The sequence below is a fragment of the Oncorhynchus masou genome, chromosome 28, assembly GCF_036934945.1.
Source record: "Oncorhynchus masou masou isolate Uvic2021 chromosome 28, UVic_Omas_1.1, whole genome shotgun sequence".
NCBI lineage: Eukaryota > Metazoa > Chordata > Actinopteri > Salmoniformes > Salmonidae > Oncorhynchus > Oncorhynchus masou.
Genome location: NC_088239.1, coordinates 42801090 through 42873178, shown reverse-complemented (window position 1 = coordinate 42873178; position 72089 = coordinate 42801090). Strand labels below are relative to the sequence as shown.

General features: G+C 43.6%; 1 protein-coding gene and 1 pseudogene across 1 annotated transcript; one reads left to right on the top strand and one right to left on the bottom strand.

Moving 5' to 3' along the window:
* Nucleotides 1–12009: 12009 nt before the first annotated feature.
* LOC135516987 (dopamine beta-hydroxylase-like) lies at nucleotides 12010–39215 on the bottom strand (annotated as a pseudogene).
* Nucleotides 24056–66952, top strand: LOC135517616 (protein FAM163B-like). The gene is made up of 3 exons (XM_064942085.1): nucleotides 24056–25455; nucleotides 61206–61321; nucleotides 62744–66952. Exons 2-3 carry the CDS (start codon nucleotides 61229–61231, stop codon nucleotides 63143–63145), a joined length of 495 nt encoding a protein of 164 aa, XP_064798157.1. The 5' UTR covers nucleotides 24056–25455; nucleotides 61206–61228; the 3' UTR covers nucleotides 63146–66952.
* Nucleotides 66953–72089: the final 5137 nt, after the last annotated feature.

Genomic DNA, 72089 nt, shown 5'->3' with positions numbered 1-72089 from the left:
CAGGTTCCTAGGTTTACCTCTATGTCCTAATAACATCGGAAAGAGCAGGCAGCTGTCAAGCAGCACTGAGAACTGTGTGTGTCTCTGTCTCTGTCTGCCCGTGCACGTGTGTGTGCAGTATCATCAGCCCAATGCGGTTGTCCACTGCTCTGAACATCACAGAGGAGAGTTAGTGAGAGCAGCATCATCATCCTCCAGCCCAGAGCCTGTGTCTGACCCCAGATTAGTGAAATCTGGGGTGGGCAGTAGAGCCTCTCTAAGTAGAGCCTCTCTGAGCCCTGTCTGTGGTTGGAGGATATGCCTACATTAAACCCATAGAGCTGCTTGGCTACAGTTAGTGTATAGAGGCTACTCATAACACTGTGTGCATGTACTGTATGTGCGTGAGGTGTGTCTCCACTTGTGTGCATGCCTGCGTGCAATATAAACATGTACAATATTCCTTTAAAAATATACATTTTTATTATTTTACCCTTTTTCTCCCCAATTTTGTGGTATCCAATTGGTATTACAGTCTTGTCTCATCGTTGCAAGTCCCTTACGGACTCGGGAGAGGCGAAGGTCGAGAGCCGTGCGTCCTCTGAAACACAACCAAGACGCACTGCTTCTTGACACAATGCCCACTTAACCCGGAAGCCAGCCACACCAATGTGTCGGAGGAAACACTGTACACCTGGCGACCGTGTCAGCCTGCATGTGCCCGGCCCGCCACAGGAGTCGCTAGAGCGCGATGGGACAAGGACATCCCTGCCTGGCCAAACCCTCCCCTAACCCAGAAGACCCTGGGCCAATTTTGCGCCGCCCCGTGGGTCTCCCGGGTCGTGGTCGGCAGTGACAGAGCCTGGTTGTACAATATTCTTTATTGATACGCGTGTGTCTCCATGCATCGCTGCACCTGCAATATAAACATACTGTAGCATACTACTGTAGGATGGATCTTGTCCTCTGTGTTGTACTACACTTTGGCCGGAGGACATCACCCTGAGGGGAGGACAAACACACCCTCAAATCAGGCAAAGTTCGGGCATACGTGTTCTACTTATAGTCAAATATGATAAACTAAAACAGGCAACTCTGCATCTCTGTTGTCCGGCAGCAGAGCAGATGCAGTGACAGACTGGAGCAGTAGTGTATATCAGCACTTTTGTTTTTGTCTTGTTATGCCCTCAGGCATTTCCTTCCTTTTCCATGTCTGTAATAGTCCCTTCTGTCTTTCACTGTTCCCATTCCCTTAACTGTGTCATCTTATTCCCCACACCCACCCCTGAACATACACACATGCACGGACTCACTCTCACACACACACACACACACACACACTGAAATGTATCTAATCTTATTCCACCTCCGTAGACAGTAGTGACCGTAAAAGGAGGAGCAGCACGGTCACCATCTTCTTTAGCATTCTGATTATCTGGAGGAGACGACAACAAAGATACTTCACAAAAGCATCCATTAGATTGTTCTCAAAACACAGCACTATCCGCCAGTGTCTTGTTTTTATGTCTGTGAGCTGAATACAGGGCAGAGGAGAAAGTCTCGCTTGACACCACCCATTGGGCAAAGACGTCTATTCCACGTTGGTTCAACGTAATTTCATTGAGGTTACGTGGTAACAACGTTGACTCGACCAGTGTGTGCCCAGTGGGCAGTATCTTGTTTCTATACCACTCCGAGAAGTCTGGAAACTGCTTAGAGGAGCTTGAGACATAGGAAAGAGTTGTTGTATTACAGGCAGACAAGTCTCACGTGACACATTTGTATGTTGCTCGAAATTGCGTTTAGTCTAGTTCGAGGGATGAAGTGAATACAGGAGCATGGAGAGAGTTGTAATACAGGCTGGCAGTGAACTTACTTGTCACTAGTGTTTGTGTTCTGCAGCCCAAAAGATGTCTTACCTCACTTAAGCCTTGAGCATTTAGCAATGCCCTAACAGATGCCAGACAGACAGTCAGCACTTACTAATACCCTACCGTACATCACCTGACCTGAAACTGACAGAGAGAGCTCTGTCCAGGTGTTCGTGGGTGGGTGGGTGGAGTGTGTGTTTCTTGTTTGAATGCGTTTGTTGGTGCATGTGTACCCTGTTACCTGATAGTGCTGAAATGCTTACCCTCCTGTTCTACCTCCACCTCTTTTTAATACATTTTTTTAGGTCATTTAGCTGCTTGCTTGAGTAATTGGAGAAGGAAGGGTTCCATGCGATCATGGCTCTTTATAAAACTGTGTTGTTGCCGTGAATTCATTTAGGACTTGGGGATTGTGAAGAGACCTCTGGTGGCATGTCTTGTGGGTTAGGTATGGGTGTTGGTGATTCATGTTAATTTGTTTTCATAACAGTTTTCATAACAGCAACACTGTATTTCTCCTAGAAACTAGAAGACGAGTCGTTCATCTCCCGTCAACCCTCAACCAGGAAAGAGTGGCGTGCATGTCGTTGATGTTCTGTATGTGCAGTTAAGGGCAAGGCGAATCGTCTAGAATCTTACCAAACAGTAATCAAGATGGGACAAGACCAGAGCCTGAACAACTACTACGGTTAATTTTATTTGTAAAATACGCACACCATCTTTTTATACCCCTCTTCCCTACCCATATTCACAACAACTTTGTCAATATTGTGGCGGCAGGTTAGCCTAGTGGTTAGAGCGTTGGACTAGTAACCAAAAGGTTGCAATTTTGAATCCCGAGCTGACAAGGTACAAATCTGTCGTTCTGCCCCTGAACAGGCAGTTAACCCACTGTTCCTAGGCCGTCATTGAAAATAAGAATTTGTTCTTAACTGACTTGCCTAGTAAAATAAAAATAAATATGACTTGTCCATTATAATTGATAGAATAATGTTATACTTGGGAGTTTAGCTTCCTCAACTTGCTCATTGAGCAATGTCAGAGTGGCATTGACTAAAATACAGTAGAATAGAATACAGTATATACCTATGAAATGAATAAAGTAGTATATAAACATTATTAAGTAAAGCTTGTTCACGCTACACGTTCCCCAAGGGCACCACACCTCCCCCCGCTCAACTCAAAAGGTGGCGCACAGAATGCAAAAATATTCTTAGAAATATTTAACCTCCACACATTAACAAGTCCAATAGCTCAAATGAAAGATAAACACCTTGTTCATCTTCCCAGCGAGTCAGATTTCTAAAACGTTTTACGGCGAAAACATAGCACATATGTATATCAAACCACCACAAAGACACAGACGATATGTAGCCATTTTGTCGAACAAGAGATGCAATCACAAACGCAGGATTAAAAGAAAAATAATTCACTAACCTTTTGAAAATCTTCATCAGATGACAGTAATAGGACATGTTACACAGTACATTTGTTTTTTTCAATAATATGCAATTTATATCCATAAATCTCCGTTTACATTGACGCCATGTTCAGAAAATCCTCAAAAATGTCAGGAGAAATTATAGATAGCCAGATAACGCCAGATAACAGCAATACACATCATAAACTTTGACTAAATATACATGTTCTACATATAGTTAGAAAGATACACTGCTTCTTAATGCAATCGCTTAGTCACATTTCTTTTTAACGTTACAGAAATCGTTCACTATTCAATAATCTGAGGCGGTGCTCAGGCGTAAGCAATATTTCTCCGCTATGTTGGAGTCAACAGAAACACAAAATTACAACATAAATATTCCCTTACCTTTGATGGTCTTCGATCAGAATGTAGTGGAAGGAGTCATACTTACCCAATACATCGTTTTGTTTCAAGTCGTATGTCTTTGTATTAGCATATGCTACTCGTTTCAGCTGAAATGCATCCGAAATGACTTCTGGTCCCAAACAGTTGCGCATCAACTTCAAAATTACATATTATATGTCGACTAAACTGGTCAAACTAAGTGCAGAATCAAGCTTTAGGATGTTATAAACGTACAAAACAATTGGCGATTCAACTGGACAAAAGCAATTCTTCTCAGACATTCTGGAACAGAATGACTGTTTCCAATTTGCGCCCGAACGCGCATGTATTTTCTCGCGACACCCACTATTTTGCCTGCCAACGGGTCAAAGCTCGTGGGATTTGCGCAATTAAACGCTCTACTGATAGAGGACATCTCGAGGAAGACATAGAAAGTGTTCCCAGATCCATAGCTGGTTGGGAAGGGTGGGGGCGATGACGTCAAAGTTGCCCCAACTTTCTGGATGCCAAAACTAGTTTGGGAGATTGCCTGCCCTGTGAGTTCTGCTATACTTACAGACATAATTCAAACGGTTTTAGAAGCTTTAGTGTTTTCTATCCAATAATAATTATTATATGCATATATTAGCAATTTTGGACAGATTTCTTTTCAGTTTACTATGGGCACGCAATTCATCCAAATGGGGCAGTATTGTCCCTAGCCTTAACAGGTGACTAGTGTTCCATTATTAAAGTGATCAGTGATTCCATGTCTATGTATATAGGGCAGCAGCCTCTAAAGTGTAGGGTTGAGTAGCTGGATGGTACCCGGCTACTGATGGCTATTTAACAGTGTGATGGCCTTGAGAGAGAAGCTGTTTTTCAGTCTCTATTGGTCCCAGCTTTGATGTACCTGTACTGACCTCGCCTTCTGGATAGTGGCAGGGTGAACAGGCCGTGGCTTGGTTGGTTGATGTCCTTGATGATCTTTTTGGCCTTCCTGTTACATCGGGTGCTGTAGGTGTCCAGGTTGGCAGGCAGTGTGCCCCCAGTGATGCGTTGGGAACACTGCATCACCCTCTGGAGAACCCTGAGGTTGCGGATGGTGCCTTTGCCGTACCAGGCTGACCGGATGCTCTCAATTGTTCACCTGTAAAATTTTGTGAGGGTCTAAGGGCCAAGACAAATTTCTTTAGCCTCCTGAGGTTGAAGAGGTGCTGTTGCGACTTCTTCACCACGCTGTCTGTGTGGGTGGACCATTTTAAAATGGTCACTGATGTGTACGCCGAAGAACTTGAATCTTGAACTCTCTTGAACTTGAATCAATTGATGTTTTCAAAAGATCAGGAACCAGCAGCCTGGTGAAACAACAACAAAAAACTGTCCAGATTCGACATTCTAACAAAAACAATTAGCCAGCGAGCCAAGCCAAAAAGAGTTGGCCTGCCAGTCCATCTGTAAATCTATGGGTCAAAACCACCAGAACTATGCAATAAATGTCATGTCTTGTTATGTCTGTTCCTGTCCTTTCTCTTCACTCTGTCTCTCTCTGCTGGTCTTTTTAGGTTACCTTCTCTGTCTCTCATTCTTCAGCTGTTCTACATCTCCCCTAACTAGCTCATTCACTCTTTCCCACCTGTTCTCTCTTCCCCCTCTGATTAGGTCTCTATTTCTCTCTCTGTTCCTGCTACTTTCAGTGTCTGATTCTTGTTTGTGTTTTTTGATGCCAGAAGCAAGCTGTCGTCTCGTTTGCTTCCACCTTGTCCTGTCCTGTCGGAGTCTGCCTGGCAGGAGCTATCCTGCACTATACTAACGTTCTTTTTGTTCCGCTGACAACGTTGGAAAAAGGATTTATGCCATTCCTGTATTTTCATTAAAGAACTCTGTATTCTGTTAAAACCGCTTTTGGGTCTTCACTCAGTTCATAACAGAAGAATCAGACCAAGAATGGACCCAGCGGCTCCGGACCCTTTTCACTCCGCCGTCGAGATCCAGGGAGCGATGCTAGGCAGACACGAGGAGGAATTGTCTGCTGCTCAACATGCCGTTGAGACCCTGGCCGTCCAAGTCTCCGACCTCACAAGACGGGTTCACCAACTCCACCTCGATCCACCGCCCACTTCCAGGGTTTCCGAGTCGCCGGAGCCCAGGATCAACAACCCGCCGTGTTACTCTGGGGAGCCCACTGAGTGCCGCTCATTCCTCACTCAGTGTGATGTGGTGTTCTCTCTCCAGCCCAACACCTACTCCAGGAGCGCAGCCCGCATCGCCTACGTCATTTCTCTCCTTACCGGACGGGCGCGTGAGTGGGGCACGGCAGTCTGGGAGGCGAGGGCTGAGTGTATTAACCAGTATCAGGACTTTAAGGAGGAGATGATACGGGTTTTTGACCGTTCTGTTTTTGGCGAGGAGGCTTCCAGGGCCCTGTCTTCCCTATGTCAGGGGAATAGATCCATAACGGATTATTCTATTGAGTTTCGCACTCTCGCTGCCTCTAGTGACTGGAACGAGCCGGCTTTGCTCGCTCGTTTTCTGGAGGGTCTCCACGTCGAGGTTAAGGATGAGATCCTCTCCCGGGAGGTTCCTTCCAGTCTGGACTCCTTAATAGCTCTCGCTATTCGCATAGAGCGACGGTTTGATCTTCGTCGCCGAGCTCGTGGAAAGGAGCTCACGTTCTCCGTTGCTCCCCTCTCCACATCACTGCCACCTGCCGCTTCACTGCCACCCTCCTCCGCCGGCTCGGATGCTGAGCCTATGCAGCTGGGGGGTATTCGCATCTCGGCCAAGGAGAGGGAACGGAGAATCACCAATCGCCTCTGTCTCTACTGCGGCTCCGCTGGTCATTTTGTCACCTCATGTCCAGTAAAAGGCCAGAGCTCATCAGTAAGAGGAGGGCTACTGGTGAGCGCAACTACTCAGGCCTCTCCTTCTGGATCACGCACTACCTTTCCGGTCCATCTCCGCTGGCCCGGTTCATCTGCTTCCTGCAGTGCCTTGATAGACTCTGGGGCGGAGGGCTGTTTTATGGACGAGACCTGGGCTCGGGAACATGACATTCCTCTCAGACAGTTAGGGGAGCCCAGGGCCTTGTTCGCTTTAGATGGTAGTTCTCTCCCCAGGATTCAGCGTGAGACGCTGCCTTTAACCCTCACTGTCTCTGGTAATCATAGCGAAACCATTTCTTTTTTAATTTTTCGTTCACCTTTTACACCTGTTGTTTTGGGTCATCCCTGGCTAGTGCGCCATAACCCTTCTATTAATTGGTCTAGTAATACTATCCTATCCTGGAATGTTTCTTGTCATGTAACCTGTTTAATGTCTGCTATCCCTCCTGTTTCCTCTGTTTCTTCTTCACAGGAGGAGCCTGGCGATTTGACAGGGGTGCCGGAGGAGTATCACGATCTGCGCACGGTGTTCAGTCGTTCCAAGGCCACTTCTCTCCCTCCACACCGGTCGTATGACTGTAGTATTGATCTCCTTCCGGGAACTACTCCCCCGGGGTAGATTATACTCTCTGTCGGCTCCCGAACGTAAGGCTCTCGAGGATTATTTGTCGGTTTCGCTCGACGCCGGTACCATAGTCTCCTCCTCCTCCCCGCCGGCGCGGGGTTCTTTTTGTTCAGAAGAAGGACGGGTCCCTGCGCCCATGCGTGGATTATCGAGGGCTGAATGACATAACAGTTAAGAATCGTTATCCGCTTCCTCTTATGTCTTCAGCCTTCGAGATCCTGCAGGGAGCCAGGTTTTTCACCAAATTGGACCTTCGTAACGCCTACCATCTCGTGCGCATCAGGGAGGGGGACGAGTGGAAGACGGCGTTTAACACTCCGTTAGGGCACTTTGAATACCGGGTTCTTCCTTTCGGCCTCGTTAACGCTCCAGCTGTCTTTCAGGCACTAGTTAACGACGTCCTGAGAGACATGCTGAACATTTTTGTTTTCGTTTACATGGACGATATCCTGATTTTTTCACCGTCTCTCTCGATTCATGTTCAGCACGTGCGACGCGTCCTCCAGCGCCTTTTGGAGAACTGTCTTTATGTGAAGGCTGAGAAGTGCACTTTTCATGCCGCCTCTGTCCCTTTTCTCGGTTCCGTTATTTCCGCTGAGGGCATTAAGATGGATCCCGCTAAGGTCCAGGCTGTCATTGATTGGCCCGTTCCTAAGTCACGCGTCGAGCTGCAGCGCTTTCTGGGCTTCGCTAATTTCTACCGTCGTTTCATCCGTAATTTCGGTCAGGTGGCAGCTCCTCTCACAGCCCTTACTTCTGTTAAGACGTGCTTTAAGTGGTCCGTTTCCGCCCAGGGAGCTTTTGATCTTCTTAAGAATCGTTTTACATCCGCACCTATTCTTGTTACACCTGACATCTCTAGACAGTTTGTTGTTGAGGTTGACGCGTCAGAGGTGGGCGTGGGAGCCATTCTTTCTCAGCGCTCTCTCTCTGACGGCAAGGTCCATCCTTGCGCGTTTTTCTCTCATCGCTTATCGCCGTCAGAACGTAACTATGATGTTGGTAATCGCGAACTGCTCGCCATCCGCTTAGCCCTAGGCGAATGGCGACAGTGGTTGGAGGGGGCGACCGTTCTTTTTGTCGTTTGGACTGACCATAGGAACCTTGAGTACATCCGTTCAGCCAAACGACTTAATGCGCGTCAGGCTCGTTGGGCTCTGTTTTTCGCTCGTTTCGAGTTTGTTATTTCTTATCGTCCGGGCTCAAAAAACACCAAGCCTGATGCTTTATCTCGTCTCTTCAGTTCTTCTGAGGTCTCCACCGACCCCGATGGGATTCTCCCTGAGGGGCGTGTTGTCGGGTTGACTGTCTGGGGAATTGAGAGGCAGGTAAAGCAAGCACTCGCTCACACTCCGTCGCCGCGAGCTTGTCCTAGGAACCTTCTGTTCGTTCCCGTTCCTACTCGTCCGGCCGTTCTTCAGTGGGCCCACTCTGCCAAGTTAGCCGGCCACCCCGGCGTTCGGGGTACGCTCGCTTCCATTCGCCAGCGTTTCTGGTGGCCCACTCGGGAACGTGACGCACGTCGATTTGTCGCCGCTTGTTCGGTCTGCGCGCAGACTAAATCTGGGAACTCTCCTCCTGCCGGCCGTCTCAGACCGCTTCCCATTCCCTCTCGACCGTGGTCTCACATCGCTTTAGATTTTATCACCGGACTGCCTTCATCAGCGGGGAAGACAGTTATTCTTACGGTTGTCGATAGATTCTCTAAGGCGGCTCATTTCATTCCTCTCGATAAGCTCCCTTCGGCTAAGGAGACGGCTCAGATCATTATCGAGAATGTTTTCCGAATTCATGGCCTTCCGTCTGACGTCGTTTCCGACAGAGGTCCGCAGTTCACGTCTCAATTTTGGAGGGAGTTTTGCCGTTTGATTGGGGCTTCCGTCAGTCTCTCGTCCGGCTTTCATCCCCAGTCTAACGGTCAAGCCGAACGGGCCAATCAGACTGTTGGTCGCATTTTACGCAGTCTTTCTTTTCGTAACCCTGCGTCTTGGTCAGAACAGCTCCCCTGGGCAGAGTACGCCCACAACTCGCTTCCCTCGTCTGCTACCGGTCTATCCCCTTTTCAGTGTAGCCTCGGGTACCAGCCTCCGCTGTTCTCATCTCAGCTCGCCGAGTCCTGCGTCCCCTCCGCTCAGGCTTTTGTCCAGCGTTGCGAGCGCACCTGGAAGGGGGTCAGGTCGGCACTTTGCCGTAATAGGGCGCAGACTGTGAGGGCCGCTAATAAGCGTAGGACCAAGAGTCCTAGATATTGTTGCGGTCAGAGAGTATGGCTCTCCACTCAGAACCTTCCCCTTAAGACAGCTTCTCGCAAGTTGGCCCCGCGGTTCATTGGTCCGTTCCGTATTTCCCAGGTCATTAATCCTGTCGCAGTGCGACTTCTTCTCCCGCTATCTTCGTCGCGTTCACCCGGTCTTCCATGTCTCCTGTGTTAAGCCCGTTCTTCGCGCCCCCGCTCGTCCCTCCCCCCATCCTTGTCGAGGGCGCACCCATCTACAGGGTTCGTAAGATTTTGGACATGCGCCCTCGGGGCCGTGGTCATCAGTACCTAGTGGATTGGGAGGGGTACGGTCCTGAGGAGAGGAGTTGGGTTCCCTCTCGGGACGTGCTGGACCGTTCGCTGATCGATGATTTCCTCCGTTGCCGCCAGGTTTCCTCCTCGAGTGCGCCAGGAGGCGCTCGGTGAGTGGGGGGGTACTGTCATGTCTTGTTATGTCTGTTCCTGTCCTTTCTCTTCACTCTGTCTCTCTCTGCTGGTCTTTTTAGGTTACCTTCTCTGTCTCTCATTCTTCAGCTGTTCTACATCTCCCCTAACTAGCTCATTCACTCTTTCCCACCTGTTCTCTCTTCCCCTCTGATTAGGTCTCTATTTCTCTCTCTGTTCCTGCTACTTTCAGTGTCTGATTCTTGTTTGTGTTTTTTGATGCCAGAAGCAAGCTGTCGTCTCGTTTGCTTCCACCTTGTCCTGTCCTGTCGGAGTCTGCCTGGCAGGAGCTATCCTGCACTATACTAACGTTCTTTTTGTTCCGCTGACAACGTTGGAAAAAGGATTTATGCCATTCCTGTATTTTCATTAAAGAACTCTGTATTCTGTTAAAACCGCTTTTGGGTCTTCACTCAGTTCATAACAATAAAACTCAATGTTATCAAAAACATAACTGCTGATTAAAAAACAACATTTTAAAAAAACGTACAAATAATTGTATATTTACAGGAGCTCTCTGCTTAGGCTGCTGCTAGGGTGCCTTGGCAGCAGCAACAACTTTTTAACTGACATATTCAAACTGTTGTGCAAGGATTGGCAATCTACCTGTTTTATATCAGCTTGTTGCGCTCAGAAGGGAGGAAATATTTGAGCTGTGTCTATTAAACAAAGTGCTAATTTCAGGTAGCGCTGGTAGGGATTGTTAAAACCAACCTAAAGCTGGTTTTGGCAGTAATAAGGTTGGTTATGGCATGAATCTTGACAGCGGAAATGCCAGCCGTGACGCACACTTGCCATGTGCGCATGGAACGAGTAATTTAATCTTTCTTATTGACAATGTTTGGCATGTCCATGCTCAGCCATAGTGCAATTTACAGTAGGCCAAGCCCCCATATCAGTGTGAATGGTATGTATACACTGAGAGTACAAAACCTTTGAAAGTTGGTCTTTGGTTTGATGATCATGCGGTGAGCTATGCATGCCTAGTTTGCAAAAGCCTCGCTTGGTGACGCGGCATAGCCATACCCATTGCCACCTGTTAAGGAGCAGTCCAAGAGGATCGAGCATGTTTTGCAAGAAACACTATGCTCACATGCCTCTGACACATTACGAGGTATCCCGGTTAACTGGGACACACTCTCACCCTATCAAGGGTAATGCCCTATGCTTTTTCTCTCTCCTATGCCTGACATCCCCCAATCTTAGCAGAGCAAAGTAACAGGTTTATCCCTCATCGTCAAGCCCCTCCTTGACCAGGGACAGCCTGGTTAGCAGAGGTCACTGTCTTTATAGCCAGGCCTGTAGCCACCATTACACAGGGATCTGCTGACCTAAACATACGGAGAGATTTGACAGCCTAACCCAGTAGCATGTGGGAGGATACATCTGAAATGCAACAAGCCGGCCACTCTTAAGATCCAGAGTGCCAGTGTCCCTCCTACACACGAAACAGGCAATGCGTTTTTGGGGAAGTGGTGTGACCTACACAGATGCTCTGCACCCAAGGATTATATGCCTCATTGCAGGACTTTTTGGGGACAGAGGGACGATCTCCAAAGGTCCAGTCAAAGACAGTTGCACAGTAGGGTTGCACCCTCTGTTGTGTAAAGTACTTAAGTAGAAATACTTTAAAATACTGTTGTTTTTTGTGGTATCTGCACTTTACCATTTCTATTTTTGACAACTTTTACTTCATTACATTCCTAAAGAAAATAGTGTACTTTTTACTCAATGCATTTTACCTGACACCCAAAACTACTCATTAGATTTTCAATGATTAGTAGGACAGGAATATTGTGAAATTCACACACTTATCAAGAGAACAACCCTGATCATCCCTACTGCCTCTGATTTTGTAGACTCACTAAACACAAATGCTTGGTTTGTATTATGTCTGAGTGTTGGAGTGTCCCCCTGCCTGTCGATAAATAAATGCTAGATTAAAACGGTGCTGTCTGGTTTGCTTAATATAAGGAATATACCCACACTGGCAATCTGGTAGAATGTAAAATGGAGCATGAGATAAAAATGAATAAATTCATATAACATTGTAAATCTACTGAAAACCATCATATAGCCTCAGAAATAGTGACACATTATTGATACACATTCATGGATGTAAAGGCCTGTTGGTTAAGAGTTCAGAAATGTCCTTTGCTGCTTTGGACACCTTGGCCCGTGGAGATCTCCATAAGTACAACCAGAGTGGACACCTTGGCCCTGTGGATCCTGGCTGTGGAGATCTCCATAAGTACAACCAGAGTGGACACCTTGGCCCTGTGGATTCTGGCTGTGGAGATCTCCATAAGTACAACCAGAGTGGACACCTTGGCCCTGTGGATCCTGGCCGTGGAGATCTCCATAAGTACAACCAGAGTGGACACCTTGGCCCTGTGGATCCTGGCTGTGGAGAGCTCCATAAGTACAACCAGAGTGGACACCTTGGCCCTGTGAATCCTGGCCCGTGGAGAGCTCCATAAGTACAACCAGAGTGGACACCTTGGCCCTGTGAATCCTGGCCCGTGGAGAGCTCCATAAGTACAACCAGAGTGGACACCTTGGCCCTGTGAATCCTGGCCCGTGGAGAGCTCCATAAGTACAACCAGAGTGGACACCTTGGCCCTGTGAATCCTGGCCCGTGGAGAGCTCCATAAGTACAACCAGAGTGGACACCTTGGCCCTGTGGATCCTGGCTGTGGAGATCTCCATAAGTACAACCAGAGTGGACACCTTGGCCCTGTGAATCCTGGCTGTGGAGAGCTCCATAAGTACAACCAGAGTGGACACCTTGGCCCTGTGAATCCTGGCCCGTGGAGAGCTCCATAAGTACAACCAGAGTGGACACCTTGGCCCTGTGGATCCTGGCCCGTGGAGAGCTCCATGAGAACAATTTCCTTTAATGTGAGCAGCCATTGTTGCAACGGTAACTGATGAGGTGGAATCCACTTTTTGTATAATCATTTTCTTAGCAGCTGTGGTTCCTGCCAACCACACTCTCCGTTGGCAGATTGCAAATCAGTCATCACAAAGCAACATCACTATTGGATCTAATTGCATTAGTTTATCTGTAAGTACAGAGATTACATCCTTGACTTTCCCCCAGAATTCAACCCCCCCCCCTTTTTCCCCCCTCCTTTTTGAGGCTGTACGTTGCTTTCGCAGAACCGGTCTTTAAGCATTTAGCCCGTCACTGGTACATGTCTTTTGTGCTTGAGGCTTTCTCACGGCGGCCCCTTGAACCACTGGAAAGCTCAGCGATGTAATGCTTCTCTGAAAACGCATTGTATTGGGGCCCATGTATCTAGATTTGTATCGAATCGTCTTCATAGGGAAAGATGCACATCCCTAATGACTGTCTTGAGATGGTGGAGGCTATTGTTTTGGAAAATACACTGAGTCTTTAAAACATCAGTAGCAATTTCCTAATATTGAGTTGCACCTCCTTTTTGCTCTCAGAACAGCCTCAATTCGTCGGGGCATGGTCTCAACAAGGTGTCGAAACATTCCACAAGGATTCTGGCCCATGTTGATGCCAATGCTTCCCACAGTTGTGACAAGTTGGCTGGGTGTCCTTTGGGTGGTGGACAGTAGCAGTGTTTGGGTGAAATCAATGGAGAAGCCAAGCAAAACAATTTTTTTACAACCAATTTTGCGATAATTGTTTTGTTTTCTCCATAACCCTTTAGAAATGCATTTATATGGCACCGTGGTAGCCAATTTAATGCCGGTAAGTCATAGCCTACATTGTTTCACAGACAGTTCCAAAGTACAAGTGTCACACAGTGGCAGAATAAATTCAACCACATCAAATAAAAATGTTATTTATCACGTGCCGAATACAACAGTACAGTGAAATGCTTACTTACAAGCCCTTAACCAACAATGCTTTAAGAAGTTTTAAGAAAATGCATAAAAATGAGTGTTAAGTAAAAAATTGATAAGTAGAAAATATAAAATAAAAGTAACAAATGATTACACAGCAGCAGTAAAATAACAAGCATGGCTATATACAGGGGGTACCGGTACAGAGTCAATGTGCGGGGGCACCGGTTGTTGGGGTAATTGAGGTAATATGTACATATAGGTGGAGTTAAAAATGACTGCATAGATTATCAACAGAGAGTAGCAGCAGCGTAAACGATGGGTCTGGGTAGCCCTTTGATTAGCTGTTCAGGAGTCTTTTGGCTTGGGGGTAGAAGCTGTTAAGGAGCCTTTTGGACCGAGACTTGGCACTCTGGAACCGCTTGCCGTGTGGTAGCAGAGAGAACAGTCTATGACTAGGGTGGCTGGAGTCTTTGACAATTTTTAGGGCCTTCCTCACTGCTTGGTATAGAGGTCCTGGATGGCAGGAAGAGGTCCTGGATGGCAGGAAGCTTGGCAATGCACTTCATCTTTGACATGCTGTAGGCTACCTATAGGGATAAAGTCCCCCGGTGAAGCCCCGGAAAACAGACTCCGAGCACTCTAACTATTGATTCAAGACCACGGAGGTGTCGAAAGCGTTCCACAGGAATGCTGGCCGATGTTGACTCCAATGCTTCCAACAGTTGTGTCAAGTTGTCTGGATGTCTTTGGGTAGTGGAGCATTCTTGATACACGCGGGAAACTGTTGAGCATGAAAAACCTAGCAGCATTGCAGTTCTTGACACACTCAAACCGGTGCGCCTGGCACCTACTACCATACACCGTTCAAAAGCACTTCAATCTTTTTTGTCTTGCCCATTCACCCTCCGAATGGCACACATACACAATCCACGTCTCAATTGTCTGAAGGCTCCTGAATCCTTCTTTAACCTGCCTCCTCCCCTTCATCTACACTGATAGAAGTGGATTTAAAAAGTGACCCAACACTCTAACCACTGGGCTACCTAGTCGTGGCAGTTTAACAGTGTGATGGCCTGGATGTAAAAGCTGTTACTCAGTCTCAACTTTCATGCACCTGTACGTTCTCCGCCTTCTAGATGGTAGCGGGTTGAACAGGCCGTGGCTCAGGTGGCTGAGGTCCTTGATGAGCCCTTCCTGTGACACCGGTTGCTGTAGATGTCCTGGAGGGAAGGCCCCTAGTGATGCTTTGGGCTGACCGCACCGCCCTCTGGAAAGCCCTGTGGTTCCGAGGGCGGTGCAATTACCGTACCAGGCGGTGATACAGACCAACAGTATGCTCTCAATGGTGCATCTGTAGACGTTTGTGAGGATCTTAGGGGCCAAGCCAAATTTCTTCAGCTTCCTAAGGTTGAAGAGGCACTGTTGCGTCTTCACCACACTGTCTGTGAAGGGACCATTTCAGATTGTCAGTGATGTGCGCACCGAGGAACTTCAAGCTTTTGACCCTCTCCGCTGCGGCCCTGTCTGATGTGGATGGGGGCACGCTCTCTGCTATTTCCTGTAGTCCACGATCAGCTCCTTAATTTTGTTGATGTTGAAGGGGAGGTTATTTTCCAGGCACCACTCCACCAGGGTTCTCAACTCCTCCCTGTAGGCTCATTGTTGTTGGTACTGGTGCAGTACTGAGTGCATACTTTTTCGTACTTGTCCCCCGTGGAAATCGAACCCACAACCCTGGAGTTGGAAGATGAGTCACATGGGACACCACAAAATTTAAGACCACCTATTGTGAAGTGGAAATTGTATGATCTTCAATTAATATTTTCCAGGCAGTATTGATATGTATTAAATTGTGTTAGACCCGAGTTCAAATAGTTTATTTGTTCTTCTAATAATTTGAGCATTCGATTGAACCTACTTGGAGTGTCTGATGGGTGGGAATAGCACTTTTGGGAGTATTCTATTGGCTCTATTGCACCGAACAGGCTCAATCAAGCACAGCTAAAGCACTTGAAAGAAAACAAATACTATTTGAACCCAGGTGCGGTGTGCGCGTTCGTGTATGACTGGTGCCGTCCCTGCAGTGTTTGGTTACCTCCGCTCCCATGGCCCAGGCAGCCAGGATGTGGCGGCAGTAGTTGAGGCCGGCTGACTTCACCTTGGAGTCACAGGATCTGCTGTACTTGGGGGCCGTATCCATCTCAGGAGAACACTCAAACACCTCCATGTGGTGCACTATGGCCTTGTTACCTGGGGTTACCACTGACTTGTAATGGAAGGAAGACAGGGGGAGGAAGAGGGGGAGAAGAGGAGGAGGGGAAAATGCTCTGCAATGGACTCCATCGTGTTAACTTTATTCATTCCTTAGCCCGATTCCAAATCAACTCCTGGCGCCTATCCAAAAGATTGGGTGGGGCTACGCAATAAGGTTGGGGAGGGGTATTGTCATATTGATTACACTTATCCACTTATCCAATTTTCTTGGATCTATTCGAATGCTTAGGGGCTAGAGCACTGTTACCTGTTACCACCGATAAATCCACTATAATTGAGAATTTCAATAAGCATTTTTCTACGGCTGGCCATGCTTTCCACCTGACTACCCCTACCCCGGCCTTGCGCTCCCCACAGCAACTCCCCCAAACCTCCCCCACTTCTCCTTCACCCAAATCCAGATAGCTGATGTTCTGAAAGAGCAGCAAAATCTGGATCCCTACAAATCAGCCGGGCTAGACAGTCTGCACCCTCTCTTTTTAAAATTATCTGCCGAAATTGTTGGAACCCCTATTACTAGCCTGGTTAACCTCTTTCATATCGTCTGAGATTCCCATAGATTGGAAAGCTGCTGCGGTCATCCCCCTCTTCAAAGTAATTTGAATTCTGTGGAATTACTAAAAGTAATTCTATTTATAAGGTTCCATCAATGTATAGGACTAGGTTTAGCGATTTACCAACCATCACGATGTGGTTCTTTTGCCTGTTGGGGGGAATCTGGAAGATGTGACACCAGTAGGTGGTCTCCTGGGTGGAGATGTTGACGTCGGTGTTCCGGACCTCCAGGGTGTGTATGTCCTGGAGCAGGGAGGGAGACGGGGTGTCAGGGCAGAGCAGGCGGGCTCTCTGCACCCCCGTCTCGATCTGGGACAGTTTGAGCTGCTGGAGCAAGCGGATTGGCCGATCCAACACTCCATAGATCAGGTGGACAGTGCCCTCCTGCCAATCACAAGCAAGCACAAAGATCAGTCTCTATATTATGCCTCTCTTTACCCGCTACTGTTCTCTCTCTCTCTCTTTTTCTCTTTTCTTTCCCCTCCCTCCCTCCCACCTTCCCACCTTCCCAGTACAGAACAGTATAACAATATGATATCTCTGTGTTATTTCTCTGGGGTCACGGGTGCTAAAAAAATGCTCTTACCGCCTGTCACTGATCTGTCTCTCTCTTTCACGCTCTTTCACCTCTATGATGTAGTCTTGTGGGTCGCAGGTGCTGAAGGGCCTCTTGAACAGCAGAGAGAATCCCTCAGGTGTCTGAGTGGCCGCCATCAGCTGGTAGTCCTGCTGACTGTCCAGATTCACACGGCCCTGACTGTCACTCCACACATCCTGGAGTAACACAGAGAGTGTGAGAGATGCGTACACACACATGCGCGCACAAACACACCTACATGAACACACACACACGCACAAGATGATGGTCAGATACTAGGTCCATTTTGTATGTTTCAGCACTATGGACAGCAGCCCACATGCTGGACAATTGCAATTCAAGAACCCCAGAGAAAAATGTACACAGTGGAAACATCTCATAGCCAAGTAAGTATTTACAAAACATGTGTGACGTCATTCTGTGGATGCCTAACCCTACGTTCAGGTGAGCAGGCAAGATGCATATCCCAGGAGCCAACCGTAACAGCTGAGTCTGTCTCCTCCAATCACGTTGTCCGCATGTAACACGCCCTGAAATAGAACCCTCCACCCAAGACCAGTTTTCTCTTCTTGTATGATTGCTCTGGGAAGAGTAAAGACTCAAAAAAAAGCCACGCATTTAGTAAAAAGCCCAAATTAACCAGGGACGCGCCATGTGTCAGAGTTAGTTAGGCTCTGTGCACTTCAGTCTCCATTTTGGAGCGGTTTCATTGTGCTGTTGTGACCACAGTGGTCCCAGGCTTTTAACAGATGTTCAGAGTTCTCTCTATCCCCTTTTCACCCCTCACTCTCTCCCCACATCCGTCCCTGTTGGACCTCCTCCCTGGTACAGGGATCAGAGGGCCATTCAACACTTGTTTGGATAGAAGGCGCAGCTAAGTAGCAGCTCCTCACAGAGAGGCAGGCCCGGGACGGGTCCAGGCAGAGGCAGGAGGAGTGAAAAGGGATGTATCATGTATGTGTGCTGCCCTGCGAGTGTTTTGGGATCATTCCTATAATCAGACTCCAGTCCTCGCATGGAAAGTGAGAAAATTTGATTTTCCCCATGTTCATATCTGATGAGTCACAAGATGTATAGCTAACATTTGGATGATCATATGTTTGTAATAGTTTATTAAGTATACAGTATATCTGGTCATTTGTTTTCAAACTTGGCATCTTCATGTTTCATCACGCAACATCTTTTTTTTGTCCATATGCATCTATCTAATATTGTGAAAAATTCCCCACTTTAGGATGATCACAATGAAGGCACGTCCTGCCTGACTCTCTACCATCAGAATAAACCACCTCTACATACAGGCAAGCAATACAGCGGGTACCAGCTACAATATGGCAGATTTGCTTTTTCCTTGTTCAAGCTTGTTCTGGGCGCAGCTTTGCCTCGTGGGCAGAAACAAATGGGATTGGTTAAGTTGAGGCAAGTTATCCTAATTGGTTAAGGTTAGAGCTGTGCTTTCTTTCATCCAACCAGTCACATTTGTTCTGCCTATCGGGGCAGAGCTGAACTCAGAGCAAGATTGACCTTATGCCGCCTATGCAGAAATCGAACCCGTAACCTTAGTCAGCATCACACTCTCTAACTACCAGAAACCTGGTGAAAAGTAGTGCACCCCATAGGAAATAGGGTTTGGGATACAAAGTAGGACTAGTGGCCATCATCCTACAGGACCACTACGTCAGCGTTGGTGACATCCCCAGGACCAGGCCGTTGTTTCATCTCGCTGCACCGCACCTCCAGGTACAGCTCCTGGAGGGGGTAGGAGATGTTCCTGGACAGGTGGTGTCCACAGGGGTCGAGGGGTAGGGCAGCAGCAGGGGGTTGGAGGTGGGTCGTGGATCCTCCCCAAGGAGGGGCTGGTAGCAGGATCTACCTGGTAGGAGGTTACAAGGATCACCACCGGGATGGTTAAGACTGTTCGGAACACCAGAGTCACATCCTGCAGCCACAGGTCCTTGTCGAGGAGACGCACAACCTGGGACACACGATACTCTGGATTGGTTGGCCGGTCAGTCAGTTGCTTGGTGCGTTGGTTAGTCGGTCGGTTGGCCGGTGTGTCAGTAGGTTGGTCTGTTTAAGGGTAACTCCGTCTTCCTCTTCTCTACCTTTATCTCCTCATTCAAATGATGGTCTGCTTTGTTATACGGACTGTCAATGCGGAAGTATTCCTCTTCCTCTTGTCGGTCTTCTGTTGTTCTGACACGTTCAGTCCATTACAGGTGTCTGTTTTTTTCACAATTTTACCATCCTTCGCTGTACTCTTCATCTCCAGGCGGTGTCTTATGCCAAAGTCTCACAGTTTTTCACAGTATCCTGTCATCTTAGTTCATTTTTCTAAGCAGTCTTTTTCTCTTGCTTGAATTTTATCGAAAACCGGGGCGCCAACTCTTTCTTTTTCTCTGACCCGTCTCCTCTTGGTTGTTGTTTCTCCTTTGGAATGTGACTGTCTCTGGGTCCCGAGTCGTCCCTCTCTCTACTCTTAAAAGGCGATCCCATGTGACCTCCGACTCTTTATTTGGCTGAATGACGTTATGTTTGTTGAGCAAAATGTGATTTGTTTTCTTTAAGCCCTCGGGTCAAGCACGATTCTCGACATCTGCCAGTCCGTAATTGATCCTGATAGACCATGGACATAATCAATGGCAATCCAGTTGGACAAACTGAGTTTTATTGCCTATCCAAACTCCACTGGTTTTGGCCTTGTGGGCCGTTTGGCTGGATTTTAGAGTTGAAACGCTGTATCAATAAAATCACCTGGGAGTACGAACAGCAGAGTGCAGAGTTTTCCTTTTCATTGTTCATGAGTTCACCTACAGTATAACTCCATCACCTGCGAGAAGGTACGTATGTGTGTGCGTATGTTCTATAGCTTTTGTACAAGTCTGGCACTGAATCTCTGACCTTCAGTCACTGTCTGTCTGTGATCACAACATGTACATGGGCCAGCTAGGAGTTCTTCCTGACCGCATGACTTGACCAGGCAAAACTCTGGGACCTTGTGCCATGACAACTGCTTTGAGATTATGATTTCAGGAAACGCAAAAATCTGTTTTGGTTTGTTGTGACGTGAAATCATGCCTTTCTCCATGCAAGCCAGACACTCAATGATTAACTCCAGTTCGGACATATAAAGTTAGTATGTGAAAACCATTTCTGAGATGCGTATGTTCAGTGTTTCCGAACTTCACTCGCGCAAAAGAAGGAAGCTTGAGCTGCTGATGCTACCACACGTGCAGCTCAAATGCAAACGCCTTAATCGGAGTGTATGTCCTAATCATTTGAACGATAGCTTAGAAATCCAGGTGTTTTAATCGGCGTATGCTTACTTTGATTATGACCTTACGCCGATTTTAAGATAAGCAGAGTACGGTGTTTACGTGACTAATGCCATAATCTGCCTACTGCCATAATCCGTTTAATAGCGGAAACCTTAGTGTGCATGTAAATGTATGAGTACATTTTAATGAACATGCCAGATGTAGTCCTTGTAGGGGGATAGAGTCATTATTTTTGTCTGGAGTAAGACAAAAAAAGATCTGTAATGAAAATTGTGTGTGTGTGTGTGTGCTAGATAGATAGAAGTACACACACACACACATCTAGCTATTTGTCCTAGTTGCTGAAATCTCACCAGGTGTCAGTTTTCTAGGAACAATCACTTTTCACCTGGCTTTGGAGGAAGCTAATTCAAACAGCAGGACGCACAATGTCTCTGAGGTAAAACAACATTAACTCCACTATTGTCCTGCTTTTCTGTGTCTCGCTCGCTCACGTAACACACCATTAACCCCAACAATTGTCCTGCCCATTCGTTCAGGGTTGAAGGAAGCAACAATCAGAACGCTATCAAATGTGTTTCTCTACATCAAGAAACACGGACGCCTTCTTGTTTGCTGAAAAGGTTAGCCTTAGCCCCCTCGGCCATCAGGGTTTGAAGGGTGAGGGTGTGAGCAAGGGAGGGATGAAGGGATGGAGGCAGGGGGAGGTTATGAGTGGAGCTGATAGCCACACACTCACACACACACACTCCGCTAGAGAGGCAGCATGAGTAACGTAATGAGGACCCGAGTCCCTGAGGCCAGGGGTCTGCTGGGATTAATGCCCTCTCACTTTGTGAGACGTGACTATGCACCAGGCACACATGCCCTGTATTGACTGTCTGACACTGTATTTATTCTCTTAATCCCTTACTGATGCTCCACTGATGCAGCTGCAATAGAAAATGCATGCCACAAAGGAAGCTGTGAACTAAAGACGAGAGAGAGCGAGGGAGAGTGGGACTCTCATATCTACTGGGTGAAATACCACAGTGAGAAAGGGGCATCACCTGTGAAGAACTATTTGCACATCGTTACAACACTGTATGTAGACATATGACATTTTAAATGTCTTTATTCTTTTGGAACATCTGTGAGCATAATGTTTACTGTTAATTTATATTGTTTATTCCACTCTTGTTTATTATCCACTTCACATGAGAGAGAGAGAGTCACTCACTCCTGGAACATCCCAGCATACTGTTCTCTTTTCGGACAGGGCTGCATAGGAGAGGATAAAGCAGGATATGACAGGGTGGGACAGGACACTTTCTTACTGGTCTGGACATGGGTATCAGGATAAGGTAAGACCCAGATGCAGACCGTTTTGAAGTAACGATGTTAATTACAGCAACAGAGGCAACGGTGCAGGACGGCATGCAGGGTCAGGTCAGGCAGAGGTCGGAAAACCAGATAGAGGCAAAGGTACAGGGCGGCAGGCAGAGTGGTCAGGCGGGCGAGTTCGGGGTCAAGACAGGCAAGGGTTAAAAACCAGGAGGGTGGGAAAAGACAGGAGCTGACAGGGAAAATGCTGGTTGCCTTGACAAACAAGACGAACTGGCAACGGACAAACAGAGAACACAGGTATAAATACACAGGAGACAATGGGGAAGATGGGCGACACCTGGAGGGGGGTGGAGACAATCACAAAGATAGGTGAAACAGATCAGGGCATGACAATGGGACAATAATATAGAATAGCACAGTATATATTAGGAACTAAAGTCGAATATAGTTCGGTATAGAATAGATAAAAAATTTGCCATTATTGTAGCATGAATTATAAACAGTATATGTGGCTGTAAGAAACACTGTCACAGTCACAGTGCAATATAGAGATATTGACCTCACGTGACTGCCAGCTGTGGTTCTGCTCCCTCATTGGGCAACGTGTAGGAGGCCTGGGACCATAGAGGTTAACAATTACCTCAGGCTGTATCCCAAATGGCACTCTATTCCCTGCACTATAGTGTAGTGCACTACTTTAGACCGATATGCCCTGGTCAAAAGTAGTGCACGACATAGGGAATAGGGTGCCATTTGGGGGGGACACATACATAGAGGTTAATTAACATCCAGTACCATAAAGCAGTCCTAGAGGGGCCTGTGGGTTGTCTCTGTCTGTGTGGAAGGGCGAACTGGAGTAACAGAACAGAATAAAATAACCTCCCTTCTGTCTCCCTCCATCTATGAATAATACAGAGCCTTGTCACTACAACACAGCCCAATCTCAGCCTCCCTCCTGTAATATTTGGAGGTTGAATAATTAATGCAATAAAAAAACTTTCTTCCCTCTGAGATGAGCTCTGGGGGTGAGGAAGTGAGGTGGGGAGGGGGTGTCTGTGATCGTCATCTAATTAATGTTTTCCACCAGTCTCGTTTGCTTTCTCCATATTTTTCCGATCCTTCTTTGCTATCCAAATTGTCTCATTATTGTACTGGTTGCCTATATCGGGAAAGCTGATACCTAGTCAGCTGCACAACTGAATGCATTCAACCAAAATGTGTCTTCCACATTTAACTCAACCCCTCTGAATCAGAGAGATGTGGTAGCCAAATTCCAAAGCAATTATAATTACTGTAAACAGATTTGTGGGGCGAAGAGATTTTAGAGAATCCATGCATCTTTTACAAATGCATATTCCTGTCTTTCAATGAAAACCCATATTTTTGTGATCAATATTTTTTTCAATTTAAATGATCAGGGAATACAGACAGTAAGGATTGAGACAGCAATATCTTATACCCCCCTCTACCTCCCCCCAACATCCCATCACCAACCATCCTTTATACAAATGGCGTTTCTAACTACCTGCTTCCCAGTGGGGCTCAGCACCCGCTTAATAGACATATTGCGGTCTTTCAACGTTACAATTTGTAATAGGTTATGTACATCTGATCTGCCATCTCAGCAGTACCCAGCAATACCCTAGCTGCCCAGTGGGGCTCAGCACCTGCTAAGTAGCCCAGTCACTGATCATTACCATTCTGGCTGAAACTCCTGAAACAGCTAGGCCCACCAGATGGACCACTGCTTGTTTTGGCCCCCAGACATGTTGGTTGGTTGGTTGGGCTGGAAGCGTTCTTTGTGTCCCAGTCTGCTCTCTCTGTTTTCACTCTTCTGCTCTAGCTCTCTCTTTCTGTATGGGTTCTCTAGCGCTATTCTCTTTCTCTTCTTTCTGCTCTCCCCTCACACGTTGCTCTTCGGTTACACTTTTATAATAACTGTTATGAATAAGCCATTATAAATGCTTATTAGTATATGTACATGTTTTATGCATTATTGTAAATGTTATAGGCTATAATTCATTATGAATTGTAAGGCTTATGACGCTTATAAATGTTTGTAGCTGCTGTCCAGGTGCTGAAACATACAAACTTCAATCAGTTGTGTGTGTGTGTCACATGTTGATGGGGCTGATGTGAGAAATGTCAGAAATATAGAAACAGACTGTTAATACCTACCAAAGTGTACAGAAACTGCCAGTAGCTTAGTCTTAGCCTGGTTGCCAGTCTGTTAGCTAACATTCCACTCCTTGTACTCCATGTCATGTGCCAAAGGAAACAGACTGGCAACCTGGCTAGTCTAGCCTATTAAATTGCAGTGGTTCATAACCGCTTCATGAAAAGTGGGCAATTCAACTGATATATTCTTATATAGTCATCCTATCGAAGATGAGAATGACTGAAGAGGTGGCAAATCTAACTCTCACCACGTCGACATCATTCCGAAGGCTGAATCTCGAGAGTCGATTTCTTAAGGACTCAACTTGCCACAGTCTTACCATTTCCATACTCTAAATGGACATTGGCATAGGAGGACCGCTGATTTAAGGACTACTGCTCTCTGATCATCCGCGGTTTATCGGATTCAGCAGTGAGTTTTCGTTTCGTTTGTTTGTTCTGTCTCCATCTCAACGCCTTCGATTGGAACACCCCCCACGCCGATCATTTTAATGCCTACTAATCTTAATTTGATCTGCGAGCGCAAGACAATAGGCTACAAAGCCAGGCTACAACGCGCAGTACACGACAATCAAAAATTATTGAGCGACTACCCCGCAGAAGAATCTGACCGAGTGTCAGCAATACGGGCTACAGTAGCTGGCTGCCTGGATTTACCAACTGCAGCGACAAGCGCCCGTGCCCATATTACCAGTTGAGCCAAGACTTGTAGGGAAAAAATAACAGATTCAAATCATTGACTGTTATTTCTCAAAGAAGCCCCGAAGACTGGAAATCTGACCCTTTTAATAGTGAATAACAGCTTCGTGATATGGAGCTGTCGTGTTTTCCCCACATAACCGTTACACTTGCTGTCCTTATATGCGTTATCGGTGTAGGGACCGTATTTTGAAGATACCAGGCAGTCACAATAGCCTACAACCTATGAAACTTCATCCAAGTGGACGCTGATGGTGCACGACTGCCTTATAAAAACACAGTTTGTCGATTCTTTTGATGTAGGTTATTTTGAGATTATCATAAGCAGCTTTGGAGACGTTTAGATTTTTTGCGTTACATATACAGTGAAAGGAGCCTGGAATTGGCCTTAGGACTTTTCTATCGCGAAATGAATGAGGATATAAGAGGAGAGCTACACAAGCAAAACAAATAAGCAACGTGAAAATAACTAAAGGACAACAGCGATTTAAACGTGGTAGCTTGTGTGGACTCCACACTATTTATTTTGAGGTATTAGGATTTTTATTGAGTTTTTATTTGGTTGTGATTTTTTTATCAACTCATCTTTTACTTCTTCAATCCTTTCCATAGTTCGTATGACATAGTTCTTCATGTAACGGTTTTGTGGACTGGTCACTTTGCTGGAAGGAAAGAGGTCATCATAACTGTTTTGGTTACACTGAAGCAGTGGCAAGAAGCTAATCAGTATCACCCGAGGCTGCCCCGCGACCATTCGGTGTTTCATGTGCCAGCCTCACTGATGGTCGGAATAGAGCTCTCACGAGCCATCAACAACTCAGATGCGACCCGGTACATTTCAAATATCTGCAAAGGTAAGGTGTTAGCCTAACCATAGCTCCAGCAGCATGTTTCTGCCTAGAACGCGTGTCCTGATTGTTTCCTCCTGAAGTAGCTGTTGTTAGTTGTATAATTTCTCGACATTAGCATGACTAAACTTTATCTTTCTCGAATCAAGCTAAAAATGCAGTGTAGTTTTATGTTATTGGATGACGCTATAATCAGGTGTACCCATGCTTTGTTGTTCTTTGGGTTGACGTTTAAAGTAATTGTTGGCTATTGATTATCTCCCGAAATACACTGTTACACATTTTCATACAACGACTTATGCCACAGGCCTACGAACAAACAATCACAAGTTGGAATAATTGAAGTCTTGGGTTTTCGAGTTTCCTCTCTCCCCAGTAGCGTTTAGGCTGCTGTCCATGGTGCTGAAGTGCACAAACTTGCGTCTAGCGTCGAGCTCCCTACTCTCTTTCTCTCTCCCTCTATCTCTCTCTCTGTGTGTGTGTTTTGTGTGTACACGCTAGTTAAGCAGGGAGAGTTCAGAGTTGAAGCGGTTTTGCAGAATGTACCCAACTGTTTAGGGCTGGCTACTGACAAAACTTAAGTAGTATGATCAAACCAGACTCAAATGTCCTCCTCCTCCTCCTTGTGTGCTTGTCTCTGTCTCACTGCTGCTCTCCTCTCCACAAAATAGTCTGTATCTGATGCTGTGTTATGATGCAGCCCTTATGTGACAGTGGAACCGCCTGCAGAGAGGTCTGCATGGTCATTGGTCATCATCATGCTAACACAAGTCTACAGCAGGCAGGGGAGGAAGGCTATGGAGACCAGACTACAGCAAGCTGGGCTAGGGAAGCCATAGACAAGAGACTGGCTGGAATGGACGTTCCCATTGTATTTCTATGTTGGACGGAGGGTCTGTGCCAGCATGGACACCATGCTAAAGCAGGCATGGGGCCTAAAGCTATGGAGGCCAAAGAAATTATATCACTAGAACTGACATTCCCTATCGAGTTGACTTTCAGTGATGCTTGGACTGGCTTCTATAATGGTGACAGACCGGGCCTGCGCCAGCAGGGTTTCCATGGTACATCAGGCAGAGGAAGTCTGAAGGTTATGGAGGCAGTGTCTGCATTATACCTTGAACCTAGAACCTTGTTGTGTGTATGTGTGTAACAGTCTGTCATGAGAGCCCCAGCATGGTCACAATGTCTGTGAAGGACAGCAGGCAGGGGGCGATTAGGCAGGGTCTGCAACAGTCACCAGCAGTGATGTCATATGTCATCCCTGATGCTGTGTCTCTCTGAGTGGAGAGGGAGGAGGGGCGGAATCTGTTATCCCCAGTGGTGACTCGTTCTGTGACCCTTCCAACACCCTTGGCCCCCTGGAAACACAGCAATGAGTGACTGTTTTCCTGCCTCACTGCCTCCCTCCCTCACTGCCTCCCTCCCTGCCTGCCTGTCTCCCTGCCTGCCTGTCTCCCTGCCTGCCTGTCTCCCTGCCTGCCTGTCTCCCTGCCTCCCTCGCTCCCTGCCTGCTTCTCTGCCTGCCTATGTCCCTTCCTGCTTATGTCCCTCCCTGCCTGATTCCCTCACTGCCTGCCTGTCTCCCTCCTTGCCTGCGTGCCTGGCCCCCTCCATCCCTCCCTCCTTGCCTGAGTGCCTGCCCCCCTCCATCCATCCCTCCCTCCTTGCCTGCCCCCCTCCATCCCTCCCTCCCTCCTTGCCTGCCTGCCTTCTGGTCTCGTACTCCCTTACTACTGATTGGGAAGGCTGACTGAATTGGGGGAAGGGCATATTCTTAATGATAATGTTAAACAGTTCCCCTCTTCCCTGTCCCTATTGTCTCCATCTCCCATCCCCCTCTCACAGTGACACCTTAACACATTGCGCACACACACTAATGGCTGGCCAGAGCCGTCTTCATTGCAAGAGTGATTGCGATAAATACAAGCCCATTCCAAAGGGTCATCCCAGCAAGGGGGGAGGAGGAGAAGCAGCAGGAGGAGGAGGACACTGAGGAAGAAACGGTCCAGATCTCTGTGTTTTCATTCCTCCCCAAAGACTACTCATATCTGTAGTTATGCTGTCCACGTGGTGACAAGACAGTCCATTGGGATGCCTGCGTTCTTACACCACATATGGTAAATTTTATACAGGTCTATAGTAGGCTGGATCTACCTTACAAGGCCTGTACATGCATGTTCATCAAGGGAATAATCAAGATTGGGCAGCACAGAACCATTGCCTCCAGAGTCTCTTGTGACAAACTTAACCAGCATGCACAGCAAGTGAGATTTGATTCTGAGTGCCAAGATTATTAACTCTGTTGTACCAGCCCAGTCTCTGTCATGTGATGCGTGTGTGTGTGGTGTCACCCTTTGCTCTCGCTAGTGGGAACCATGCTTTACTCTCTGCTCCATTGTCACGTCCTCTTAATTCTGTCTTTGACTCCCATCTAAGCCCAGTAGGTTGAGAGAGCAGAGCAGCACACACATGTGATACCCTCTATTACATCCCCACTCCCATTTTCACAAGTCTCCTGACACCACGACACCCTCCACCCAATCCCCACAGTTGGGGAAATAAGAAACACACACACGTAAACACACACACAGGAGAAACACATACACACACATGTAAACACAAACACAGGAGAAACACGCGCACACACACACAGAATAAACACATACACGCACATGTAAACACACACACACAGATTGAGAGAGAAGAGCGCAGTAGTAACCCCATGAGCTACGCCATTACAGTTGTTTTCAATCACTTTGGACTTAGGTGCATTTTTTTCAGATGTAAGTGGTATATTTAAAAAAAAAAAAAAAAACTCTAGACTAATAACACGTAATGCCCCCTGTTTTATACTCAGAACATTTGCTATTGTGTTCATTGGATTTAAACACATCTTTCACGCCTGAGAAATGCCATGAGAACATTTTGTTCAGTCACCAATACATCAGATAGGCTCACCATTTAGTCATTTTAACTAACCATTTATTCTAACATGCATTTTGAAGTGTTGATTAGAAGGAATAGTAGATTATAAATATCATTTTCCATACAGTATTTGGATATAACTTGACATGCAGAATATGTTTTTGCAAACCATATTTTTCGTCTTACAATTTCATTATCCTTATACCAGTGGTTCCCAAACTAGGGGTTGCGACCCCGTGTGGGGTAGCCTGATATGAAAATGTTGTCGCGGGAGAATTTCAAAAAGCCTGGTGAAGAAATTTATACAGATTTTTTATTTTTTTGATCAATAAAATATTCTTATTATATTTTTTATATTATTATTTATATTTTTATAATTTGATATTTTATAATCTCGTTTTTGTACCTTAAAAAATCGAAATGAAAAATGTTTCTAAAATTATTTTTAAAAGATCAAATTCAAACAATGAGAGAGCGCCCTTAGATCGTGGGAAAAGGCTGCGCTTGACCATTGCATTTGAGTCACGGTGAATGGCTAGGCCCGCTATGCTTCCGCAAAATACACCGCCCACTATAGGCTAGTGGGATAGAATGGTGGGCTTCTGCACATATGGGGCTCCATTTATGGTGGGACGGCAGGTAGGCCTCCGCACTCTGGTTATTGTGTCTCCCTCTGCCATATGGACGCATTGTATGATATACAGAGAGCAACTGGCAGCAAAAGAGCTGAGCGCAGAACTCTGAGATATACTGCAGCAGGTAACTTCGATTTAAAATCAAATCACATCCAGTACGCCCACGCCTGTTCGCATTACTGTGTGGAGATATGGAACAATTTACTGTTTCACACCGAGGCTTGGTGGTTATCAGTGGAATGTTGTAAAGATTTTTGTAATTGATGGAGGAATTGTTGTCATCCGCAATCAATGTACTTTTTTTTAACGTAAACTTTCTATGTGAGGGAAATAAAATGTGCCTCCTTGCCTACATAACAGATATAGGCTATTTGGAAAACTGAACAAACTGAACACAAACATGCAGGGGAACTCCAAAAACATTCTACTGATGAGTGGATTCAGAGGAAAGACACACACGCACGAAGAAACATACACACACACACACACACACACACACACACACACACACACACACACACACACACACACACACACACACACACACACACACACACACACACACACACACACACACACACACACACACACACACACACACACACACACACACACACACACACACCACAGTCTCCCAGCAGCAGCCATCATGCTCCCAGCCTCCCAGCATGCTACACATGTCCCCTCCCTCCTCTCACCCCCCTCCCCCCTCCTCCTCCGGCCCCTCCTCCACTACCATCATCATGTAGCCCTGGCCTCAGCTTCAGTCACAGGGTGCTTAGAGACCTGGTTGCCATGCCTCCTTCAGCAGGGCCATGACCGAACAACATGAAAGGTTGCATCTGAAATGCCACCCTATTACAATACAGTGCATTATTTTTGACTGGGCTCTGGTCCAAGGTTGTGCACTATAGAATAGGGTGCCATTTTGGAAGACATCAAAGTCTCCACATTAGACTCACCAGCCCATAAAGAAAGGGCCTTTGTAAATTAATTCAATGGATATCAAGGCACTGGGATGTAATGTTCCCCGGGTCTGTGTTATAACCCTGAATGTCACATGGTCTGTGATGTGCTTGTCATACAGGACGAAGTACATACAGGGCATTTCTCAAGTCATTTCTTGGATGGTTCTTCACTGTTTTGCCCCGTTTATTAGGTACACCACCCCGTTCATGGAAAGTTAGAATGGGCAAAACAGATGACCTAAGTGACTTTGAGCGTGGTACGATCGTATGGTAAATTAGCGGACACTTTTATCCAAAAGCGACTTACAGAACTGCCAGTTAACGGTGACGCATACAAAATATTCAGGATACGGCACACGTAAGAATCAAACAAGCAACCTTGTTGTTACCAGCATCGTATGTTCTTTGCACAGTAGGCAGACAGGATACATCTCAACTCCTTTCTTGGATGGCTGTTGGATGACTCTTGGAGGATTTAGATGTGCCTTTGTTATGCTGTACCTGGCTTAGCGGGATCAATTTGAATGTGCATGTTGTTGTTGTTGTGTGCCTTTGTTATGCTGTACCTGGCTTAGCGGGATCAATTTGAATGTGCATGTTGTTGTTGTTGTTGAATGTATGGAGAAAGACACAGCAGGTTACAACCGTGTATCTGTGTGTCAGAACATAGTGGTTAGTCCATATCCGACGTTTCTCCGAGCGATGTTTCAATGCACCGCCGCCTACAGTCACCACAGCAACACAGAGGCTAACAGCAAGAGAGAGAGAAAGGGGGCCGGAATAAATAACAAGAAATAGACTTGAATGGCGGCCTGCCAAAACAGAGGATGGAGATATAAAAAGATGAAGAAAATCAACTATTTTAGTGGCGCTGACTGTACACGCTTGCCCTACAGAAGCCACTCTGTAAAGAAGAAGAGGGAGAGGAGACAAAAAAAACATGCACACAGCGTGTGCTGACAAAGGGTCTTTTTTATTTAATTCTGGTAAACAGAAGTTAGAGGAGACAACTTTTCCAGTAAAATAGAAGGCAGAGCTCGGAGGTAAACCTTCAGCTCCTAATAAATAACCTCTGTTGATATTCACTCAGCCAACAGTCCCAACATTCTTTTGTTACATGTAATCCAGGCTCCGGTTACATGTTGTTCTGCTCAGGGAGTACCCCCTCATGTGCAACTGGCCATTAGTACAAGGCCGTGTCCAAAATGGAACCCAGTGCACTACTTTTTGCCAGGGCCCATAGGGATCAGGGCCTAATTTCCCAGTTGCATGTAACTTAAAGACATTATCCTGTACTTTGGCGACTAGTAAGTGTTTTGTAAACCTCACACTTTGGGCTGGATGTGTCAATGTGTAGTTCTATGAGCAGAGTTACTGTCTCACCTCAATTAGCCAAGACATCCCTAGTTTGAAAGCAACTGTTTTCTAGAAGCTGTGTGGCACCATTTTCTTGACATTTACCGCCTCCCCCCCCTCAGCATTTGAGTGGCAGGTAGCATGAGGCACACACAGCAGAGAGCGCGAGAGCAATAATATCATGCCTACATTTGTGACTTAGTATGCAATTCTCTGGGACAAATACTGACTAAAAAGTATACAAAAGTACCAGAGAATTTCCCAAACAAGCAATCAAGTAGAGAGAACGTTCGCTAAGTGTGCCATTTGGATACTGATAGGCTAAAAAGAAAAGCAGCACTGCTCTCGGATCAGCTTTCTCCATTCAAAACGTACTTTAACTTCAGAAATATTCCACAATACTGATGACCGATCAGCTCCTAACCTAGAGAGAAATTACCACCTATGGCTGTAAATAGGCTATATTTTCATGCCATCATTTCAGTTTTCATTTTATCTTTCACTTGATGTAACAATTGCCAATACTTCGGCAATGTTGTATTTGTAGTCAACTTCGTTCTGAAGATATTGGCAGTCACAGTCAGACAGATGGCATAAACATATTGATTCCATGTTTAGCTGAGATGTTCTGTGAATAAAGTGATGAGGACGAGCAAAAAAAGCATCTAATGATGCACTTTGGCTGCTCTATGAGTGGTCTGGATCGATCATAGATGTGCGAAGGTTACTAACGAAGGCTCAGGGAAACACCTTGGCTCTAACGAGGTCTTAACGCTACAAAGGCTTTGGGAAACGAGACCCAGGTCAAAAGTAGTGTACTATATAGGGAATAGGGTGCCATTAACAAAAAATAATTTCACCTTTATTTTATTGGGGAGTCATACTGAGACCAAGGTCTCTTTTACAGATGAACCCTGAATTACATAAATTACAAAATGCAAGCCGAAAGAAAAACAAGGAGACAAAAACAAACATTAATCGGTAATAAGGTCCTCAATCAGCTTTCTGAATTGCCCTAGAGACACCAGCACATCACATTCTAAGAACATTTTGAAGATTGTTCCACAAATAAGGTGCATATAAACTGAAAGCTCATTTACTCCACTCAGTAGAGAACAAAGGATTTTTTTTCCAGGGTTAGCCGTCCCTTATGTCTTAAGTTTAGTAACGATGTCAGATACAGTGGGGCTTTTTTTGCAAAAGGGCTTTATAAATGAAAACATAGCAATGTATCAACCGACTTGACATCAAAGTGGGTCAACCAACTTACTGGTAAAGAATGCAGTGATGAGTACTAAAACTGTTGCCCTTAATAAAGCGCTATGACAAACTGCATCTAACAGCTTTAATGAAGCGGCAGCTGCATTCATATAGATGATGTCGCCATAGGAACGTTGACTGAATACTCTGCTTTCTACAATTTAGCAGGAGGCAGGGCCTGTTGTTATAGAAGACGGCCATTTTTATTCTTAGCTTCAACTCATGGATATGGTTTTTAAACCCTTTCCTGCAGCCAAATGACCAAATTGCCCGCTATTGGCCTCATTGGCGTAATGTTATTAATATTTTTCATCATTTCATCATTAATAAACATTATTTCTGAAAACCCACTGAAATTCCGGCGTTTCCATGTTAAACGGTTTTGTTATATTTCAGTCTTCTGTGATCTATATAAAGTGTAATATTGGGATGCAAACTAAAAATGTTATACATTTCAACTCTGTATCTGACATGGTACAGGTGTCTTTTTAAGTCCTTAACCATGTGTGGGGGTGTATACTTTTGTTTCAAAGTAGATTTGTTCAAGATTACTGGGTCTATGTGACCCTAATCTGGCCACTGCAGTAAAATGTTATTAAAAAAACAGCTTTTCATCTATCCAAGTGCCCAGATATATGAATCAGTGACACTATCAATATAGACATATATAAAGTACATATTCTTAAATCATCAGTTATTTTTATGTGCTCTAGATAACAACATGTACTTCGTTTTGCCTGCGTTCAATACTAATTTCAGGTCAAAGTTTTTTCGATAATACAATGAAGGCAGACTGTAGTTCAGATAGAGCCTGGTCAACTGTGGGGGCAATAGCATACATAGCAGTATCATCGGCATACAAGGGCAGGTTACATTGTTAATGTAAAAAGTATAGGACCCGGAATCAAGCCGTGCGGGACACCTTTCATAATATCCAGGAAACCTGATATAACACCATCAGTAGATATGCATTGAGTTCTATCTGTCAAGTTATTGTTAAGACAGTTACATGCAGCCTGGTCTAGGCCAATTGAGAAAAGCCTCTGAATTAGCAACGAGTGAACAGTATCAAAAGCCTTTGACAGGTCAATGAAGAGGGCAGCACAATGTTGCCTTTTATCTATACAGTTAACCACACAATTTCTAATAGTAATTTGTGTCGCAGCCCTTTTCTTATGAGTCTTCCCCACTTTGTACACTGTGAATAGGCCAGGATAGCCTTGTGAAACCAGGCTGACTGCTTTGCTCACGTTAAGTTCCACTTCCCTTTGAGCTGCTCTCGAGATCAAGCTGCTTTAACAAGGCTTAGTCTGGGTATCCTCAGGGGTACTAGCATAGATATAGAATACTATATAGGCTGATATTATATAGCACCTACATTGAGGAGAACAAGTATTTGATACACTGCCGATTTTGCAGGTTTTGGGGCCATGTATCGCGAGATCTTGGCCAACAACCTCCTTCCCTCAGTAAGAGCATTGAAGATGGGTCGTGGCTGGGTCTTCCAGCATGACAACGACCCGAAAAACACAGCCAGGGCAACTAAGGAGTGGCTCCGTAAGAAGCATCTCAAGGTCCTGGAGTGGCCTAGCCAGTCTCCAGACTTGAACCCAATAGAAAATCTTTGGAGGGAGCTGAAAGTCCGTATTGCCCAGCGACAGCCCCGAAACCTGAAGGATCTGGAGAAGATCTGTATGGAGGAGTGGGCCAAAATCCCTGCTGCAGTGTGTGCAAACCTGGTCAAGAACTACAGGAAACGTAATTGCAAACAAAGGTTACTGTACCAAATATTAAGTTCTGCTTTTCTGATGTATCAAATACTTATGTCATGCAATAAAATGCAAATTAATTACTTAATCATACAATGTGATTTTCTGGATTTTTGTTTTAGATTCCGTCTCAGTTGAAGTGTACCTATGATTAAAATTACAGACCTCGACATGCTTTGTAAGTAGGAAACACTGCCGATTTTGCAGGTCATCAAATACTTGTTCTCCCCACTGTACATATGGTCTGTGGGTACTAGCACCCCATGTTTAGAACCAACAATGACGTATAGCAGTGAATAATCAACACTAACAAGACAGTGAAGTTTCACACAGCACAGACCAACTCTTCAAAGGTTCACAGACGATCAGACCACTGAATGCCAGACATGACGTAATCCTGCACGGTGTACGTTCTCTACACATATATTCAGGATATAACAACAGTGATGTCTGTCTGATGGGGGCGGTGATCGATAGTGTTCTTTTGTAATGTTCTCATTCTAGAACAGATCATGTGTTTCCATGCAATGTGGTGTTCTGGGTTTGGTATTGTGTATATATGATGGATGACAGTTTGGCAAGCTGAGCTCTTCTTATGGAGTGTCTGTCTGTGTGCTTGCCAGGATCTTTACGTTGACATTAAGCTGTCTGCCTTCTAGGCAAAGTGTGTGTGTGGGGGGAGTCCATCTGTCTGCTGACAATGTGCTACTTACAGTTCGATCTTCCCCTCCTGCTGGAAGAGAAAGGCCTTAGCCCACTTTTGGGGTCATTTGGAAGTGAGGACGAGCTAACAAGGTTTTCATGATGTAATATGGTTCTTGGATCTTTTCTCAGAAACCTACCCACTCATATCATCTTTGTTGCCTGCCTCTTGTGTATTATAAGGTTTGGCTGGGTACAGGTACTGTAGGTCAGGTGTGTCTGTGTGCGTGCTTCTATGTCTCTGTTTTAAAATATGTATGTGTATTTGTGCATCTAAATGTCATCTGTCTGTACAAACCAATTTCCTACTCTGCCTGGGGTGTCAACTGACATGACCCCGCCCCCCAAGCTGAAACCAACCAATAACCATCAGTCTCTCTGATTGGGTCTGATTTGATTGGTCCTGTGTTAAGACGAAAAAGATTGAGGGAAAATCATTAGGATTCTCTGATTGTATGGCATCGGGGAGCTAGTGTAATTTAATCATTTTTAATTCTACTGAGACTCCTGAGAATTAAAAGAAAATTGTGAATTAAATTTGTTCCAGGGCAGTGAGTTATCCTCAGCGTTCTGGTCCAGCAGTGGCATAGCCATTTGTAAGTTGTGTTAGAGAGAGACAGACATAGAGCTCAGTTGACAGTATTATTGATGGAAGTAGACACACACATGCGTAATGTAATGCTAGACTGAAAGCTTGTTTGCATAGTTATGATTGTCAGGCCCTGTTGCCTGCCTCATGTGTGTTTTTCCATAGTCTCTCTTCATAAGAGACCAACTACAGTCATTATATCCAGTATGAGGCTGCTAGATATGATTAGAAGAATTCCTTGTGGCCACTGCTGATGATTCTAATCATATTATACTGCTGATGATTCTATATCATTTTGTTTACTTGATAGCCACCTACACAAATAGCGAGCTAGAACAAGGTGTTAATATGATAAAGCAATTAATTAAAAAGATTTAAAAGCAATACAAAGAAAAGTTGTACAGTAGGCATCTACTTATCATATTAGACTGTTGATGATTCTAGTCTTATTATACTGTTGATGATTCTAGTCTTCTTATATAAACTGTTGATGATTCTCATCTTCATATTATATACAGTGGGCAGAACAAGTATTTCATACACTGTCGATTTTGCAGGTTTTCCTACTTACAAAGCATGTACAGGTCTGTAATTCTTATCCTGGGTACACTTCAACTGTGGGAGATGGAATCTAAAACAAAAATCCAGAAAATCACATTATGATTTTTAAGTACTAAATTTGCATTTTATTGCATGAAATAAGTATTTGATCACCTACCAACCAGTAAGAATTCCGGCTCTCACAGACCTGTTAATTTTTCTTTAAGAATCCCTCCTGTTCTCCACTCATTACCTGTATTAACTGCACCTGTTTGAACTCGTTAACTGTATAAAAGATACCTGTCCACACACTCAATCAAACAGACTCCAACCTCTCCACAATGGCCAAGACCAGAGAGCTGTGTAAGGACATCAGGGATAAATTGTAGACCTACACAAGGCTGGGATGGACTACAGGACAATAGGCAAGCAGTTTGGTGAGAAGGCAACAACTGTTGTCGCAAATATTAGAAAGTAGAAGAAGTTCAAGATGACAGTCAATCATCCTCGGTCTGGGGCTCCATGCAAGATCTCACCTCGTGGGGCATCAATGATCATGAGGAAGGTGAGGGATCAGCCCAGAACTACACGGCAGGACCTGGTCAATGACCTGAAGAGAGCTGGGACCACAGTCTCAAAGAAAACCATTAGTAACACTACGCCGTCATGGATTAAAATCCTGCAGCGCACGCAAGGTCCCCCTGCTCTAGCCAGCGCATGTCCAGGCCCGTCTGAAGTTTGCCAATGACCATCTGGATGATCCAGAGGAGGAATGGGAGTAGGTCATGTGGTCTGATGAGACATAAATAGAGCTTTTTGGTCTAAACTCCACTCGCCGTGTTTGGAGGAAGAAGAAGGATGAGTACAACCCCAAGAACACCATCCCGACCGTGAAGCATAGAGGTGGAAACATCATTCTTTGGGGGATGCTTTTCTGCAAAGGGGACAGGACGACTGCACCGTATTGAGGGGAGGATGGATGGGGCCATGTATCGCGAGATCTTGGCCAGCAACCCCCTTTCCTCAGTTAGAGCATTGAAGATCGGTTGTGGCTGGTTTTCCAGCATGACAACGACCCAAAACACAGAGCCAGGGCAACTAAGGACTGGCTCCGTAAGAAGCATCTCAAGGTCCTGGAGTGGCCTAGCCAGACTCCAGACCTGAACCCAATACAAAATCTTTGGAGGGAGCTGAAAGTCCGTATTGCCCAGCGACAGCCCCGAAACCTGAAGGATCTGGAGAAGGTCTGTATAGAGGAGTGGGCCAAAATCCCTGCTGCAGTGTGTGCAAACCTGGTCAAGAACTACAGGAAACATATGATCTCTGTAATTGCAAACAAAGGTTTCTGTCCCAAATATTAAGCTCTGCTTTTCTGATGTATCAAATATTTATGTCATGCAATAAAATGCAAATTAATTGCTTAAAAATCATACAATGTGATTTTCTGGATTTTTGTTTTAGATTCCGTCTCTAACAGTTGAAGTGTACCTATGATAAAAAATGACAGACCTCTACATGCTTTGTAAATAGGAAACACTGCCAATTTTGCAGGTTATCAAATACTTGTTCTCCCCACTGTATACTGTTGATGATTCTAGTCTTCATATTATATATACTGTTGATGGTTCTAGTCTTCATATTATTTAAACTGTTGACGATTCTAGTCTTCATATTATACTGTTGATGATTCTAGAGTCCATTCTAATATAGAGCTGTTAGTTATAGCGTTATTATGGCATTGTAATAATCAGGTTTATAGTGAAAATGCACATGTCCAATCCTAATCCCTCTTGCATCATATGAAATAAATGGCCTCTATATACACTACTGTTCAAAAGTTTGGGGTCACTTAGAAATGTCCTTGTTTTTGAAAGAAAAGCACATTTTCTGTCCATTTTAAAATAACATTAAATTGATCAGAAATAGTGTAGACATGGTTAATGTTGTAAATGACTATTGTAGCTGGAAACAACAGATTTTTAACAAGGACATTTCTAAGTGACCCCAAACCTTTGAACAGTAGTGTATGAGGTTTTCTTGGTTTTAGATGGAAACTCCTCTGCTCAAAGTTTAATTAGTGCTAGGCACAGTAAATGGATAACCTTTTGGACTCTGCACACAATTTGCTCTCTTCATTTTCCATCAATCGTCTTCTGTCCTGGAGGCATACGCTATGTGGGAACACAATTTGCTCCAGGTCAGGACAAAGCTTTGGTCAGCTGTCTGATGTCTGATCTATTTCCTGTTTTATCTCTGTGGTTCTTCGGCGGAGTTATTCACCATGTAGTCGTGTGGTGCCAGAGATCTCCCCATTTGATTGGTTGGTGGTAGCTAGATGGTGACCATTGTCAAGTCAGGTGTTTAAGCTATACGTGTCTGCCTCTGTCAGTGTTTCTTACTGTGTGTCTTCTTGGAACAATGCGGATGAATCACAAGATCACAAAAGTGCAATTCAGGTTTAATTGAATTGTGTGTCTCATTTATGTGTGAATTGGTGTGTACCTTCTTGGCCCGGTCTTTCTGACACACACACACGAGCTACGTGCATCACAGCACCATGGAATAATGCGTGGGTTGTAACGACTCGCCTCAGCCTCTCAACACCAGAAGCCAAGGGTACATGTTAATATGCTGTTGCCATGACGACAGGCTGACATTTTGTGCTCCAAGTGGTGGGAACTGATGTGTCTGTTTTATAGTAAGGATGTCATGTTGACCTGTCAGAGGGCAAGGTTGGGGACGGTTGAATGGGCATAGTATGATCCTGATGTACTGACTGTGTTGGCTTCTCGAGCTGTGTAAGCTCTGTATACATAGACTAGCAGGCATATGTCATATAAGACAACATGTCGTATATGTTCCCAGACAGGGGGGCCACAGGCAAAACTAGTTTGTCTTTGTCAAAAGGATTCTCAGATCCAGATCTGACTTAAAGGCGTTGCGTGGTCAATCTGATGTCGGAATTGGCTGTAACACCATTTACTGCGATGCCGTTCTCCGCAAACTTCAGGGCTTTCATACTTCTTGTGCTTAGCGGAGCAGAGCAGAGCTACTGTGAAGGAGGTTGTCAAGGAAGTGAGTTTGTGTTTATACAGGACGTACCGCCCGCACCTACCGTCAACCAATCATGTAAATGCGGAGCTATACGGAACCATCCGCATTGTTACAAAATTTGATTTGGCCTCCGGAGGCTCCACAATTACGCCACACCCTCCATACGAAGCCTCCGGCCACATCTTTGGATCAAGCTTAAATTGGCTTTCACAGTAAATATATGGCTCAGTGCTTTTGGCAACCTTGGAAGTATAGGGTTGGGTATCCACCATGACACTTCACCTCAGTCTATATTTTACTGACATAGCTCACAAAAAAAACATGTATAATGGAAATATATTTGTGCGTTATGTTAAAACTGTGTGCCATAGTTCTGAGAAATGTCCAGGTACATTGCAATAATTCATGGTGCGGCACCACCACATTAAAAATATGGAACTTGATGAACTCCCAAGCCTGTATAACAGTTGGTTTACACTGTCTTGGTCATTTGGGCATATTTTAGCTGTGTCACCATGTCACTGGCAGCATCATGTTTACCTGGCCCTGTGGTGTCTGTCTCTCTGATAAACTCATCCCCCTCTCTTTTGTGTGCCTCATTTGTCCAGACGTGGTGGGGATTGATGGACCTCTCTTTTTTCTCTCGTGTGCGCGCTCTCTCTTTCTCGATCTCTCTATTCCGCCACTTGCCTCACAACTGCGCCATGCCTCGCAGATGCTGGAGGAGGGAGATGACGGGATGATAGGAGGAAGAAAGAGGGAACTGTTGTGTTCATGTCTTAATCTTCAACTAGATTTCCATCCAATTTGTGACAGATTTTCATGTGAATATTATAGATTTTTTATTATTTTTTAAAGATGGACATTTTGCCACCAGAGTTGTTTCCATCAGACTCACTTTGTTCCGTATTAAAGTCTGTACAGATATGGGATCTTAATTTGAGAAAATATGCAGCAACAGGTAATGCAAAATATTATGTTGATTTTTCGTAAGGGGAAAAAAGTGTAAATTACAAACTTCAGACACTTTTTTTCAACCTCAAATTCACTACAAGTTGAACATTTCCTGCATTGCAGTGTAGTTTTCATGTACCGAATAAAAAAGCATGAGTTTAATGTGTTTCCGTTGCTTTTTTTCTACCGATAGTTGTCACACATTGTTGCGATAAATGGCAAACTTGTCCTAACTTCTTAATTTTTATTTTCTTCAAAGGAACTCAGGCTTTAAACTTACTCTCGAAAGTTGTAATAGCAGAATGCATAAGGTGAGATTTCGAAATTGGGTAGTGCTTCATCAGTTCCTCTTGTCATGTTAGTCGATGGCATACCTTACAGAGCTATTTATAACTTGTCAGAAATGTCCAGATCAACTAGCCCAAGTCAGCAGTTTTTTTAGCCCATAGACATTGTTGTAATTTTTTTAGTCACTCAAAAATTGCATGAATACACATTAGACATGGCAAAATGTACAGAATTCAGTGGTGATTTTAGCATGTAAATCTTGGTGGTGCAAAAAAAAGAAGTGGGATGCATGCCAGCAATGCCACTACACCACACTAAACAATACATGAATTGCACTATAACAGTGACAAACGGTGCCCACAAACTGTTGGGCCTACATAAAGCTTTCCCAACAGCAGTCACAACACCTTACCACTGTTACACCTTGCAATCAGCGGAGCCTTGTCTGGCAGCGAAACAGTTCATTCAGCCTCATTTACTTCCTTTAAAAAAAACATAGATTATATGGCTAACTTGCTTAAACAAATGTGCTTTCTAATGACAATTCAGATGACAAACTATGGAATAAGGGGATGACAAGCGGATAAGAGGCAATCCGTAGTTTTGTTGAAGACAATGAGCGAGCTAGGACAGACAGGCAAAATAACTATTTTGTTTAGCACTATTGAAATGTACAGCAACAGAATTCAGAACATGAGCCGTTCTTACGGTGCTCTCCCTGTACACCAAGTCAGAACAGTCGGATAAATAAAGGCGGCATATAACCAGACAATGAAAGCTCTTACAGTATTTGATGATTACATTTCTCTAACACAGATAAGCTACGTGTGCACCACAAAGTCAGAACAGTAGGCGAAATGAAGAGGGGTAAATAGACCAAATTATTATGGTGAAGCACACGGTCTACTAACATCTTACTACACTATATACATTTAGTATTACTTTTCAAAGCTACAGTATACATATCTACCTGGCATATATACATACATACATACATACATTTTATGCAGCAGCATACATTTTTGGACTCATCTAGTTGTGCTGTGCTCACTTGAACAGGATGGTGGCACGGCGGTCCTTTGTGGGCAATTTTGTCATCAAAGTCTGTAATTCTCTGTCTTTATGGTGCTTTCAAAACAACTGGGAACTTGAAAGAAAACAGGGCCCAATCATGATGACGTCATTGATCTTCAGGTCGTAGCTCTAAAAAGAAGCCGGATTTACAACTCAAATCATGCTTCATCGACAGCATGGCCAATGTTGAATGTTTATCATTTTAAACTTGGAAAAGATCATCCGAGATAAGGGACCACACAGCCACTCCACGGAACAGCCGGCTAGTGATTATACTTATTTTCCACCATGATTTGCAAATAAATTCATTAAAAATCCTACAATGTGATTTTCTGGATTTTCTTTTCTCATTTTGTCTGTCATAGTTGAAGTGTACCTATTATGAAAATTACAGGCCTCTCATCTTTTTAAGTGGGAGAACTTGCACAATTGGTGGCTGACTAAATACTTTTTTGCCCCACTTTGTACACACATACCTTTTTCCCCGTTCCATTGGTTAGAGCCTGTAGGTAAGCATTTCACTGTAAGGTATTCGGCGCACGTGACAAATAAACTTTGATTTGATTTTCAATACCCAAGCCTTTTTCTAAAATGTGTTATGATATTGGAGAACACGTTGGGAGGGATCTTAGACCATTCCTCCATACAGAATCTTTTCAGATCCTTCATATCCTTCATCTGCTCTTATGGACTTCCCCTCTTCAATTCATACCACAGGTTTTCAATGGGGTTCAAGTCCGGAGACTGGCCATTACAAAATGTTGATTTTGTGTGCTATTAACTATTTTGTTGTGGATTTTGATTAGTGCTTGGGGTTATTGTCTTGATGGAAGATCCCCTTGTGTCCAAGTGTCAGCCTCCTGGCAGAGCCAACCAAGTTTTTGGCTAAAATGTCCTGGTACTTGGTAGAGTTCTTGTTGCCGTTGACCTTAACAATGGCCAGTGGTGTAAAGTACTTAAGTAATACTTTAAAGTATTTTTACTTAAGTCATTTTATGGGGCATCTGTACTTTACTATTTATATTTTTGAAAACATTTACTTTTACTCCATTACATTCCTAAAGAAAATATGTACTTTTTACTTCCATACATTTTCCCTGACACCCAAAAGTACCCACATTTCGAATGCTGCAATATAGTACTTTTTCCACCACTAAGTACATTTAAAACCAGACTCCTTTAGACTTTTATTCAAGTAATATTTTACTGGGTGACTCACATTTACTTGAGTCATTTTCTATTATGGTATCTTTCCTTTTACTCGAGTATGACAATTGAGTACTTTTTCCACCACTGGAAGCAAAATAGCCCCACAACAAAGATCCACCACCATATTTTACTGTGTAGCTATGAGGTACTTTTCTGCATATGCTTGTGTTTTTCAACGCCAAACCCACCACTTGTGTGCGTGGCCAAAGAGCTCTATTTTTATGCCATATGACCGTAGCACCGGTTCCAATCCAAGTGCCAATGACGTTTTCACAAACTCCAGGCGGTGCTATGGTCAGATGACATGAAAATAGAGCTCTTTGGCCACGCACACCAGTGGTGGTTTGGGCGTTGATAAACAGTATATTCTTTGGGGAGCAATTTCATTAGTATAAAATAATATTTCATTTAATATTTTATTTGATAGTCTTTCTTTTGCTCATCTTCATCAAGGGTGCCAGTAATTATGGACCTGACTGTATATAGCCTATACATACAGTGCAATCATATCATATATTAATTAGCTAGACATGGGTTGAATGGTTATATGGATTGCATCCTAAATGGCACCCTATTCCCTATATATTGCACTACTTTTGAACAGGGCCCGGTGGGCCCTGGTCAAAAGTAGTGCATTATGTAGAGAGTACGGTGCCATTTGTGACGTATGCTGTGGTCTTATATAACAGTCCATTTCACAATGTAGTCATGTTAAGTTGGTGAACTCAGTCACTCATGTCCCGTTCCCAGCACTTTATGGATAGAGTCACAGTCACAAATTAACTTTGAGTCTATTGCTGCTGTTTGTGTGTTGACTCAGAAGAATGTTCTGTCACAACATTTAAATGTAAAGGCCGTGGTGGAAGAGACAAGGTGTTAGTTTACCGGCTGTTATCATGGGTAGAGGTGAAACCCATGAGACAAGGATGTAACATGTTTTGTGTGAAAGGGAGAGAAATGAAGAGCAGGAAGCATAATAAACAATATCCTGGGGCTAGCAGACGCTCGCTCTGCTCAGGTACATTTTGTTTATCTTGAATTTCATGTTGCATTCATCCTCTCTCGCCCTATCTCCTATCCTCCACTCTTCTCCTCCAACCCCACACGTCTAGTCAACACACACACACACACACACTGCACCTGTATGCTCAAATAAGCTTGTGAATTGTTTCAGGTACTGTATCTGCTGGTTGCCATGGGGACTTTGGCAACCATCAGAGAGAGAAACAGTGAAAGAGAGGAGACCGGACCAGAAAGAGAGGGGAAGAGCTAGAGAGAGAGAGAGAGAGACGTAGATGAAAGGAGAGACACTGGACTAATGCTCATGAAAGCGCCGAGGTTCAAAGCATTGAAACTGTTTTAATTGTAGTCTGTCAGAGCAGAGGGACAGGTGTCAGAGAGATGGCATGGTGTCCTTGAAGAAGAAAATGAATGGGGGTTAGGAAAAAACAGACAGAAGATGGGAGAAGTGTCTTTGAAGGAGGGAAAGTAGTTTTATTATGGATTGCATGGACAGGCTTTTATTAGAGCATCTTCAATACACAGGCTCAAGGAAGTGTCAGTTTAGAGTCTGAATATTTCAGGGAAAAGCTGACGTTTATTGATTTTAGTCATACGGTACAGTAAGGACGCTGGCTGCTTTGTGATTCCTTACCTAGGTCAGTAGGCCTATATACTGGGACTTATTGAAAGATTGCAAATGTAGCATAATGTAAAGGTTGATCGTTAAAGTAAAAAGTGTTGGTTCATTCCCCCCCCCCAACTTCAGTCGGCTCTACGGTTCATGCAACTTGGTTTGGAGGCGAAGTAGCGGCAGCATTTATTTTTCATGCAATTAGGAAATCTCAGTTTCTGTGTGCCACTGACCCAAGGGTTTTGTTACCTGGTCAGTCGTGTGCTCAGCTGCGATTGCTTTTTTTATATATATATCGCCATCCTCAAGGGACTCAATTTCACTCTGTAATAAAAACTAACAGCGTAACGCCAAAAGGCTGCCTAATATCCCGGAATAAATCTACTTGAAGGTCTGAACAGGTGAAAAAAATTGACTTTGTGATCCATAAATCAAGAATATTCCCCTGGGTATATGTTTCATCCATTTTGAAATGTCTTAATGTTTCTACATTTAAAGGCATAGCGACAAAGCCTATCCTTCATTTACTAATGCTATTTGGTTAGATGGTGCCTGGAGAAGGGTTATGCGGTGCAGTATAGGTCGGGCCACGTAAGGTTTTTGTCCCAAATGGGACCTTATTCTCTATATAGTGCAACACTTTTGACCAGAGCCATATAGGAATAGGGTGCCATTTGGGATGCTGCCAAGGATGTCCAATCCATTCCTTTCCCCCTCCACTGTCATTCATGTGTTCAGGAAATTAGTGTACCTCTCTGTCCTACAAATAACTTTAGAATTAGTCTCTTATTTGAGCCTATTCAGTGGGGGCGGGGGGGATAAGGAGTTGCATCAATTAAAATTAGTACAGTACAACGAAAGGTTTTACAGCACACCTCGACTGTTAGGATTGGATTTATTTACTATTGACATGGACTGGAGGTGACTCTGTAAAGGCTAACGAATGGTCTCTTGTGCTCAAGTGTGCACTGCTAAAAATAAGAGTACTTTGCGGTTCTATATAACTGTTTTGAGGGTGAACCAAGCCATTAAAAACCTGTTTGGTTATAGCACCATTTCTTCTGGCACTTTATGGTGCATTAGGTGGGTTCTTGGAGAGATAGAGCTCCGGGAGGTTTGTACGGAGAGGCTAAAGTGTGTACTTTCTATGCCTTACAGAGTGAAGAAGACAGCCAAGCCAAGAACATTCAAGTTGTCGGGTTGTCACTAACCTCGTCCCCAGGCTCGAATTGCGGGCTCATACAGCCTGGTGACACTGTGCAGCAAAGTGGAACTTGAAAAGGGGTGTGGTTAAAATTGAGGCAGTAGAGGGAGTGAGCCCGCTACAGCTGTATTAGATGGGACTTTGAAAAATGTTGAAAATCTGCAATCAAAATCAATCTTATATCAAATTGACCATATTATTTTTGGAAAGCTGAAAGGATTCTGAGTTCGGGCATATAAAGTTAATATGGGAAAACTATTTCTAAGATGCGTACTTTCAGATTTTCCAAACTCACTTCCTTGGCCAAATCTTCTTCTTCTATGATATAATGGCGGGCCACAAACAAACGTTAAAGGTTCATGCCGCCACCTGCTGTGCTGGAGTGTGTGGTCAATCACAGTTTACAACATTTCTAAATCCTCCTACCAAACTCAGTACTTCTGAGAAAATTAAAAAAGATCCCTACTAACTTCTAGTATACAATCCCCATCCAAATCCAAATCCCTTCCAAATCCCGTCCAACCTCAATGACCATACACTTCAGTGTTCCATAAACTATACACCCGTAATAAATTGTCCTGATCAGAGCTCTATAAATATCCATCAACGATTATCTATCAACACCCCATTCATATCCAGAGACCGAGCGCATAAGATTCACCACTTTCTTACACTTTGTTTCAAAATGTATGACATGATCTTTCCATATACAGTATATCGCTTACTGAACCATAGACACAATTATTTGCACTTAGAAACCCTCCCCATAGGCTGTCCATACAGAAACAACTGTATATTATCATAAACTTTATTCTTCAAGAAGAATATACAACATATTTCAACATCCACTATAGCTTGTTGAATAGATCTGATCACAAGAGACATTCCTTCCCCACTTCCAAATATCTCCATCAGCGTATAGGGAAGCCCCAATACCCCTACCTACATTGAAAACACATTGTTAATCATAATGTTGAACAAAATAGGACTGATAGCACTGCCTTGAGGAGTACCATTGTCTACTCCATAGGCATAAGATGAAATGGATAGAACGATTGACCAGCTGGTTTGGGTAGCAATCCTAGATTAAATAAGAAGGCCAAACCCAGTTATATAATCTCCCACCAATACCAAGTATTTCCGTCTTAATCAGTAGGCCTTCTCTCCACACAGTGGTGTCATGAGCATATTCAATGTTAAAAAAAAGACAGTAGCCATGACTTTTTTCAGAGATTTTTTCAACTTCATTGCTCACCTTTTACTAATGCATCCAAAGTAGATCTACCTTTACGCTATACACTTTGACATTGACTCAATAAACCTTCATGTTCCAGGAAATATGACAATCATCTTTTCCATCAGTTTACACAGGTTTGAGTTAAGTGCTATTGGTCTGTAACTATCAGCACATGAAGTGTCCTTACCAGGCTTTACAAAAGGTAATATTACCGGACGTTTCCAACCAGAAGCTATAACCCCCTCACTACAAATCTTGTTAAATAATCTCAAGAGAACATGTATGACCTCATCAGGTAGATGAGCAGGGTGGCATGTAGCCTAGTGATTTGAGAGTTGGGCCAATACCCAAAAGGTTGCTAGATCGAATCCCTGAGGTGACAAGGTAAAGATCTGTCGTTCTGCCCCCTGAACAAGGCAGTTCCTAGGCCGTCATTGTAAATAAGAATGTGTTCTTAACTCACTTGCCTAGTTTAAAAAAACAAGATGCTTAAACGTTACTTAGCACAACTGATTATGACCTGAGTCTGTATATCCACAACCTATTAAGGATGAATGCATCTCATGTGTGGTAAAAACAGCATCCAAAGAAGAGTCAACAGTATCCCTTTTCTTATAGACATGAACATTCCAAATCTCACACCTGCGTTGCTTATGTACTGCATCCAAAATAACCCCACTATGTACCCTAGCAAATGTCTTCCCAACAAGTCAGCTTTTTCTTCATCAATTAGAGATGTTTTTTTTTACCCACAACCAAAACTGCAATTCGAGTGGACTTGCTTCTTCCAGTCATCTTCTTCAATATAGACCATACACCCCACAGCTCAGTACCCTCTGCCTATTGTAGAGCAGAACTGTCTCCATCCATTGCTCTTGACAGACTTAATGACCCTATGTACTAAAGCTCTCTTCCTTTCAAAATCAACTCTGTAAGCCCTATTTCTTTCTCGAATAGCCGCAGTGTACTCCTCGCTCCAACAAGGAACCTTCTTCTTTTTCTCACTCACTGGTACATATAAATTCTCAGCACTCAAAATCAAGAGGGATCACAGAGGCAGCACAAACATCAACTGGCCTCTCGAAAGACAACTCTCCAACAGACTTTAAGCAATGATCACCAAACTTTTCCCAGTCTGCTTTATGAAAGCACCCTCTTCTGAACGGTACCCTATCTGGAATAGTAACATCAAGGTTCATAGTACACCAAATCAGGAAATGATCCAACACAATCATTCATTGCATTCCATTCACACGTAGATGCAATAGAGTTAGAAGCCAGTGCGGGGTCCAGGAAGTATGTCACCCCTCTAACTCCTGTACCACATCCATCGTTAAGACATACTGATGCTCTTGTTTCCATCCTATCTTCCACAATAGTACCATTAGCATCTGTATGTGTGCTTCCCCATAAACTATTCTGTGCATGGAAGTTGCCGCACCATGTCTCTTGATATTTCATCAAACATTGCTACAGATGGTTGAAGACAAGGGTTGTAAATTAAAATAAAATAAACTTTTAATATTAATAACTGGACTGTAGATTTCCACCATCAAGCATTCATGTTCAGATGGGACAGGTATTACGATATACAAGACCTTCCCTTATGAATGTAGCACAACCACCACACTGTCCAATTGATATATCAGATCTGATTGAGCAATAACCAGGAATAATAAAATCAAGATGTGGTATAAGCCATGTTTCTTGAACACATATCACATCCGGTTTGATCTCAAATTCTAGATGGCGATGGACTGAGAGATCAGCCAATTAAACCAGCGATTGTTTTGTATGCTCCTGCTATAGACTAATTGCCTGGCACTATAGACTAACTGAATTATTCCACTGCTCCTATCGTTGGCTATGTAATTCAGTCTGAGACTACAATCGTTGAAGTAGATTGTGGTGATGTCAAAATTAGGGGTGTTGTACAAAGCAAAATCGTCAGCGATTGGATCATCTTTAACCAATCAATGTATCAAAGCTAATGATGAATAAAAGAACAGGGTAGCCAGGAAAATAGACTAACCTAACGTAGCAGCCATAGAAAGATGCCTGAGCGGAGTTCCAACTTCAGTTTTGTCCAGGGGAAGATCCCTGAAAGCCCGATGTTAGCGTTTTCTGTCGAAACCACATAGGCTAGCTCGATACTTCCAGTCAAGTCCTATTCTGAGGCGCTGTGAAACCAGATGGTTCGTCAGAGAGAGAGAGAGACGGCCATTGGACAAGATTAGGTTGTCACCGTTAAAAATAAAGAACGTTATACGAGTGAGAACACTTCTAGTTAATTATTTTGTTTCTCTGAGCTAGCTTGTTGAATCAGCCCCTGTGGTAGTGTCCCTATTTCCCGGTGCGTGTCTTTCACCCCCGCCCCGTGTATTCTCTCTCTCTCCCTTTTCAACTTTATGATTGTTGAAAGTAATTGGCAAGACTCCTATTGTGGTTTGTGCCATGTTACATTAACGCACCAACGTATTCCTTCCGACCCACTGTCTGTGTGTGTTAGAGCTACAACTACTGTATGTCAGTTTGTGTGTAGAAGAGAGTGAGAAAGAGGGATAGAGTGGAGGAGAAGGAAGGGAAGAGAGATGTGTGTGTGTGTGTGTGTCTATAGTCTGTTTTTTAGTGTGTCTCTGTCTCTGTACCACTGTGTGTACCTGTGAGCATGTCTGCATTGTGTGTGTGTGTGTGTGTGCACTGTACACAACACCACCCCTTACATCTGTTATTCCATAAGACACACAGGAGCTGAGCCAACAAGATTTCTCCATTGTTGAACAATGGTGTGTCTCCTGTAGTTTGTGGCGGGACACGCTTTGTTTTTCTGCTTACACGCCTTCCAGTGTGTCTGTGGTAAATAATTAACGCAGCACGTCGTGTTACGGCAACACATCTCTCGCACACTATCATTAGGTCATCCCTCGGGGACACTAGGGGTTCGGCCTCCGCAGCGCTGTGGTTCTCCCTGCGTGTGCACGTGGGTTTGTGTGATTATAACACATACTGTACATGCGCTAAATTACCCAAATCCCCACTGACCAGGAAAAGCTGATCTGACCCCCTACTCACAGAAGACTGAGGGAAAAGGTATTTGCATTGGTAGCTTCCTCAATATTCTGTGAGTGGGTGTCTGATCAGATTTTCCTGGTCTGTGTGGGGTTTGGGTAATTTAGTACTCGCAACATAATTAGCCACAGGTCAGAGTATAGGGGCACAGGGTGAGAGCCAGATGCAGACACGGGAGGCAGATGGTTCAAGTCTCTGATATTTATTAGTATCCAAGGGGCAGACAAGTGAATGGTCAAGGACAGGCCAAAGATCATAACAAGGTCAGAGTCCAGGAGTTACAGAGTGGCAGGCAGGCAGTATAGTCAGGCAGGCGGGTTCAGAGTGAAGGCAGGCAAGGGTCAAAATCTGTGAAAAGGAAAAAGCAGGTGCACGGAGTAACACGCTGGTTGACTTGACAAGACGAACTGGCACATGCAGACAAAGCACAGGCATAAATACCCAGGAGAAGATTGGTGATGCCTGGAGAGGGTGGTGACAAGCACAGGGACAGGTGAAACAGATCAGGGTGTGACACAGAGGTTAAACCTATCAGTCCTGAGATCCCAGAACTTGAATTTATCTGCATGTCCAGACCTTATATTTAGCCTCACAATGAAGTGTTTTACCATCTTCTTTTCAGGACAACCAGGACTGAAAGTAGAACACCAAAACAATTTCACATAAATAGTTGCATTCAGGACTTTTGGCACATTTCACTAACAACAATAAGGTCTGCCAAAACAAAAACCTGATAAAAAGGAATTTAAATGCATGCTGTAAGTACAGAAATTGTGTGCTCACTGGGAAATGTGATAACTGTGTGGAGTTTGGAGTTAAGAGATAATGCCCGAGAAGCTGATGTTTGAAGAATATATTGGCACGGGTATTGTTAGGCCCGAGACGAAGACAATGGCCAGCAAACCGTACCAATATATCCTCCAAATACTGGCTTTGAGGGCATTATCACTTTTATACAACAGGTTACCAACATATTAAAATAATGATCAACATATTTTCATAAAAAAAAATATTTTGGTGAATTTATTCACACTATTCCATCCTTCCACAAGACATAGTCCCGACCCAAATCTAGGGTTGCTGGTTGTTTGTTCTACGGTTCTGTTGCTAGAGAAGCGACCCAGTCATCTTTTTGTTCTGTGTCTATTGACGCGACCCAGTCGTTCGTTCTAAATGTTCCATTGACATACTGGCTGGCAACGTAGTTATCCCTTGCTTGCTAGCTAGCCAACTACTGTAACTTCGTCACTTCAAAAAGTGCAGGCAGAATAACAGCAAAGTAGTCGCATTTGCGTTTGTTTAAGCTGTTTTCTAGTGACCTTTATTTGGGTACATCGATAACAATGAGCTAATGAGGCGTGATTTCACCTGGCATAGAAAATGTACTCATTCGTCAGGATGCTGTTGTCCAAAGGAGCTAGCCAACAACACAGCTAACGCAATCACTTGAGTTTTTTTATATATATGTTTGAAATAGTACCCGTAAAACACCAGTCTCAACGTCAACAGTGAAGAGGCGACTCCGGGATTCTGGCCGTCTAGGCAGAGTTCCTCTGTCCAGTGTCTGTGTCTTTTTGCCCATCTTAATATTTTCTTTTTATTTGCCAGTCTGAGATATGGCTTTTTCTTTGCAACTCTGCCTAGAAGGCCAGCATCCCGGAGTCGCCTCCTCACTGTTGACATTGAGACAGGTGTTAGGCAGGTGCTAATTAATGAATCTTCCAGTTGAGGACTTGTGAGACGTCTGTTTCTCAAACTAGACACTCTAATGTACTTGTCCTCTAGCTCAGTTGTGCACCAGGGCCTCCCACTCCTCTTTCTATTCTGGTTAGCGCCAGTTTGCGCTGTTCTATGAAGGGAGTAGTACGAAGCGTTGTACGAGATCTTCAGTTTCTTGACAATTTCTTGCATGGAATAGCCTTCATTTCTCAGAACAAGAATAGGCTGACCAGTTTCACAAGAAAGTCTTTGTTTCTGGCCATTTTGAGCCTGTAATCGAATCCACAAATGCTGATGCTCCAGATATTCAACTAGTCTAAAGAATGCCAGCTGTATTGCTTCTTTAATCAGAATAGTTTTCAGCTGTGCTAACTTAATTGCCAAAGGGGTTTTCTAATGATCAATTAGCCTTTTAAAATGATAAACTTTGATTTGCTAACACATCGTGCCATTGGAACTCAGGAGGGATGGTTGCTGATAATGGGCCTTTGTATGCCTATGTAGATATTCCATAAATATTCTGCCGTTTCCAGCTACAGTAGTCATTTACAACATTAACAATGTCTACACTGTATTTCTGATAAATATTTTAATGGACAAAAATGTGCTTTTCTTTCAATAACAAGAACATTTCAAGTGCCCCCAAACTTTTGAACGGTAGTGTAAATCCATATATATACATGCATGCACATACCCACATACAGTTGAAGTTGGAAGATTACATACACTTTGGTTGGAGTCATTAAAACTCGTTTTTCATCCACTCCACACATTTCTTGTTAACAAACTATAGTTTTGGCAAGTCGGTTAGAACTACTTTGTGCAGGACACAAGTAATTCTTCCAACAATTGTTTCCAGACAGATTATTTCACTTATAATTCACTGTATCACAATTCCAGTGGGTCAGAGGTTTACATACACTAAGTTGACTGTGCCTTTAAACAGATTGGAAAATTCCAGAAAATTATGTCATGGCTTTAGAAGCTTCTGATAGGCTAATTGACATAATTTGAGTCAATTGGGTGTATTTCAAGGCCTGCCTTCAAACTCAGTTCCTCTTTGCTTGACATCATGGGAAAATCGAAATAAATCAGCCAAGACCTCAGAAAAAAAATTGTGGACCTCCACAAGTCTGGTTCATCATTGGAAGCAATTTCCAAATGCCTGAACGTACCACGTTAATCTGTACAAACAATAGTACGCAAGTATAAACACCATGGGACCAAGCAGCCGTCATACCGCTCAGGAAGGACACGGGGTCTGTCTCCTAGAGATGAACGTACTTTGGTGCGAAAAGAGCAAATCAATCCCAGAACAAAAGCAAAGGACCTTGTGAAGATGCTGGAGGAAACCGGTACAAAAGTATCTACAGTTGAAGTCAGAAGTTTACATACATCTTAGCCAAATACATTTAAACTCAGTTTTTCACAATGCCTGACATTTAATCCTAGCAAAAATTACCTATCTTAGGTCAGTTAGGATCACCACTTTATTTTAAGAATGTGAAATGTCAGAATAATTAAAGAGAGAATTATTTATTTGTTATGTTATTAGTCCCACCCTTCAGCTCCATTCAACCCCTCCCATCTATCTCTTAACACCATCCATTTTGGATTTCCATTTGCCATATATTTTTCAACTGTGCTGTGATGCTTCACAAAAGTACTGAACCTTTCTATTCTCATAGATTCTACAGATTGTAAATTAAATAAACAATTATTATATTATTGATAGATTGACTTTGACTTTTTAAATCACCCAGTATTGCTATCTGCAGTGTTAGTTTTAGGTAAATGTTGCAATTCTTCAGCCATTCCTGGACCTGTGACCAAAAACGAGCTGCATATGAACAGTACTAAAATAAATGATCTAATGACTCTGCCTCCACGCAGAAAAATCGGCAGAGCTGGGAAGATTGAATATATTAACATTCTATTGGTTGCAATACATTTTTATAGTAATTTCAATTTAAATCCAGGTTGCATCACATCCGGCCATGATTGGGAATCCCATAGGGCGGTGCACAATTGGCCCAGCGTCATCCGGGTTTGGCGTCAATGAAAATAATAATTTGTTCTTAACTGACTTGCCTAGTTAAAAAAAGGTCAAATAAAAAAAATGCATAAAAATTGAACAAAAAATGCTTGGGTTTTGAACCTGGCAACGTTTCATAAACCATTCAACCACCATGTGCCATGGATTTGGTATATCGAAAATCTCTTGCAAATTATATGGCACAGCTGTCAATTTTTTTGGTCCTTAAATGAAACTAGTATGTATTTTTATTTCTCACAATTTTCTTGAACCATTTTTGGTCTTTAATTCAGGGCCGACAGGCAAGTTCCTTACTTTTCCCCCTTCCACTTGCCTCTTCCATTTTTCTGGTAATGCTGCAATTAGTTAGTTGTGATTTTAGGTAGAGCAGATATTTCCATAAGTCTGTGTTACCTGCATGTGTGTCATAAATCTACCAGTCCTATTTATGATATCACTTACAAAGATTAGACCTTTTTTATTTTATCGAAAAATACTTCATTTTTTAAATCAATTTGTATACTTGAGTTTAACCACAATATGTTTTGTATTATTTGTTCTGTCTTTTCAGGTGGATTAAACTGAAATTGCAACCTATGGCTTGTTTAAAAAATAACAATATTTTGGAGATGAGTAGTTTTCAAATAAACGAAAGTGAGCGGTTGTAATCTGAATAAAGAGAAAAAGGCCATTCTTGAACATGGGGTGAGACATTCTTACTAATTTACTAGAGAACTATTTTGGATTTAAGTATAACTTTTGTATGACTGATGCCTTTAGTGAGAGCTCTATTGCTTTAATATTTAATAAGTTCTGCCCTCTGAATTCATATTCATTATATAAATAGTTGCTTTTAATTTTGTCTGGCTTGCCATTCCAAATAAAATTGAATATATTTTGCTCATATAATATAAAAAGCAGGTCGCTAGGTGTAGGCAAAGCAAATAGGTAAACCATGATATGACTGAAAAGTTAATCAGGGGGATTTTTCCACAAGTAGACAGGTATTTTCCTCTCCATGGTAGCAAGATCTTGTCTATTTTTGCTAACTTTTATTAAAATGTATTGGAGCGAGATCATTTCTTTCTTTCGGGATATGTATACCGAATATGTCCACATCCTCATCAGACCATTTTATTGGTAAACTACACGGTAATGTAAAAGTTGCATTTTTTTGTGATCCAATACGTAATATAGTACACTTTGGTTTTAATCCAGAGGGGTTAGAAAAATTATCTAGATCCTCTATGAGGCTTTGGAGGGATTATAATTGTTTTTAAGACATGGATTTATAATCCCTAAATATTATTGTTGGATCTAATTTTAACAGCTAACATTTCGATGGCAATAATAAATAGATATGCTTATAGTGGACAACTTTGTTTTGCTCCTCTTAACAGTTGAAAACTTTCTGAGATGGAGCCATTATTTACTATTTTACACCTAGCTTTACTATACATAACTTTAACCCATTTTATAAGAGATTTTCAAAAATTTAAACATTCCAGGCATTTATATATGAACTCCAGCCGTACTTGATCAAAAGCCTTTTCAAAGTCAGCTATGAAAACCAGGCCTGGATTCCCTAATATTTCATAGTATTCTATTGTTTCCAGTACTTGTCCTATATTATCTCCAATGTATCGTCCATGTAAAAAATCTGTCTGATTAGGATGAATAATATCTGACAAAACCTTTTCAATTGTATGCGCTAAGCATTTAGCTAAAATATTTGCATCACAACACTGAAGTGTAAGAGGCCTCCATTTTTTTTAAATTGACTGGATCTTTATATATACCACTTGGGTCCTGTTTCAAAAATAATGAAATCAGACCTTCTTGTTGCGTGTCCGATAATCTTCTGTTAATATAGAAGTGGTTAAAACATGCTAATAATGGTCCTCTGAGTATATAAAAAAAAATTGGTATACTTCCACTGATATTCCATCCAGCCCTGGAGTTTTCCCAGACTTTAATTGCATCATGAAGTTCCTCCTCTATAATTTGGCCTTCACATGAGTCTTTCTGTACAGATGTTCATTTTACATTGTTTAAAAAATAATGAAATGAAATGAAAATACTCCATACAATTAGCTTTGGTTAGTGGAGATGGAGGAGACTGAAGGGAATACATTCTTAATAAATCTTCTTCAGGATCAGTGTCCCATCCAGAGGATGGTTGAGCTAAAGTTGGCTAATGTGATTAGCATGAAGTTGTAAGTAACAAGAACATTTCCCAGGACATAGACATATCTAATATTGTCAGAAAGCTTAAATTTTTGTTCATCTAACTGCACTGTCCAATTTTCAGTAGCTAGTACAGTGAAATAATACCATGCTATTGTTTGAGGAGAGGGCACAATAAACAAATAAACAAATTAGGCACATTTGGGCAGTCATGATACAAACTTTTGAACAGAAATGCAACGGTCCATTGGATCAGTCTAAAAATTTGCACATTGGGGTGGCAGGGTAGCCTAGAGGTTAGAGCATTGGACTAGTAACCGAAAGGTTGCAATTTCGAATCCCCGAGCTGACAAGGTACAAATCTGTCGTTCTGCCCCTGAACAGGCAGTTAACCCACTGTTCCTAGGCCGTCATTGTAAATAAGAATTTGTTCTTAACTGACTTGCCTAGCAAAATAAAGGTAAAAAAAATACACTGCTGTCATCTAGTGGCCAAAATCTAAATTGCACCTGGGCTGGAATAATACATTATGGCCTATCTCTTGCATTTCAAAGATGATGGTACAAAATAATTACAAAATAATGGTTGTTTTTTTCTTTGTATTATCTTTACCAGATCTATTGTGTTACATTCTCATACTTTCCTTTTACATTTCCACAAACTTCAAAGTATTTCCTTTCAAATGGTACCAAGAACGTGCATATCCTTGCTTCAGGGCTTGAGCTACAGGCAGTTAGATTTGGGTATGTCATTTTAGGGACGGATCCTTAAGAGGATCCTTAAAGTACTTTACTTCCTCTTTCAAATGATCATTCATGGAATCATGAGTGACTCAATCATTTGTCACAAGTTACAGTTAAAAGTTATTGGTAGCATTTCTATGTTGAAGATTGAAAAATAATTTGTCTGCATTTTTCCCCATATTCCATCCAGTTAGCTTTATTTTTATAATATATCACACTGGATCTTCCTTGAATAGGTTCTTCCATTTCTTTTTGTTTTTCCTCTAACTTACTCTGAGCCTCTATGGTACAGTTTTTATTGCTATCAATCTGTACTGTTAGTCCTTCAATTTTCTTTGTTAATATGGACTCTTTTGACCTAAATTGCTTTTGTTTTACAAGTGAGTACTGAATTGCATGGCCTCTAAAGGCACATTTAAAAGTGTCCCATACAAAAAGGGGATCTGCTGTACTTGTGTTATGCAGGAAAAAGTCAGTTATAAATTCTTCTGTCCTAGTTAAAAACAAGTTATCATCCAGTAGGCTTCGATTAAATTTCCAATACCCTCACCCACGTGGAAATTCTGTAAGAGCAATATACAGTATATGCCAATTATGTGATGGTCCGACTGCATTCTGTCCCCTATCATCACTTTGTTTCAGCTTTTGGTACCAGAGAGAATGACATAAGAAAGTAATCAAGACGAGTAGCTTGATTGAGCCTCCGCCATGTATATCTCACTAGGTCTGGGTATTTAAGCCTGCATATATCCACAAATTCCAATATATCCATGACGTTCATGATTTCCTTAAGTGTCTGAGGGTGATAGTTTGTAGTGTGATTTCCTTTACGGTCCATAGAGGTATTTAAAACCGTATTAAAATCTCACGATCACTTGTGTTAGCTTATTACAGTATTATAGACACTATGTCCTCGGATTTTCTATGATTGTCCACGTAGAAGAACCCCCTCAAATTCTAACGACTCTTGTGTAGCTTGTGAGCATCATAGAGCAAAACATGTGGTCAAGACATTCAGACTCAACAGACGTTTTTGGTAAAAAGACCAGGCCCCGGTCCCCTTGTCGCTCTACCTCAGCCCCCGTTAATCACACAGACTAACGGATACAGAAGAAATAGATTCATCCAATGGTACAACCCAGAAGTCTGTAGCCCTAACACAAAATGTTTAAAAAGGGGACAGAAGTTGAAAACCTGCCGACGTTACGGTGGGATTCATTGGGTTAAAGAGCATTGACCCAAAACTAGCTGGTCAGCACAACCAAGTCAGTACCATTTTTTAAATTGAATGATATAGCTAGAATAGAGTGATTTTATGTCTATGGTCGATACTCCCAGAGACACACACAGACATATTACCCAAAGATATTTGTCATATTTTGTAGTACAATACTCTTTTTATTATATTTTTTAACACTACCCTCTGTCCTTTCTGTATGAGACTTTTATTCTGTTGTCTTTTTAAATTCTCTTTTCTGTTTCTTCTCTTTCCAATCCTTAGCACAGATCTATTGATTTCATTTGAGGACTTGACCTGTAAATTAGATTTGTGAAATTAGAGTCCATCCGGTAGGTATGTGCTGTTTGTAGACAGCTTGCTAGATTGACTTTATCAGATCCGCCGGGCCAAACAAGGTAAAAGGGCCTTTGGCAAAGACAGGTTCTTGCTCCCTCTCATTGGACCCAAACACACTGTAGCCTGACAGGAGAAGAGGTTAGGTTGGTTGGACGGTCAGTGAGTGCAGTCTCAGATTGGTGTGTCAGTCAGTGCTAAGGTTGGTTGGTTAAGTTGTTACTTTAGCTGTTAATTCAGTTGTTATGATGTGATATCTGGACTACCACCGTTGCCATTATAAACTCAGCAAAAAAAATAAACGGCCCTTTTTCAGGACCCTGTCTTACAAAGATAATTTGTAAAAAATCAAAATATCTTCACAGATCTTAATTGTAAAGGGTTTAAACACTGTTTCCCGTTGTCAGGTGTGTACGTACTGGTAGCGAAGTCAGGTGCAGGAGAGCAGAGATTTGTGAACAGGCACACACTTTATTGAGGCAAAACACGCAAAACAGTCACAAGAATAATGTTTAACAATAAACATCTTCGTGAAATACCACGGGGAAAAACAAACCAGTCTGGCGCGTCAACAACAAACACGTAACACAATCTTACACATGATGGGGAACAGAGGAATAAATACATGTGGATTGATTGGGGAATGAAAACCAGGTGTGCAGGGAACAAGACAAAACAAATGGATACATGAAAAATGGAGCGGAGATGGCTAGAAAGCTGGTGACGTCGACCGCCGAAAGCCTCCCGAACAAGGAGAGGAGCCGACTTCGGCGGAAGTTGTGACACCCATGCTTGTTCAATGAACCATAAATAATTAATGAACATGCACCTGTGGAACGGTCGTTAAAACACTAACAGCTTACAGATGGTAGGCAATTAAGGTCACAGGTATGAAAACCTGAACTTTCTACAGACTGGTAAAACAACAAAATAAAAATGCCCAGGGTCCCTGCTCATCTGCGTGAACGTGCCTTAGGCATGCTACAAGGTGGCATGAGGACTGCAGATGTGGCGAGTGCAATAAATTGCCATGTCTGTACTGTGAGACGCCTAAGACAGCACTACAGGGAGATAGGATGGACAGCTGATCGTCCTCGCAGTGGCAGACCACGTGTAACAACACCTGCACAGGATTGGTACATCCGAACATTACACCTGCGGGACAGGTAAAGGATGGCAACAACAACTGCCCGAGTTACACCAGGAACGCACAATCCCTCCATCTGTGCTCAGACTGTCCTTAATAGGCTGAGAGAGGCTGGACTGAGGGCTGGTAGGCCTGTTGTAAGGCAGGCATCACCGGTAACAATGTCGCCTATGGGCACAAACCCACCATCGCTAGACCAGTCAGGACTGGTAAAAAGTGCTCTTCACTGACGAGTCACGGTTTTGTCTCACCAGAGGTGATGGTAAAATTCGTGTTTATCGTTGAAGGAATGAGCGTTACACTGAGGCCTGTACTCTGGAGCGGGATCGATTTGGAGGTGGAGGGTCCGTCATTTACATTTACATTTAAGTCATTTAGCAGACGCTCTTATCCAGAGCGACTTACAAATTGGTCTGGGGCGGTGTGTCACAGCATCATCGGACTGAGTTTGTTGTCATTGCAGGCAATCTCAACCCTGTGCGTTACAGATAAGACATCCTCCTCCCTTATCTGGTACCCTTCCTGCAAGCTCATCCTGGCATGACCCTCCAACATGATAATGCCATCAGCCGTACTGCTCGTTCTGTGTGTGATTTCTTGCAAGACAGGAATATCAGTGTTCTGCCATGGCCAGCAAAGAGCCCATAGATCTCAATCCCATTAAGCATGTCTGGGACCTGTTGGATTGGAGGGTGAGGGCTAGGGCCATTCCCCCCAGAAATGTCCGGTAACTTGCAGGTGCCTTGGTGGAAGAGTGGGGTAACATCTCACAGCAAGTACTGGAAAACCTCTCTCTCCATCTCTGCTCAAACCTCTCGCTCTCCATCCATCTCTCCTCAAACTTCTCTCTCTCTCACTCTCCATCCCTCAGTTCCATCTCGCTCTCCACCCATCTCTCCTCAAACCTCTCTCTCTCTCTACATCCCTCAGCTCCATCTGGCTCTCCATCCATCTCTCCTCAAACCTCTCTCTCTCTCTCGCTCTCCATCCCTCAATTCCATCTGGCTCTCCATCCATCTCTCCTCAAACCGCTCTCTCTCGCTCTCCATCCCTCAGTTCCATCTGGCTCTCCATCCATCTCTCCTCAAACCTCTACCTCTTTCTCGCCATCTCTTTTCCCTGGGCGCCTGAAGACGTGGATGTCGATTATGGCAGCCCCCCGCACCTCTCTGATTCAGAGGGGTTGGGCTAAATGTGGAAGACGCATTTCAGTTGAATGCATTCAGTTGTACAACTGACTAGGTATCCCCCGTTCCCTTTCCCATCTCTTTTATGAACCGGTCCCTCTACTCTCATCTCTCTCCTCAAAACCTTTCCACCCATCCTCTCCCTCTCCTTTTATTTTATCTTCTCCATCTTTCCATCCTACCAACCAACCTCACCACAGCTTATATTGACCTTCTTTCCTTCTATCACGCTGTCTTCCCATCTCTCCTCCCTTTCCTCTCTATCTCTCCTCTCAATCGCTCTACGCTCTGTCTTTCCACTTATACCTCTTTGCCCTCCATCTCACTCTATTCATCTCCCTTCCATCTCCCCCTCCCTCCCTTTCATCCCACCTCTTTCATCCTTCTCTCTATCTGTCCCTCCACGACTCATTCTCCTGTTTCTTTATCTCCTCTATCTGTGTTTCAAGCAGTGAGACAAAGTCTAGATTATGTATAGGAAGGATAATTCAATGAGCGTTACTGGGGATGACACAGAGTTAATCCACTTAATGAACACAATGCACTCTCTCTCTTGCTCTACCTCACTATCTATCTCTTCACCCTTTCTTTCCCTCTCTCTTGTTCCATTCTCTCTCTCTTGTTCCATTCTCTCTCTCGCTCTTGCTCTCTCTCAATTTCCCCCCCCCCTCCTCTTTCATTGTTTCTTTTCTGTAGGCTGTTGATGGAGAGGATTTCGAATGACAGCCGGGACAGTGGTCATCACAGGCGGTATTTTAGCTACAGTTATCTTACTGTGCATCATCGCAGTACTGTGTTACTGTAGGCTGCAGGTAAGCCCCTCCTACAACCCTCTGGTCCTCTCTTCATTGTGGTCAGGCCATGTACTGTCACTAAACTGTTACTGTCACAATAAGCATCAAGTCCCTCTATACCTCTGATGGAGACCTCTGACTGACTGGGTGCTTAGTAATCTGCTGAAAGCCAAAAACAAAAAGGCTAGAAAAATTACACCACGTAATTCAATCTAGATCGAAAAAGCCTTTATTTAGTTTCCTTGTGCACTGGCGCACTTCAGCAAATGTGTCTTCATCAAGGTGTGCCCCTCTGGACTGTCCCCCTCTTCACGAGGTCAGGCTATGTGGTACAGGAGGCCGTTAGACATCACAACATCACACCCCCCTTTGTATATTCAAGCTGCACATACTGACTTGGGTATGTTCCCCCTCGCACAGCTTGCTGGGTACGTGTTTCTCAGAGCATTCAGAAGTCTCTCACTAGACTATATGTTTTGACGCAGAAGGATTTTTTGGTTCTGGAACACTTGATGGTTTTGTGATCATCAAACCTTCAGTGTGTAGATAGAACTGGGTAGGGGAGGGTGGGGTGTCTTGAGACAAGTTGTACAATGTGGTGTACAGAGGCTGTGTGTAGAACTGAGGAGGGGAGAGTGGGGTAAATCTGGCCACTTGACATTATAAGGTATAAAGACTTAGTGTGTTCTGGGTAGGGGAGGGTGGGGTATGTTTGGAACCTTGTTTAAACTGTAGTGTAAAACCTGGGGGGTGTTGAGACATTTTTTCCATTACAATGTATTACCATAAGACAGTAAGTGGGTCAGAAAGAGATGACATTTAATTAATGAACCATCCATTCCTATTCCATTCAGCTAATAGACAGACATCCAGCTCCTTTTCTCAGAGTCATGTTAGTGTAATTGTATAAATAGTCGGTTAATCTCCATCTCATGCATGCTTACGGTCTATTCCTGACTCCCTCTCAGTGTAATGTCGTGTAAGAGCTCAATGTAATGTTTGGTAACAGCTTACCAAACTTCAATGTGTGCCACATGAGACAGTATCATAAAGGCAGCAGAGATTTTTTTTTAAAGGCCTGCCATCTCATTCAAGTAATGTAGCTGTACACTTTAATGGATTGCTCTTTGTGTCATCTCCTGAATGTTTTGCTGTCACCTGTACTTTGAAAACCAATTATTGTTTATCTTCATGTTGGTAGTGGACTTTACAAAAGAGACTTTTAAGTCTTAAACTATTGGTTGGTCACAGATCAAATAGACCTAAAACTTTTTTTAAATTCTTAGTGACAGACATGCTGTGATCATTCATGTCCTTATCTCCTCAGTCTCCCCTCTTTCCCTCTCTCTGACATTATTGCTGTACGAAGGAGAAGATTTCATCAGCTCAGGGATATGCAGTGAATATTGAAGTTCTCCTCGTTTCTTCTCCCCCCGACAGTATTATTGCTGTAAGAAGGAGGAGTCTGAGTCGGAGGAGGAGGAGCCCGACTTCGCGGTGACGTCCCGCCTCCCACCTGTACACGCCAACCATAACATCGTGGCGGCGTCAGCCGCCGCCTCCAACCCCAACGGCCCCGCCCTCTTCACCCCGCCGTTGGCGCGTAAACTGACGCGCTCGCAGACATTCTGCCCGTCGTGCACGCACCATGAACTGCCCTTCTACCTGCAGCAACCAGACGGACTGCGGAACGGCGGCGACCGCGTCAGCTACCGCAGTGTCCAGCAACACGACCTGGACCTGCCCTTAGAAATTCCCAGCTACCACAAACTCAACCTGACCCGGTCGGTCACTATGAGGGACATGTTCAACCGCAGCTGCAGCATCAGCACTGACGTTTAGTGGCATTGAGGACTCATGGAAATGGATGGAATATACAATTGATAGATAGTGGGACTGTGATTCTCCCATGAACCTCGGTCTTACACTCAGTTATAACCACACATTAACTGGCGAAAAGATAAATCTGCGAGTTTGTCCTCTCCTCATTCTGCTTGGTCTGTGGGTACAGTAGGATGTTGACCCTGAAATACCATAGAGTTTCTACACTGTCTGGACTCATACTGTTGGATTACCCTAAACCTAAACCGCCTTCTGGTTTAAGTCCACCAAATCAACCCAAGCTTTAAATAACAAAAAACAGACTTTGCGTGGTTGCTGCTAAAGAAACCAAGAAGCCATGGTGATAAGGAGGAGGGTTATGGAGACTACTCGCACTACTGTGTCTCTCCACCAATCCCCAGCCTGATCACCAGAAGGGGGACAGAGCAGATCATATCCCTAAGTTATGGATTATTCACCCATCGCATCATGGTTTGGAAATGGAGGAAGAGAGGGGGAAGAACATGTCAAAGACCATAAAAGCGTAGGAGATAAAAGGCTTGGGTTGGAGTGTAGGGGGTGGAGTCCTCTGCTCTGTTTTCTAAATGCAGTTTTTTTGGAGGGGGAGAGATAGAGAGCCGGGTTGCTACAAGAGCATTAGAGACTTGCTGCTTCTCATGGATGACCAACCAGTGGTGAATGCTTGATCTTTTCTTGTGCATAAAGCAGGAGATTGGGATTCTGTTCTTAATCTCAATGTGGATCCAGTTAGGATGAGAGGTATGTGTTTTGCATACCAAGGAAGTGATATCTGGAAATAATCCTAGCCAGCGCTGTACACAACACGTTATCATACTTTTTCAGACTCTAATTGGGTTGCAATAACATTGAAAGGACACTAAAGGGGGGCGTTTAAGTTAAGTTATTTATTAATGTGATTTACCAAACAGAATGTGTCCGGGGTTGGCTTAACCCGTTGGGATAAAAAAAAGAAGCTAAATGGATTTTTGAAAATAGTTGTCCTTTTTTCAAAGTTTTACTTCAGTCGTTGTCATTACTGAATATTGTGAAACAGCATCCATACTATTTATGTCTGAGTGCTGAGAAACCATACAGACGAGAAAAAAAATGTATTTTATACACTTTACTATGTAATTTATGGTTCTTGTTCACTGGAGTTTCAAATCGTGGTATTTTCGGATTCCTTGTGTTGTCTAATCTGAATCTAAATCTGAGATCCATAGGCTAATAAATCTAGACAACATTTTGTGGTTTATCTTCATTCGATTGGATTGGATTTGGTTTAGCTCCCTCTCCACCCGCCCTGTTGGACTAGGGGGATGAACTCTGCACTCGATTTAGAGGCCTGGGAGAGTATGACCGTTCTCTCTGAGCTCTGCAAGCAGGACTGAAGGAAGCGCTGTGCTGTGTGCGCAGTATAGTCAGGATGGGGAAGGAGAGACTGCGGTTGTGTTTTATACCCTCGGGCCACTCTTTCTATCAGATTATTTACTGCAGAGATTAAATCAGAGTGAATGTGGGGTGGGGGCTGAAATCTGATTGGCTCCCTCATGTTATTGTCCTCTCACTCCATCTGTACATTCAGTGGTAGTGGATGTTTTGCCTCTTTTTGTCTTCTTCCTTTTACCAAGAATGTCAACCACCAGTTGACTAGCAAACATGGTTGTTGTTTTGTTTGATTGTCCCAGCAAATTAAACAATTTGCCCAAATGGTATGGGCCTTTTTATTTAGTTGATCTATTGTTGCATCATGTGTATTCCTGCAAACAAACACACAGGCACGCATACAGTGCATTCGGAAAGTATTCTGACCCCTTCACTTTTTACATATTTTGTTACGTTACAGCCTTATTCTAAAAGGGATTAAATATGATTTTTTACCTCAAACAAAAATCTACACACAATACCCATAAAATACCCATAATGATGAAGCGAGACATTTTTGCAAATATATCATTTTCCTTTGAACAGAAAACCTTACATAAGTATTCAGATCCTTTGCTATGAGACTCCAAATAGAGCTCAGGTGCTTCCTGTTTCTATTAATCATCCTTGAGATGTTTCTACAACTTGATTGGAGTCCACCTGTGGTGAATTCAATTGATTGGAAAGGCACACACCTTTCTATATAAGGTCCTACAGTTGACAGTGCATGTCAAAGCAAAAACCAAGCCATGAGGTCAAAAGAATTGTCCGTAGAGCTCCGGGGACAGGATTTTGTCGAAGCACAGATCTGGGAAAGGGTACCAAAAAATGGCAGCAGCATTGAAGGTCCCCAAGAACACAGTGGCCTCCATAATTCTTAAATGGAAGAAGTTTGGAACCACAAAGACTCTTCCTGGAGCTGGCCCCCGGGCCAAAATGAGAAATCGGTAGAGAAGGGCCTTGGTCGGGGAGGTGGCCTAGACCCGATGGTCACGCTGACAGAGCTCCAGAGTTCCTCTGTAGATGGGAGAACCTTCAAGAAGGACAACAATCTCAGCAGCACTTCACCAATCAGGCCTTTATGGTAGAGTGGCCAGACAGAAGCCACTCCTCAGTAAAAGGCACAACACAGCCCACTGGAGTTTGTCAAAAGGCATCTAAAGACTCTCAGACCATGAGAAACAAGATTCTCTGGTCTGATGAAACGAAGATTGAGCTCTTTGGCCTGAAGGCCAAGCGTCACGTCTGGAGGAAACCTGGCACCATCCCTACGGTGAAAAAGGGTGGTGGCTGGAGAATGTTTTTCAGCAGCAGGGACTCGTCAGGATCGAGGGAAAGATGAACAGAGCAAAGTGCAGAGAGATCCTTGATGAAAACCTTCTCCAGAGCTCTGAATGTCCTTGAGTGGCCCGGCCACAGCCCAGACTTGATCCCGATCTAACATCTCTGGAGAGAACTGAAAATAGCTGTGCAGTGGCGCTCCCCATCCAAAGACGATCTACAGAGAAGAATGGAAGAAACACATCAAATACAGGTGTGCCAAGCTTGTAGCATCATACCTCAAAATTCTTGAAGCTGTCATCGCTGCCAAAGGTGCTCTAACAATCTAGTAGGTAAAGGGTCCGAATACTTATGTAAATGTGATGTTTCAGTTTTTGTTTGTAGTAAATTTGCTAACATTTCTAAAAACCTGTTTTTGTCATTATGTGGAGTGTAGATTGATGAGGGAAAAAAACAATTTGATCAATTTTAGAATAAGGCTGTAATGTAACGAAGTTTGGAAAAAGTCAAGGGGTCTGAATATTTTCCGACTGCACTGTACATACATAAATGTATGCATACACATTATCTTTCAACATTTTCTCTTCCTTTTAATAAACTGAGCCCCACAGGAAATGTAGTGTCATAAGGAATTGTATGACAGATATTAAAGATGGAATCAGCGCCACTGTCCGCCCCTTCCCCGCTGTTACTGTTTTTGTTGCAGAGTTTAGGAGCTTCGCACAGCATGCTAAGAAAATTGCAGTACATATTGTGCTCTTCTATCACACGTGCAATGATGTCCGGGGGGGAAGAAACTGTTTGTTGTTTACAGTAACTTATTTGTTGTTGTAATATCGCAAAAGGACATGGTTGTTTCACCATTAAGGATTCCAGGTTTAAGTACATGATTATATTACATTTATTTAAACTTTTCTTATTATTATTTTTACAGTATTGGTGTTCTTTGCTGAACTACAGTATTGCTTTTTTTCAGTATTTGCATATTATGATACACTTTTGTTTCCAGCTCTCTATGGTAAAACATGTTTCTGTCATTGTTTCAACTGTATGACTAAAGAACACATGGTTACTAATAAAAGTTTGTGAAAATCTCTAGTATTTTATGTACATCTCTACTACTGTAGTTGTTACAAAGAAAGCAAATATACATTTTCTTATAATTAAATTTTTTATAAAAATAAAAAAACTTTTTAAACCTTTATTTAAATAGGCAAGCCAGTTAAGAACCCATTTTTTTTATTTACAACGATGGAAATTTACTATGGACATGGCTAAGGACCTCCCCCTAAAGACCTTCCCAAATCTTATTTACTCAAAAGAGTTATACAACGTCACATATTCATCAGCATCCATTATAATGTCCATTGCGTTATGAAATATGGAGAAAACAGTTACTGTATGTGACATCAAATATGACAGACATTGGATGGATATACAAATGCATATAAAACAAGTCACTTCCTAAACATAGTTGAAGACCGGTGATGGGAAACATGGCCTCATGCTGCTACAAGTATAATGGAGAAATCTCCTAAAAACTCAGGGTGTACTCTGTAAAGACCACAGCTATAAAGTCTCTTTCCAGTGCTACGGTCACACCTCTTTGAGATGATGGGGATGAAAATAAAATGTATTTTTCTTCCCCAGGAAATGACACTGACATGAGAATGAATCTGAGACGTATTTTGCTGATAAAGCATTGAGTCGGGATAGTGTGGGGTGTTTCACACAGTAAAACGGACGATGCGAATTCAGAGGGAACTGCAATTACTCATAGGATGACTCAATCCTGGTTCATGTAAGAATTAAATAGACCTGCCACAATGGACAGACAGGACACCAATTATGTCATTGTCTCCTTTTTGTCTTTTTGTGACATCGAGGTAAAAAAGTACCTTATAATGCATCCACATTGTTCTGCTATGACCAATAATTTGACATAATCAAATGACTGTAATCAGATTGTGTCACTGAGACTGTTATAAAGACATTATTCACTATATCTTCAAGCTACAATCTTTAGTTGTAAATTAACCCTCTACTGCACACATTTGTGACCGACCGCCTTAATTCAGGCTTATTTGAAATTGTGTTTTTTACATTGGATAAAAGCAGACACAGAGTTATAAAATGGTATATCATTTGAGGAACAATGGGAAAGTAATTCTGCTTTGAAAGTTGATAAACTTGTAACCTCACTTTTGAGAAAATGGCCTTTGAATGTTCTAGTACCTACTCACTCCCTCTTAAACTTTAGCCACCACCCAAACTCTGACCATTTTATTCGCCCTAGCAGAGCTGGTTAGGCTGTTTTCATGTTATCCAGGGCGTTGGTGACTGTAACTGGGCTGCTGGCAAAAATTGAATGACTTTTATTTTGCTGACATTTACTGCCATTGGCCATTTTCAACGGGTGTTTAGTGTTCTTAAATTCATCAGTTATTCTGCGCTCTGGCACACTCAGACGAGAGTGCTTTGAAATTGGAGTAGATGGCCAGACTGAATTTACGAATGCAGCCGAAATGATTACTTGCATAGTGGATGGAGTCTTTTGTAAAGCTACCTAGCTAAACAATGAACCATAATCCCAACTCATGACGTTACTACCCTGCATGAATCTGCAGGTAACTAACCAACCAGGTTCAATGTTAAATAGCTAACATTAGGCTATAACTCGCCAAGAAAATGGCTTTGAGATACGAATAATAAGATCATGCACATAACGTTAGCAAGCGAGCCAGCTACATTTAAGTTCTTTTCTTTGAAAACAATATTCCATCCTATTTTTTTTGTTGGAAGATAATGTTTCAATGGTAATTAAAAAAACAACAACTTTATCACATTTACATAAGTATTCAGACCCTTTACTTAGTACTTTGTTGAAGCACCTTTGTCAGTGATTACAGCCTCGAGTCTTCTTGGGTATAATGGTAGCTTGACACACCTGTATTTGGGGAGTTTCTCCCATTCTTTTCTGCAGATCCTCAAGCTCTGTCAGGTTGGATGGGGAGTGTCGCTATTTTCAGGTCTCTCCAGATATGTTTGATTGGGTTCAAGTCTGGACTCTGGCTGGGCCACTCAAGAACATTGAGACTCCCTCAAGCCTGACTAGTCTCCCGGTCCCTGACGCTGAAAAGATCCCCACAGCATGATGCTGCCATCACCATGCTTCACCGTAGGGATGGTATTGACCAGGTGATTAGCTGTGCCAGGTTTCCTCCAGACGCTTGGCATTCATGCCATTCAGGTTCAATCGGACCAGATAATCTTGTTTCTCATGGGTGGCTGTTGGCAAAATCCAAGCAGGCTGTCATGTGCCTTTTACTGAGGAGTGGCTTAGGTCTGGCCACTCCAAATCAAATTGTATTGGTCACATACACATATTTAGCAAATGTTATTGCAGGTGTTGCAAAATTCTTGTGTTCCTAGCTTCAACGATGCAGTAATATCTAACAATTCACAACAATACACACAAATCTAAAAGTAAAATAATGGAATTAAGAAACATATAAATATTAGTACGAGCATTGTCGAAGTTGTCATGCCCTTATCTGTTTCACCTATCTTTGTGTTGTCGCTATAGTCCCGCGGCTACACCCCCGGAAGCCGAGACCTTTCCCCCCCCCGCTCCAAGATCATTAACCCCTCTGCTGTTGGTCCTCTGTTGCCCTGTACCCTCCGTATACTCCCTACCTTTCCTGTGTCTAGAATTAAAACCATGTCTCACAGCCCTTTGACTCCTGAAGGTTTGACTAGGGGCAGGAGATTCCAGTACCTGGGTGACTGGGAGGGTTATTGCCCGGACGAAAGGTGCTGGGTCTCTGCTAGGGACATCCTGGCCCCAGGCCTCATCTCTGAGTTACAACGCCGGCACCCTGCTCGACCAGGTATGCGCCCAGTAGGACGCGAGGTGGCGTCCCTAGAAGGGGGGGTACTGTCATGCCCTGATCTGTTTCCCCTGTCCTTCCTGTTTACACCCCACTCCAGGTGTCGCCCATTATCCCCTGTGTATTTATACCTGTGTTCTCTGTTTGTCTGTTGCCAGTTTGTTTTGTTCGTAGAACCTACCAGCATTTTGTTTCCATGCTCCCGCCAGTTGCTTGCTCTTGTTTTCTAGTTTCGCAGTTCTGACCGTTCTGCCTACCTGCTGCCCTACTACTCTGGATTACCGACCTCTGCCTGACCTGTCGTTTGCCAGCCCCTTTTGTAATAAACATTGTTACAGTCTGCATCTGGGTCTCACCTTATAACTTGATAGGAGTGGCATTGACTAAAATACAGTAGAATATAACACATTATATACACATGACATGACTAAAGTGGTTTTTAAACATTACTAAAGTGACTAGTGTTCCATTATTAAAGTGACCAGTGATTCCATGTATATGTATAAGGTTCAGGGTTGAGTATCAAAGTGGTAGCCGGCTAGTGATGGCTATTTAACAGTCTGATGGTCTTCAGATAGAAGCTGTTTTAAAGTCTCTCGGTCCCAGCTTTGATGCACCTGTACTGACCTCGCCTTCTGGATGATAGTGGGGTGAACAGGCCATGGCTCGTGTGGTTGATGTGCTTGATGATCTTTAGGGCCTTCCTGTGACATCGGGTGCTGTAGGTGTCCTGGAGGACAGGCAGTGTGCCCCAAGGAATGCTTACCACCTTGTCGAGAGCTCTGTGGTTGCAGGCTGTGCAGTTGCCGTACCAGGCGATGATACAGCCTGACAGGATGCTCTCAATTGTGCATCTGTGAAAGTATGAGGGTCTTAGGTGCCAAGCCAAATTTCTTCAGCCTCCTGATATTGAAGAGGTGCTGTTGAGCCATCTTCACCACGTTGTTTGTGTAGGTGCGTTTGTGTTGGTGGACCATTTCAGATCATCAGCCGAGGAACTTGAAACTTTCCACCTTCTCCACTGCGGTTCCGTCAATGTGGATAGGGGCGACCTCCCTCTGCTTTTTCCTGAAGTCCACAATCAGCTCTTTTGTTTTGTTGACGTTGAGGGTTATTTTCCTGGCACCACTCTGCCAGGGATCTTGCCTCCTCTCTGCAGGCTGTCTCGTCATTATTAGCAATCAGGCCTACTATTGTTGTGTCATCTGCAAACTTGACGATTGAGTTGGGGGTGTGTGTGGCCACGCAGTCATGGGTGAACAGGGAGTACAGGGGTGGGCTGAACACGCATCCTTGTTGGGCCCCTGTGTTGAGGACCAGTGAAGTGGAGGTATTGTTTCCTACATTCACCACCTGGGGGTGGCTAGTCAGGAGGTCCAGGACCCAGTTGCACAGGGTGGGGTTCAGACTCAGGACCCCGAGCTTGATGGTGAGCTTGTGCATGATATCGAAGGAAGTCTCGAGCCATTGTTCGCCTGAGGTAGAGTTTCTCATGATAAGCTGTAGACCACGTTACCTACCGAGAGAGCTTTCATCTATATTCTTGGTAGCTGATTACATACCACTACAGTCAGAGGCTGACACTAAGATAACATTAAATGAGCTGTATTCCGCCATAAGCAAACAAGAAAACGCTCACCCAGAGGGGGCGCTCGTAGGAGCCGAGACTTTAATGCAGGGAAACTTAAATCAGTTTTACCAGATTTCTAACATCATGTTAAACGTGCCACCAGAGGGAAAAGTACTCTGGACCATCTATACTCCACCCACAGAGATGCATACAAAGCTCTCCCTCGCCATCCATTTGGCAAATCTGATCATAATTCCATCCTCCTGACAGCAGGAAGCACCAGTGACTAAATCAATAAAAAAAAGTGGTCAGATGATGCAGATGCTAAACTACAGGACTGTTTTGATAGCACAGACTGGAATATGTTCTGTGATTCCTCCAATGGCATTGAGAAGTACACCACATCTGTCATTGGCTTCATCAATAAGTGCACCGATGATGTCGTCCCCACAGTGACCGTACGTACATACCCCAACTACAAGCCATGGATTACAGGCAGCATTCGCACTGAGCTAAAGGCTATAGCTGCCGCTTTCAAAGAGCGGGACTACACTGGAAGCTTATAAGATATACCGCTATGCCCTCCGATGAACCATCAAACAGGCAAAGCGTCAATACAGGACTAAGATCGAGTCGTATCACACCGGTTCTGATGCTCGTCGGATGTGGCAGGGCCTGCAAACCATTACAGACTACAAAGGGAAGCAGAGCCGAAAACTGCCCAGTGACACAAGCCTACCGGACAAGCTAAACTACTTCTATGCTCGCTTCGAGGTAA

Coding starts and splice junctions, on each gene's coding strand:
- LOC135517616 (XM_064942085.1), top strand. CDS start 61,229: ATGACAGCCGGGACAGTGGTCATCACAGGCGGTATTTTAGCTACAGTT. Junction 61,322..62,743: donor TGTGTTACTGTAGGCTGCAG/GTAAGCCCCTCC, acceptor TCCCCCCGACAG/TATTATTGCTGTAAGAAGGA.